General features: G+C 40.7%; 1 protein-coding gene across 1 annotated transcript; it reads left to right on the top strand.

Annotated features, from left to right (window-relative positions):
• Positions 1–43,572: 43,572 nt before the first annotated feature.
• Positions 43,573–44,727, top strand: LOC133752480 (melanoma-associated antigen 10-like). Its single transcript, XM_062182993.1, has one exon. The coding sequence runs from the start codon at positions 43,573–43,575 to the stop codon at positions 44,725–44,727; it is 1,155 nt and encodes a 384-aa protein (XP_062038977.1).
• The last annotated feature ends 27,362 nt before the right edge of the window (positions 44,728–72,089 follow it).

Here is a 72,089-nt window from a genome sequence, read left to right as displayed (position 1 = left end):
TCAATCCTACAAAGCCCTAGATCACAGAAACCTGACTTGGTACTCACTCATTTCCACTTTGATAGTCTGAGGAATTAGTCGGACTTGTTTTGAAGCCAAGGAATTCAGGGACATTCAAGGAGGTAGCCTAGGCAGTACAGGTGACAAAATGGGACCCTAAGATAGTACTAAGGAGATTTTCTACCTCAAACAGATGAGGGGCCTCCTTGTCATGCACTGAGACAGTATTCACTTTTGGAAGGCTGCAGCAGGGTTCCCGAATATGGTATGTTGATTTCTATTAAAGGAATCCAAGGGGAGGGGAAGTTTGTCAAAGACAGTCCTCCCCCCTCAAAAAATCATATGTTTCTCTGTTTTTGGTAATTAATCCATAGAATACAGAAAAATGTAACTTATACAAGTGAAATTGAAACATTATAATTTGATTATTGTTTTTAACCCTTGTCTATACTCCTGTGAAAGTTCTTTCTACTTTTTATTAATTGAACATTATGGTTAGTGGTGTATTAATCCTGTGAATATAAAGTAAATTGAAATTATTCTATTGCAAAAATTAAAAAAGGAAAGGAAGGAATAAGGAGAGACTGAAGATAGAAACTATGGTTATTTTAAAATTGTGTTTATGAAACACATTAAACCTTTTTTCTTTATAATAATAAAAATCAAAAAAGTAAATTGAAAGTTTGTCATTGCAAAAATTCAAAGAAAAATAAGAAAGAAGGAGAGAGGGAGGGGAGGAAGTATCATTGTGTTCCTAAAACTGTATATATGAGGGGCCAGTGCTGTGGTGTAGCAGGTAAAGCCACCGGCTGCAGTGCCCATATCCCATATGGGCGCCAGTTTGAATCTCAGCTGGTCCACTTCTGATCCAGCTCTCTGCCATGGCCTGGGAAAGCAGTAGAAGATGTTGCAAGTCTTTGGGTCCCTGTACCCATGTGGGAGACCTGGAGAAAGCTCTTGGCTCCTGGCTTCGGATCAGTGCAGTGCTGGCCATTGCGGCCAATTGAGTAGTGAACCAGTGATTGGAAGATCTCTCTCTCTCTCTCTCTCTCTCTCTCTCTCTCTCTCTCTCTCTGCCTCTCCTCCTCTCTCTGTGTAACTCTGACTTTCAAATAAATAAATAAATCTTAAAATAACTGTATATAGATACATAAAATCCGTTTGGTTTAGATAGATAGATAGATAGAGAAGAGTGGACTCAGGTTGGTAGATGGAGAAGGTCCAGATCCCATCAGTTCTCAAGGTGCGGGCATGGAAGAGGAGTGGAAACTTCCCATTCCACAGAAGAGCAGAAATAACCCCTCCATTTTCTGGCCATCTACACTGGATAGTCTGGCAGGATGCCTATTTGCAATTCTGTGATGTCCATCTCAAAAGGCTAAGGAAGGTGAAGTTTCATCCAATGTGGTGCAACTCGGGATAGCAGAAGAAGTTCTAGACCTTACCATCAGGTGAAGAACTCTTAGGGAACTCTGAGTCTTACCACATATATGGTGGGAATGTATCACATTCTGCCTTGGTGCTGAGGTCCGGGAAGTCCCAAGCAGAGTCCCCAAATGTTACTTTTCCTGACTTCCTTAGTGAGATTCTGAGGGGTGTGTCTTGAGACTAATAGAGGGAGGAGTCCTCAGCCTGGCTAATCATCAAGAGGCAGGCTATCAAGGATGCTTGAGGACACCTCCCACTATATATCTAGAGGAGTGTCATCCCCAAGCAGAGCCTGCAGCTACTGCTGGGCAGCTCCAGTGGGGCTCTCAGTTAGTGGTATTTCCTGACTTTCATTACCCAGTCTAAAGGTGGTGAGTCTTTCTCAGACTGAGGTGGATTAAACTTAATAGATAAGTGTCCCAGGCTTTGAGATGCATTAAGGTTAGGGCCCTAACGAAGGGCTGAGTTCTCTCACCACAGAAAGATGGACTGGAACCTCAGACTCCTCCTGCCACTGTTGTGAAGTCTGGGAGACTCCAGGCTGAGCACATGGGTAGAAGATTTCCCAATTCCCATCTTTGGAGTCTGGCGAACGGGGTGCTCTTTTTGAGCTGGTTCCATACTAGTCAGCGAAGGAGGAGTCCCAGAACCTCGCAGACTTTAAATGAAGACCCCTGGGGTCACCACAGACAATAAAGTTCTAAGCCTTGCCATTCCCCTACTGCGGGCCCTGGGCTACCACAGGCAGGTTTTCTGGATGTGATGTATCCGGACCTGCATCTGGAATTCTGAGGAGCAGAGGTTTTTTCTGAGCTGAGCGTCAGTGGAGGGAAGGCTCCACACCCGGACTGGCTTCAAAATGAAGACAGTGAGGGGAGTGAGTGGACATCTCCCACAGACATGGAAGCTCTCAGCTTCGCTGTTTCCTTACTGCAAGCCCTGGGTGGTGCCAGGCAGGGTTCCTGGATGTGATACACCCAAACTTCCATTTTGAAAGTCTGAAGATTGCGAGATAATATTCTGAGCTGGGAATCAGTGGAGGGAAGAGCCAAAGGCACTGATTGGCTTTAAAATGGAGGTGGTGAGAGGAGAATGAGTGGACACGTACCTCAGATATGGAAGGTCTCAGGCTTGCCATTGCCTGCTGCAAGCTCAGGGAGACCCCAGGCAGGTTTGCTGGGTGTGATATATCCTGACTTCCATCTGGAGTTCTGAAGGAGGGGAGGTTTTCTTCTAAAGTGGGAGTAGTGGAGTGAAGAGCCCCAGACCCTGACAGACATTAAAATGAAGACCCTGAGGGGGAAATGAGGGGACTGCCACCCCAGAAACGCCAGGTCCTAGCCTTTCCCCATCTCTGCTGTGAGTCCTGGGTTAGCCCATGCAGCGTTTTCCCATATGATATATCTTCTGCATTGAGAGTCTGGAGGAAGTGAGGATTGATTTTGTTCACAAAACAAGGAGTCTTAGGCCATTTCAAACTTCAATATGAGGGGACCAGCAGCCAGGGAGTCAGGCACGGGTGGCCTGCTTCATCTGCACTGTTTTTTTTTTTTTTTGTCACTAAGAGAAATCAAGGCCTTAAGGTGAGCCAAGGCATCCTCAAGTCAGAAGTAGGGAAGCAGTGCAGGTTCTGATAGCATTACATATGAACACTTGGAGGATGGCTATTTTTATCCCCTTCCACTGACATAAGGGGCCCTATAGGAGCCCTGTTACGTCTGTACCTGCAATCAACCTTGGAGGCTCTGGGCAGTAATATCCAGATGTTGTTCCTGGTCTCTTTTAGCAGAAAGTGATGGAGGTTTTCTCATGGCAGTGAGATCTTAGACTAAGATCTTAGATTAAGATCTCACTGCAAGGGGAAATAGAGGGTTACTAAATTGAAGATCAGATGGACTCTAGCATCTGCTTTGGAGATAGTGGGCAGGGGTACATGAAATAGTTTCTCTTCACTTTTGTTTAGATCTTTGTTTAGGGGTCAGTGTCAGTTTGGCATGGATTGTCTCAACCCCACAAGGTCAGTTCAAGGACATGAGGCATGGATTGTCTCAGACCCCACAAGGTCAATTCAAGGACTGAGGTTTTTCCTCATGTCAGTATGAACATGTGTCAACCCTTTTCTACCCTAGGTGTCTTCCGGGGACTACAAAGACATGGTATAGTGTAAAACATACCTTTACTTTTGTTTGGTAAGTGTTCTGAGGTGAAAGCCTTGATCTGATTCATGCTTCTTGAGTTCTGAAGAGGAAGGAGTCTCAGGCCCTGCAAATTGTCATGATGTGGACTTTGAAATCCATTTAGGTGACCTCCCTCCTTATACTGGGAGGTCCCACAGAGAGCTTTCTCTGCTGTTGTCCCTAGGTGACCACAGAGTAGGGTTGTCAAATATGGTATTTCCAGACTTCCACTTGGGAGTCTGAGGTAGATGAAGTGTTGTGTAACCTGCAATTAACACAGAAACCAGACCTAGGCTCTGCCAGGCAGGGAGAGGGTTCTGAGGGAGGACTGAAGCGACTTTCTAACCTTTTTAACAGTAAGCCCCATCCATCTTAACTTCAACTCAATCCTAAAGAGTTGATGCCCCACTACCACCTTATCCCTACTGCAGTCAAGATTGGCCAGATGTACTTCTACAAATTTGTCAGTAGGGGAGTGGGTATCTCAAAGACGTGAGAGCCTTTGTCTGAGTAGGTGACAATCTGAGCTCGGGACATAGAAGTTCAGCAAGAGGGAAGTCCCAGGCTCTATCTGGAGTCATAGAAATGATCCTTGATGAGGGCTGGGTGTCTACTTCTAACACAGCCTTCCCCTCCCCCACCCCATAAATGCATAGGAAAAGAGAGATTCTAGTGATCCAACTTCCCCATGCTCACAAACCCTTAGAGGAGAAAGGCTTGGGTGGCCAAACTTTTGCCACAGGCTCTACCGGAAATTAAGGAGTTACAGATTTCAGGATGTGAGGTCTTGACTGTAGAGGTAGACTTAAAATCAGCACAGAGTTTGATCAGCTGTGCTGGGAGTTTAAATGAATACCCCGAAGTAGCACTGGTTGCTTCCCCCAGCATAACCAACCTGGGATGAAGGGACTCTATTTGATGCCTTTTGACTTCTTTTTTTTAAAGATTTTTATTTATTTTTTACTTGAGAGTCAGAGTTACACAGAGAGAGGATAGGGAGAGAGAGAGAGAGAGAGAGAGAGAGAGAGAGAGAGAGAGAGAGAGGCCAGTCTTCCATCCGATGGTTCTTTCTGGAGTTTCTCAAGGAGGCGAAAGCTTTAGTTAGAGTGTGTGACATCAGCATAGGAAAAAGTCCCAGGATCTTTCAAGAATCAAGGTAAGGAAAAGATTTTTAGAGTACATTGTTACCCTGTAACACAGACACAAGGTCTCATGTATAAATTCTAGTCTGTCTCCACTCTCACCTCTGAGGAGCTCTGGGAAGAAGTGGCCCAATATGTAGTGTCTCATTTCCTCCATGTGATGAGTGTGTCTGCGAGATGGGAGGCCTTGGTCTGAGAGTGTGATGTCAGGTCACCAGAGGAAGTAAGACCAGACCATGCCTGAGGCACAGGAATAACCCCACCCTGCCCCACATCCCCCCAAAATGTGATCCAGCCTCTGTTATCAATCCTTGGAGACCTTAAGCAGGGGTTTCTCAAATGGGTATTTGCTCACTTTTGTCTTTATGGTCTCAGAGAGATGAGTGTCTAGGTTTCAACACGAAGGATGGTCAATTGATGGAGTCACATCAAGTAAGCAGAGGGAAGAGTCTCAAGCTTGAACAGGAGTCAATGTTAAAACCCTTCTTGAGGACAGAATTTGCCCCACACTCCACAACAAAGATCCCACAGTGTCAAACTGTATCATTATCTTAGGTTGGGAAGACCAAAGCAGGGTTGGTCAGATGTTGTACATCCTCAGTTCCTCCAAGGTTAGGTCTGATGGAGTCTGGCTTTTTTAAAGGATGTGGCCCAGAGTAAAGTTGAATACTATGAAGGATTACTGAGCATAGCTCCAGCCCCCACCCCATCAAGAGCAGATGGGACCCAGCCTTGGCAGCAGTGATTGATTGTGATATGTATTCATTTTGTCTTGAACCTCAGGGAAGTGAGAGTTGTGATCTGTGGGGATAACAGCAGCTCAGCTAAAGAAGTAATGCCAGTCATTAACAGGTGCCAAGGTTAGAATTCTGGTGAGGACCAAAATACTTGCCACTTCAGAAGGAAGGGATTCCGCAGAGTCTGGCTGTCTCCTAGTTTCTGCCTTATTAAACCCAGACAGGGAAGGCAAGACTTGGTGCACTCTCATGTTCTTCAAGAGTGGAGAATTTTCTTAGATTGTTAGAGTCCTGGTCTGATGGGACAGTGTCAGGACAGCAGGGTGTGGGCCAGGCCCTTTAAGGCATAAAAGGAGGGACAACTGTGGGATTCTTCCACTGCAGTACACATGGGGCCCAGCCTACTGTCATCACTGAAAAGCTCAGTCAGGGTGACCATACGTTGTGCCCCTTTACATTTGACCATGTACTCAAGGAAGTGAGGACCTTGTTCTGAGAGGTGAAAGTCTGAGGGCGATTCATTTCAGGTCAGCAGAGGGAGACAACTCAGAAACTTCCAGAGTGTCATGTAAAGAGTTTGAGTGAAGACCAAGGACCCACAATCTCCCAGAGGATTTCTTCTGAGGGAGCAGACACAGGATGATAAAGGAGGTTGTATTCTGAATCCTGTCGGATATCAGTGAGACGAATGAGGGTGCTTTTCACCTAGGAGAAACGGAATTCCTACAGAGTTAACCCAGCCTTTTCTGTCATCTCAAGGATGCCCTGGACATGATACTCTTTAACTTCATCATCTTGGTCATGGCAATGTGAGATCTTGTTCTGAGAATTTAGCCTCAGTTCAGCATAGGGGAAGAGGCCATGACTGGGGAGAGTTGAGGGCCTAAGGATTTTGAAGTGACAGTCTACCTGAGAACGAGGAGACCTTTCAGAGTCCATCCTGACTTGTCAGCTCTGGACCTGGGGTTGGGGTTAGAGCTGTGTGTATCATCTTCAATCAGAGAGGCCCTCTCAATTCCTCTAATGGGCTCCAATAATCAAACCTGAAGGCCCTGCTCTGAGTCACACGCCCTGGATCACAGAAGTTAAAAGGTCTTGGCTGTTCAGGTGATAAGGTGAGATGCACACCTTAAATGTTTAGTGAGAGCTGTACACCCTCACAAGAGAGGGAACCCCTCTGCCCTGGAGCCTGACACAGTACTGGCTGGCTTCATGCCCTCTGAAGAGCTTTGTCACATACTTCCCTAGGTTCTGAATAGACAGGTTGCACCAGAACGATAGAAGACCTGTGAGACTTTAGGATATTACCTAAAGAGAAAAATTGTAAGTCAACCCTTTGCAGGGCCATCATGGGTGAGTTTATTAGGTGAGACCACTCACACTGTCCCTTTCTCCTACAGGCTGGTGGGATCCTGTCACCCACACTCCTTGTCATTCTTGCCTGCTGTCTTCATTCAGAGTCATCACGCCTTGCTTTGCAAAGTGCCCATGCCTCACCCTTGAGTCAGAATTTCAGGATTGAGATGAAAGACAGCACCTGAACATTGCACAGGTTCCCACAGTTGATGAGGAAAAGGACACTTTGTTTCCTCTTTAAGCTTCTCTGGCCAGTCCTCTTCCTCTTTGCCCCAAAACACAACTTCCTTCCTCCTCTTCCTGTCTTATGCCTAATACTCCAGTGGAAGGCAATCTGCCTGCTACTGGGATTCTTAATCTTTCCCAGATTCCTCTGACCTTCTACACTTCCTCCACTTCATTCAATATATCAGAAGATGTGTCCATAAGGCAAGAAGAGAGGAACTCAAGCACCTGGCAGTACTCCCAAGACACTAATTACTTTCCCAAAGACCCAGTAGAAGAGAGGGTGACTGATTTGATGCACTTTCTGATTCTGAAATATTGACTGAAGGAACCTGTCATGAAAGCAGAAATGCTCGAGTTTGTCTTCAAAGACTTCTGCGACCAATTTCTTGAGATCTTCAAGAGAGCCTCTAAGTGCTTGGAGGTGATTTTTGGCATTGACATAAGGGAAGTGTCCCCCACCCCCCAGGGCAAAAACATCCTTGTCAACTTACTAGGCCTCACGTCTTGTGAGATGTTGAGTGACGACTTTAATATGCCTAAAACCAGCCTTCTGATAGTTATCCTGGGTGTGATATTCATAGAGGGTAACCATGCCTCTAAGGATAGTATCTGGGAATTCTTAAGTATGTTGGGAGTGTATCCTGGGAGGGAGCACTTCATCTATGGGGAGCCCTGGAAATTCACCACCAATGATTGGGTGAAGGAAAATTACCCAGAGAACCAGCAGGTACCCCACAGTGACCCCCCAAAATATGGGTTCCTGTGGGGATCAAGAGCCCATGCTGAAACTAGCAAAATGAGGGGCCAGCGCTGTGGCATAGCAGGTAAAACAGCCGCCTGCAGTGCTGGCATCTATATGGGAGCCGGTTCGAGACCTGGCTGCTCCACTTCCATTCCAGCTCTTTGCTACGGCCTGGGAAAGCAGCTGAGGATTGCCCAAGTACTTGGGCCCCTGCACCTGTGTAGGAGACCCAGAAGAAACTCTGGCTCCTGTCTGTGGATCGGCGCAATTCCAGCTGTTGTGGCCAATTGGGGAGTGAAGTAGAGGATGGAAAACTTCTCTCTCTCTCTGCTTCTCCTTCTCTCTCTGTGTAACTCTGACTTTCAAATAAATAAATAAATCTTTTTTTAAAGAAACTAGCAAAATGAAAGTTCTGGAATTTTTGGCAAAAATAAACAGAAGTGATCAAGCAAGGCCCTGTGAATAGCACTACTGCATGTTCATTGCACAGCATTGATCAGGAGTTTGTCCTATCCCAGGTAAATAGTGAGGCAGATTCTTCAATCAGTGTTTGGAGAGAGTGGTTGGAAGAGAGCAGTATAGGTTATAAATAGTGGAGATTCAGGGACAGGTAAGAGAGAGCATATTGTATGATTACTTTATGTTCCTGTTTTATATGGATGATTTAATGGTTTATATGTTATCTTTTTTGTGATATTTTTCAAATATTATTCCTGTTAGTAGAAGATAATGGATACCAAAACCCCATTTGATTGAGTAATAAGTTTCAGTGTTATGAGCACAATAGTGTGAGTATTGTTCATAATAATATGTTATATACTGTGTAAACAATTGGAAAAGAAGAATTTATTGGCTCCAAACATACATAAAAGCTATGAAAAAGGTAACTGCCTGATTTGTTCTTTTATTTTGTGTACGTGTTGAAATAATGCTCTGTACCCCATAAAAATGTACAAGATTTCACTTTTCATTAAAAATTTTTAAGACTAAAATAAATATTTGTTGGCATTAGAATCTGAGTTTTTGAGTGTCATGTTCATAGTTATTGATATTTATCTGGTGTGTAGAAAATACAAAGAAAAAATAGAGAATGGCTAAATTTTTTACATATTTTACCCTTTCAATCTATTCTTTATAATCAAATGATATGTTCCTGGATTTGTTTGACTCATACAAGAAAGTAGGAGAAATATTAGTAAATCTTAGTAAATTAAATACCCTTCTCCTTGACTCCTTCATTCATTTTTCAAAGGTACTGTGTTAGGAGTAGAGATACTTGGGTTTAAGTTACTCAGAGTAGAATTTACAGGGCGAAAATTCTCAGAAGTCCAGCAGAGTGTTTCTTATTCTTATATGTGTCTGTATATATGTATATATATATATTTATTTATTTGTATACATATAAATATATAGCATACCTACAACAATATATACGCATATACACATATAATAGACATATGCATATATATATACATGTAACAATACATAATTTATGGAAAATGAGATTAGAAGAGTTTATTTTGAAACAGAAATTTTCTAAATTCATTTTTCATAATATGCATTCTCCTTAAACTATTCATGTGTGTGTATGTGCATATGTGTGTGTGTGGCTTTTTGTGTCTTTGTGTGTGGCTTGTATACATGGGTCATATTATATATACAATGATATAATTTGACTTTTCAATCTGACATCTGCTATCTCTGGTCATTAGCATAGGGTTAATTTTATGAGTGTAAAATTATCTGAAAAATTGATCTATGTAAAAAATAAGAATGGGAAAGGAAGAGGGAGGAGAAAGAAGGGCAGGAGCATGGATGGGAAGGAGGTGCGGGGGTAGAATCCTCATGCTCCAAAATCTGTATATATTAAATGCATGAAGTTGCATTCCTTAAATAAAATAAAATAATTAAAAAAAGATTTTACTCTTGGCATTATTTGTCTAAAACAAAGCTTGCACACATCAGTACCCAGAAACTTACTCCTCTAATCAAATATGTCTATTTTAACCTGGAGTAAATTTTAGTTTTGTGTGGCAAATATTTTAAAAAATGAGTCACTGTGCCAGAGCTTTATATACAAAGAAGAAAACAGGTAGCCCTATCCCATGCAACTTGACCAGAATGAATGGCCCGTGATCATTTCTCCCTTCTTAGCCTTTAGTCTATTTCAGCGTACATTTTATCTCTCCATAAGTTGAAAATTTCTGTATTTTAGCATTCATTTTAATTGCCAATTATCATTTAAGACATTTATACAAAAAGGAAGTATATACAAAAGGGTGAAGTTATAGAGAAGCAGAGGTAGAAAGAGAGAGGGAGAGAGGTCTTTCAGCCGCTGGTTCACTCTCCAAATGGCTGCAATGGCTAGAGCTGAGCCAATCTGAACCCAGAAGCCAGGAGTGTTCTCTGGGACTCCCACATGGGTGCAGGGGCCCAAGAACTTGGACCATCTTCTACTGCTTTTCCAAGCCATAATACAGAGCTAGATCAGAAGTGGAGCAGCTGGAACTCAAACATGCACACATATGGGATGCCAGCACCTTAGGAGGTGGCTTTAGCCTTTACAGCACAAGTCCTGGAAAAATATCTTTTGTACTTATTAATATATTTGTAATTTCTGATGTCCTTCATTCCTTTTGTAGATTCAGATTTCTATTTGAGATCCTTTTTCATTTTTCTAGATTTCCCTTATAGTATTTCATGTAGTGCACATCATTGGTGATGAATTATTTCACATTGTGTAAGTTGAAAGAGCCTTTATTTTATCTTTGTTTTTCAAATATATTTTCACTGAGTATAGAAACCTACGTAGACAGTTCCTTAACTCTCAGTACTTTACAAATATTCTATTTTCCTCTGGCCTTTTTATTACCAAAATACACATAACATAAAACTGACCATTCAATTAACTTTAAAGTATACAATTCAGTGACACTTAAAGTGTACAATTAAATATATTCACACGTTTCAGCAGTCACCACCACTATATATATCCAGAACTTCTTCATGACTCCAAACATAAAAATATTTATGTTTTTGAGTGGTCACTCCCTTTGTTCCTTCCATAAGCCCTGGAAAATCATTGATCTTAATATCATCATGGATTTGTACCTTTTGGAAATGTCACACAAATGGAATCACACAATATTTTGTATTTTATGTCTTTGCTTTCCTTATTGGGAAAAGTAGTTCTCCTCACCTCTGACTACTTTTAGGATTTTTTCTTTAGCCCTAGTTTTACAAATCGGTTATTATGTAGCTTGTTATAATTTTCTTCAAGGTTCTCTTTCTTGAGATTCTTTCAGATTCTTGGATCTGTTGGACTATAATTTTTATCAAGTGTGTAATTTTTATTCATTTCTTTGGACATTTTTTTTATATCCCTATCTTTTTCTGGTTTTAAGATCTGCAAATATATTAGGCTACCTGAAGTTGTCTCACAACTCAATGGTGTTCTACTCATCAGTAGATGATAAAAATGTTCACAATCAGTGCTTCTCAGTACAGCAGCTACAAACCTGATGTGGCTGCTGAGAACCTCAAAAGTGACTGGCATGAGTGAGGAAGTGAATCTTTTTTGAAAGATTTATTTAATTATTTATTTTAAAAGTATAGTTAAGAGAGAGAAGAAGACACACACACACACACACACAGATCCTCCATCAACTGCTTCACTCCTCAAATGGTCACAATGGCCAGGAGATTCATCTGGGACTCCCACATGGGTGCAAGGGTCCAATCCATGGAACACCTTCTGCTGCTTTTCCAGGCACATTAGTAGGGAGCCAAATCAGGAGCTGAGACTATAGGACTCGAACTGGTACCAAAATGAGAGTCAGTGTCCTAGGTAGTGGCTGAACCCATCATGCTACAACATGGACACAAGGAAATGAATTTTAAATACTTGAAATTTAAATAGGTATCTGCAAGCTAGTGACTAATATAATGGATGGAAAGGTCTAGAAACAATGACATATGATTTTGTTAGTTTACTATTTGTTCCCCTGACTTAGGAGATTGATCTCAAAGTTTCAGTTAGTAGTACTAACAGACCAGAAACTTAATTCCGTTATGATGTTTAAAGGCTAGGCTGTGAGATCAATGTTGTGGCATAACTGGTTAAGCTGCAGCCTGAGATGCTGGTATTCTATATTGGCATTAGTTCATGTCCTGGCTGTTCCTTTTCCAAACCAACTCTCTGCTAATGGGCCCACTACAACCTTGTGGGAGACCTGGCTCCTGGCTTCTGGCTTTAGCCTGGCACAGCCCTGGTTGTTGTGGCCATTTTGAGAGTAAAAAAGTGGATGTGGGATCTCTCTCTTTCTCTCCTCTCTATATAAATCTATGCTTCAAATAAATAAATAACTGAAAAAATAAAGGTGAGGCCTTTGAAAAATTACCAGATTTGATTAGGTAATTAATATGGAGCCCCATGATTACATCTTGATGGCTTTATAATGAGAGAGAAATCACAAGTTGATAGGGGCATATAGACAGACACACACTCCCTGCCTCTTGCCATGTGATGCCCTGTGTGACCTCAGGACTATGCCAGCAGACTGCCATCACCAGAGCAGGAACCAATGGGCTTTGTACAATTTTGTACTGTGAACCTCTAGAACTGTGAGCTAAAATATAGCTTTCTCCTATATCATAAAGGTAGACTGCCTAAAGTGGCTTGTTGTAGTGATGAAACGCTGACTTACATACATGGAGAACCTTTGAAGGAAATGAATATCTTTATTCTGGAAGAAAAGCGAGAGGAGAATATATTGGCTCTCTGCAAACATGTGAAGGGTTGTCATGTTGTTTAGATAAACTCTGGTTCCACAAACCGTGACTAGAACTAGTGAGTAAGAAGTCACTTAGGATCAAATTTTAGCCTTTATAGAAGGAATTTTCTGACTACTAGTGTATGTAAGATGTGATGGGTTACTAGACTGGATGATTTTCAAAACCTTTTTCCTATGCAGCACATCAGTTATTTCATGATATAAATATATAAAAGTTTACTGATTAATTCAAATCAAATAAGTCCCAAACAAACAGGGCAGTATATCATATTCATTGATGGGACACAACTCACTGTAAACATGTCAATTCTTATTTACTGATTTTGTGCCTTACCTGTGGCTGCCAAGAAGTCAATCAAGATTGTACTCCCCAAATCCCATTTTGGCTCCCAAAATCAAACCCAAAAGGCAAGAAAGTTAATGAAAAAAACAAGTATCTACAACAAAGTTTAAAGAAAAAAGCTATGAGGAACTTGTAGGGGAGACTGAGGTCTGTGATGAAGGCTATGCATGTTTGAAGTGAAGGATTTGTAAATTTAAGTGAAGTTGGGGAGAGTGATTCATCTGAAATGGAGGGCAGGTGATAGAAGAGACAGAGGGAAGTTTTAAAACTTCTTCTCCTTCTTTCCTGTATAATTCTGAGGAAGTCCTCAGAGCACACTTGCCAGATGGGCTCCAAACCTGCCCTATAGCAGTGGCTAGTCCTAGGAGACCCATAGGCAGGGGAACTAGTTGTAAAAAGAGCAGAGGAACAGACTTTGCTGGACATTACTGGATAAACCTTGAGGGAGGTATAAATGCCCCTCTGAATAGAAACTCCCATCTATTTCACCCTGGGACAACTTGGAGCATGGTGAGAGGAAATATGGGATCCTCTAATTTCCCACTATGGCATGAGAGGTGTCTGACTGCAGATCAGGAGAAGGGAGGGAACTCAGGCTCTGCCAGGCATCAGAGGATGGATCTTGAGGAAGAGCATATGGGGACTTCCCTTCCCAGAAAGAAACAGATGGAAATCTGCTCATGTTTGAGGAAGTCCCAAACAAGAAAATCATTCTGAGGTGTTTTCTCCTGTATTTTTTGCTCCTGTGCTGACAGAGAAATGAGGGCCTTGGCCTAAAAGATCATAAGTTCAGCAACAAGAGAGAATTAGGGCCTGTATAGACTAAATATAAATAAGTGCTTTGGACAGGATTGAGGGCACGTCAACTATCTCAGGCAAAGTAGAGGGCTCCATCTCCATCCCAGGCCAGTTGTGAACCTTACAAAGCCCTGGATCATACAGATTAGATTTCAAGATCACTAATTTCTGCCTTGGTAGTCTGAGGGATTGGAGGGATTTGTTTTGAGGTCAAGGAACTAAGGAATACACAAGGAGGTAGCCCAGGCAGTGTCAAAAGTTAGGATCGGAACTATAAACTAAGATTGAGTTTCACCACCTTAAACAGAGGAGAGGCCTCCTTGTCATGCCCTGAGCCAGTAGCCACTCTTGAAAAGGTACAAGAGGGTTTCTGAATATAGGAATCAGAGGGGAGGGTGTTTGTCAAAGCCAGTCCCCAAAAGAAAAATGTATGTTTTCTGTGACTTGTAGTAATTAATATGGAATACAGAAAAATGTAATGTAGATGAGTGAAAATGAAATCTTATGATTTGACCATTTTTATAGCCCTTGTCTATATTCTTGTGGAACAATGACCTGTGTACTTTCTACTAGTTGAACATTATGGTTTGTGCTGCATTAAGCATGTGATTATAAGGTGAATTGAAACTATGCTATCATAAAAATTAATGGAAAATAAAATAAATGAAGGAAGGAGGGGGATATTTAGGAGGGAGAGAAGGAAATATGGTTATCTTCTTAGAATTGTATCTGTTAAAGCTTGCTGAATAGGGAAATGACTAGCTGATTTTGGCTGAGGGAAGATAACAGAAGAAAAGTAGAGGAACTGCAATCCCAGAGAACAATGTGAGAGAGGTTTGCAATGGAAATTTTACAGAAAGAGGAGAAATGCCATGGAACAATGGCGATGGCAATCACACAACACCACTGGTGACTGCTGCAACTGGTGGCTGAAAGAGATGCCATCTTGGAACGAGGTGAGAGAAACTTGCAGCAGCCTGTGTCACTAGTCATATTGCTTAAAGTAGAACCTTGTGAATGCCGCAGACTTAGAGCCCCAATGGGAGTGCTACTTTGGGGCACTGTACCCACCTAACCTCAGGAAGGAAGACCACATTGCTTCATTCCCATCCCCCAACAAGGACACTGGGTCACTAGTAGGGGAAAGGGCCATCTTAATGAGGTAAGTAGAGGCTTGTGTGGCCCATGACACTGGGGAATTTTATTGGAGGGACAAATTGGCAGTCCCCACTGATTCAGTCTGACCTGGAGGGATGTCAGGAGGTGGGGTTCCCACTTCAGCCTTTGAAGCACTCCTCTTCCCTGAAACTATCAGGATGTCTGGATTTGATTTGCCAAGGTGGAACATTGACCAACTTCTGTCAGGCGTGCAGCTAGCTCATACTTTGGCTCTCTCTGTGAACGGGGAAGGATTGTGTGACTGCGAATAGATCTGCTGCTTCCTGTGACTGTGGGAGCCCTGTGTGCAGTGGCTGTGAGAATTTTGTGACTTTGATAGAGTGTGGTGTGTGTCTGGGTCTTTGAGCAATCGCTGGATCTGACTTCAAAGCCTGAGATTTCTCTGAGTGCCTGTGGTGGGTAATCGCTGAAGGTTCGGTGCTCACCCTGAGGAGTTCATGCATCCCCTGTGCAGTTCTTGAACCTGCATGGATGGGGTTGTAGCAACTATGGGCTTACTCTGCATAGATGGTGCACCTTGCAGGAGAGCAAGTGTGGCTGTGATCAGGCCAGCCAACTGGATCATATCCTCCCCCATGCTGACAATAGAGAATATCTATGACACACTCTTTAGGTGTCACTCTGGACTCTTGCCCTACCCTCAAGCGCTTGCCAAAGTACCCTGGCCTCACTCAATACACACTTTAAGGTATCCACTGAAGGAGCAGACACTCCACTAAGACAGAGATAAAAGCCTTCAGTGGAGATAACCAACAAGTATTTTACAAATGCCTAAAATAAACATTTAAATGCGAGGAAAATGCACAAGGAGGAATATATGGCTTCACACAAGGAGCACAACAACACTTCAGTACTGGAATGTGAAGATGGAGAGATTGATGACATGCGAATTGAGAACACAATTGGAAACTATGCAACTATTAAAGGATTAATAACCAGGATCTACAAAGAGCTCAAAATACTCATCAACAATAAAACAAGTAATCCAGTTAAGAAATGAGCAAAAGATGAAAACAGGCATTTCTCAAAGATGGCATTCAAATGACCAACTGACACACGAAAAATGTTGAGGATCAACAACAATCAGAAAAATGCAGATAAAAACCACAGCAAGATTTCAGCTCACCCCAATGAGAATGACTATCATCCAAAGATCAAAAAAAAAATAATAAATGCTGTCGAGGGTGTGGGGAAAAAGGTACCCTAATATACTGTTCATGGAAAGGTAAACTAGTACGACCATTATGGAAAATATTGTGAAGATCATTCAGAAATCTGGAAATAGATCTGTCATACGACCCAGTCATTCCACTCCTGGTAATTTACCAAAACGAAGTGAAATCAGCGCATGAAAGAGTTATTTGTACTCCCATGTTTATATGCAGCACAATTCACAATAGCAAGGAACAGAGTCAACTCAGATGTCCATCAACTGATGACTGCATCAAGAAATGTGGTATATATACACTATGGAATACTACTCAGCCATAAAAGAATGGAATCCTGTTTTTTTGCAATAAAATGGATGCAACTAGACACCATTATACGTAATGAAATAAGCCAGTCACAAAAAGACAAATATCATGTTTTCTCTTATTTGTGGTAATTAATATAGAATACCAAAAAAAATGTAGAGGGATGAAATGTACATCTTGTGATTTGTTATTTTCTGCCCTTGTTTGTACTCCTGTGGAACTATGGTGTTTCTGTTTTTTATTTGTTGAATATTATAGTTGCTGGTGATTTAAGCCTGTGATTACGGAGTGGACTGAAATCATGTTTTTGCAAATATTGAAGAAAAAAGAAAGCAAAAAGGAGGAGCATTGAGGGAGGGATAGAGGAAGGGAAGTATGGTTATTTTCTTAGACTGTACATATGAAGGGCCAGCGCTGTGGCATAGCAGGTAAAGCCACAACCTGCAGCGCTGGCATCTCATATGGGCTCATCACAATGAGCCTTGCAACCCACCCTCCCTGTTCTTTTCTTTTTTATTTTTCTTTAAATTTTTACTATGGTACTTTTTTTGTAAAAGATTTATTTATTTTATTTGAAAGTCACAGTTACACACAAAGTGAAGGAGAGGCAGAGAGGTAGAGATAGAGAGACAGAGAGAGAGAGAGAGAGAGAGAGTTCTCCTATCCGCTGGTTCACTCCCCACATGGCCTCAATGGTAGGAGTTGAGCCGATCCGAAGCCAGGTCTCCCATGTAGGTGCAAGGGCTCAAGGACTTAGGCCATCTTGGACTGCTTTCCCAGGGCATAGCAGAGAGATGGATCAGAAGTGGAACAGCCGGGACTTGAACCAGCACCCATATGGGATGCCAGCATTATTATAAAGTTAACACATTTCATGTATGTCATAGATACAATTCTGTTTTTTCTTTCTTTTCTTTTTTTTCTTTTTGACAGGCAGAGTGGACAGTGAGAGAGAGACAGGGAGAAAGGTCTTCCTTTGCCGTTGGTTCACCCTCCAATGGCCGCCGCGGCCGGCGTGCTGCGGCTGGCACACCGCGCTGATCCGAAGCCAGGAGCCAGGTGCTTCTCCTGGTCTCCCATGGGGTGCAGGGCCCAAGGACTTGGGCCATCCTCCACTGCACTTCTGGGCCATAGCAGAGAGCTGGCCTGGAAGAGGAGCAACCGGGACAGAATCCGGCGCCCTGACCGGGACTAGAACCTGGTGTGCCGGCACTGCAGGCGGAGGATTAGCCTATTGAGCCTCGGCACCGGCCCAATTCTGGTTTTTATTCCATTTTTTAAATTCTTTTAAAATTTTATTTATTTATTCCTTTACAATTCTGTTTTTTAGCTTTCAGAAATGTAAAGAGGGGGCCGTGGTTGTGGCATAGTGGGTAAAACCACTACCTGCATTGCTGGCATCCTATATGGGTGCTGATTCGAGTCCTGGCTGCTCCACTTCCTATCCAGCTTTCTTCTATGGCCTGGGAAAGCAGTAGAAGATGGCTCAAGAAGTTGGGCCCTGCACCCCCATGGGAGACCTGGAGGAATCTCCTGGCTCCTGGCTTCAGATGGGCTCAGCTCCAGCCATTGTCGCCATTTGGGGAGTGAACCAGTGGATGGAGAATCTCTCTCTCTCCTTTTCTGCCTCTGCCTCTCTGTAACTCTGTCTTTCAAATCAATCAATAAATATTAAAAAAAAAACATGTACATGAATTCTATTCTCTTTATATTTCTAAAAGCTAAAACCAGAATTGTATCTATGACATACATAAAATCTGTTAACTCTATAATACTAAAAATTAAAACACTAAATTGAAAGTGTATCATGGTAAAAAATTAAAAGAAAAATAAAAAAGGAAAAAAGAGGAAGGGTGGGTTCCATGGCTCATTGTGTTCTTAAAATTCTGTGTATGTAATGCAGAAAATTGCTTTTATTTATAGAGAGAAGAAAAGCAAAGAAGAAGTGAGGGAGCAAGGGAGAACGAAAGAAAACAGAAGCGAAGGAAAGGAAGTAAAAGAAAAGAAACAAAAATTAAAAAAAAAAAGAAAAGAAAAGCTGGACTCACATTGGTAGAGGGAGAAGTTTCGAACCCCATCGTCTTTAAGGTGGGGGCATGGAAGAGGAGGGGGAACCTCCCATACCACAAAAGAGGAGAAATAAATGCTCCATTTTCTATTTTCCCTTTTTCTTTATTTATTTACTTGAAAGTCAGAGTTACACAGAGAGAGGAGAGGCAGAGAGAGAGAGAGAGAGAGAGAGAGAGAGAGAGAAAGAGAGAGAGACTTCCATCCGCTGGTTCACTCCGCAAATGGCCGCGACGGCTGGAGCTGTGCTGATTCAGAGCCAGGAGCCAGGAGCCAGGGGCTTCTTCCAGGTCTCCCACGCGGGTGCAGGGGCCCAGGAGTTTGGGCCATCTTCCACTGCTTTCCCAGGCCATAGCACAGAGCTAAAAAAAAGAGAGCTGGATCAGAAGTGGAGCAGCAGGGTCTTGAACTAGTGCCATATGGGATGCCGGCACTGCAGGCGGTGGCTTTACCTGCTTAAGCTGCAGTGCCCCCACCCCACCCCGCGGCTTTTTTTTTTAAACGATTTTTATTTATTTAAACCGCTCCACTTTCCTGCCATCACCCCTGGCAGCCTGGCAGGATGCCTAGATTTCGGTTCTTCCATCGTGAAAGGCTAAGGGAGGTGAAGTTTTGCCCAACAGGGTGCGACTCAGAATGGCAGAAGGAGGAGTCCTAGGCCTTCCCCGATAGGAGGCGAGGAACTGGTAGGAGGAAGGAGGGGCCCTCTCACTGCAGATACAGTGGAACCGAGTCCTGTCCTATCTTGGCCGTGAGGTCCAGCAGGTCTCCGGGACCCTGACTGTTCTTCCCTGACTTCCTTAGCAAGTTCCGAGGGGTGTGACTTCGGGTCCAGAGAGGCAGGAGGCTTCGGCCTGGCCAATCATCAGGACGCGGGCTCGCAAGGCGGCCTCAGGCACCGCCCACCACCTATATAAAGGGGCGCCATTCTGAGCAGCGTGTGCAGGCACAGCAGAGGAAGCTCCGGGCCCAGTCTCAGGTTTTGCTGTTTCCTGACTTTCTCCCTCTTCTGAAGCAGGTGAGTCTTTGCCTGAGGGAGGTGGACTCAGCTTAATAAAAGCGTCCCGGGCTCTGGTGCGTGTTAAGGTTGGGTCTCTGAGGGAGCACGGGGCTGTTTCCCCACAGATACGCAGACCCTCGGACTCCTTTGGCGCTGTTGGGAGGTCTGGGAGGCCCCCGGCTGGGGTCGCGGGGGGAGTATTTCCCGCTTTCCGTCTTGGGCGTCGGAGGGTGGACCTGCTGTTTCTGAGCAGGCTCCACTCTGGTCAGCAGAGGGAGGAGTCCCGGGCCCTCGGGGGTATAAATGAAGACCCCCAGGGGAAAGTGAGGAGCCCCCAGTCACGGAAATTCTCAGCCTCGCCGTTCCCCTGCTTTGAGCCCTGGGCCTCCCCCCGCCCCCAGCTCCTGCACCTGCACCTGCAGGGGGGGGGGGCAGGGCGGAGGGCAGCGTTCCCGGATGGGATGTATCGAAACGTCCATTTTGGATATATGAAGAAGGGGAGTTTGTTTATTTGTTTGTTTCTGAAGTGGAATCAGAGAAGAGCCCCAGACCGCACCGCACAGGCTTTAAAATGAAAACTTTTTTTTCTTCTTTATAAACACTCTGTCTCTCCCTCTCTTTGTAACTGTACCTCTGAAATAAATCAATAAATGTTAAAAAAAGAAATTCCAATGTATTACAGATTGGCTCTTTAGCGGGGCCCTTCCTCCTTAAGCACAATTTTAAAAAGAGTAAACAGTTCCAATGTCAGTTAAGTGGGAACCTAGGATTCTCACTACAAACAAGGAAAGACTGGACCTTGGACAGAGGCAGGGAAGGGCTGGTGGTGGTGAAACTGGAGGTCAGGGCTAGCTCCAAGCCAGTAGGAGAAGGCCGGTGAACTTGCGCGCCAGCCACTGGAGCTGGCCCCCAGGACCTTGACTGGAGGATAGTGGGAGCCTGGCCCCCTTCCTGGGCTAAACTGTACAAGGAGGCTCCCAGCCTTGCCATCCCTCTGTTCTGAGCCCTGGGAACCCCAGGCCGGGTTTCCTGACTTCCACCCTGAAGTCTGAAGGAGCAGAGGTTTTTTGCAGCCTGGAGTCTTTGGAGCAAAGAGCCCCAGATCATGACAGACTCTTTAGAATGAAGACCCTGCTGGGGAAGTGAGAGGTCTGGGTCCCCAGAATCGGGAGGTCCCAGGCTTATCCCGCCTCTGCTCTGAGTCCTGGGTTAGCCCAGGCTGCGTTCTCATATATGATTACATTCTGTTTCGAGAACGTGGGAGGGGAGGCCTAACTCGATAGGTTGCCAGAGCAAGGAATCCCTAGAACTTTAAAGCTTCAACAAGAGAAGGCTAGTGCCAGGCAACCAGGGAGTCGACCACTGATGTCCTCTTTCTTCCTCTGACTTACTGTTTTGGATGTCTCAGGGAAACTTAGGCCTTATTCCAGGAAGGCATCCTCAGGTCAGAAGAAGGGAAGCAGTGCAGGCTGTGTCAGCAGTAAATATGAACACTCTGAGGATGGCTAATGTTGTCTCCTGCCACTGAATGATGGCGCCCTGCAGAATCCCCATTTTATGCTCACCACCAGTCACCCGTGGAGGACATAGACAGTAGTGATCAGACATGGTGCTTGACTTTTTTTTTAAAGCAGGAATTGATGGAGCTTGTCTCATGGAAGTGAGACCTTGGACAAAGGAAAAATATGCATTACCTGAGCGGGAAAAGAGGGTTCCTCTTTTGCAGATCAGATAGGGTCTAGGAGCTGCTGTCAGCCCTGGGAGAATGTAGGCAGGGGTATATGAAATGCTTTCTCTTCACTTGTCTGAGCATCAGTAGCTTGGCAGGGGTTGTCTGAGACCCTACAAGGTTCAATTAAATGCTGTGGGCACATATTACTTCAGTGTAAATGTGTCCCAACATTTTATACTATTGATATTATCAGAGGAAGACAAGGGGCATGGTAATAGGTTATGCCATGCTGTCATTTTTGTCTGTGGAGTGTTCTTAGGGAGGTGAAAGCCTTGATCTGGTTCCTGGGTATTGAGTTCAGCAGAGGGAGGAGTCTTAGGCCTTGCCAGGTGTCAAGATGTGGACCTTGAAGAGCATGTAGGGAACCTCCCACCCTATATAGAGACATCCCACAGAATTCTGTCTCCTCTATCAGACCTGGGAGGCCACGGGGCAGGGTTGCCACATGTGGTATTTCCTGACTTCCGCTTTGGGAGTCTGAGGGAGATGAAGTTTAGTGCAGGGTGTAAAGTGAGGTTAACAGAAAGCAGTCCTGCAGCCTGCCATGAAACAAGAAGAGGTCTCTGAGGGAGGACTGAAGCGACCTTCCACCCAAGGTAGCTGGAACCACCTCCAACCATATGAGTTCCTGTGGGGACCAAAAGCCCATGCTGAAGCCAGTAGTTTAAAGTTCTGGAATTTTTGGCTAAGGTGAATGGAAGTGACCTCATTTCCTTTGCCAACTGCTACGATGAGACTTTCAGTTGAGAAAGAGAGACCCCAGTGCAAATGATATCCCATGGCCAACACTACTGCAGTTCATTGCACAGTATTGATCAGGAGTTTCTCCTATCCCAGATGAATAGTGAGGCAGATTCTTCAGTGTTTGGAGCTACTATTCTGAAGACAGAAGTCAAGATTGTTGTTTTAAAGATTGACTTATTTATTTCAAAGTATGAGTTACACAGAGAGAGAAGGAGGGGCAGAGAGAGAGAGCAAGAGAGGTCTTCCATCCACTGGTTCACTCCCCAGATGGCCGCAACGGCTGGAGCTGCGCCGATCCGAAGCCAGGAGTCAGGAGCTTCCTCCGGGTCTCCCACGCAGGTGCAGGGGCTCAAGGACTTGGGCCATCTTCTACTGCTTTCCCAGGCCATAGCAGAGAGCTGAAGAAGAAGTGGAGCAGCTGGGACTCGAACCGGCGCCCATATGGGATGCCAGCACTGCAGGCGGTGGCTCTACCCGCTACGCTACAGCCCTGGCCCTAGAAGTCAAGATTCTAATTAGGGGAATGTTAGGGTCAGGAAGAGAGTTCATAGTGTATGACAGCTTTGTGTTCATGTTCTAAATGGATTGTCTGAATATTTTTTCTTGATAATTTTCAAATATTGTTCCAGTTAGTGGAAGATATTGTATAACCAAAACCCTAATGGATAGAGTACTAAGTTCCAATGTTACAAGCACTGTGGTGTGACTATTGTCCACAATAATGTGTTATATACTGTATGATCAGTTGGAAGAGAGGAAATTGTAGGCTACAAATATAAATAAAATTTATGGAAATGGTATCTTTATGATTTGATAATTTATGCTGTATTTATATGTTGAAATATTTTACTGTGACCCCCAAATGTACAAATATTCCATGTTAAAATCATGTTAAAATCTTAAAGTAATCCCATAACTAAAATTATAAAGAGTAACAGAAACATTTATTACCTTTAAAATATGAGTTCTTGAATGACATTTTCACACAGTTATTGCTATTTATCACACTTGCAGAAAATATACAGAAAAGGTAATTGATGACTATTTGTTTTATTTCTTTAAACTTTTCCATCCGTTCTGTAAAATTAAATGATATGTGCCTATATTTGTTTGACTTCTACAAGAAAGGAGGAGAAATATTAGTATATCTTCATAAATGAAAGACCCTGCTCCCCGATTCCTTCATTCACCTTTGGAAGGCTTCAGACTGAAAGGAACATTCCCTTATCATTCTCTCCCTCCCACTGCATGGTAACTAAGCACTCCTTCCCTCTGGAGGATGCAGCAACAAGGCACATTGTAAAGACAGAGTGTAGATTTCACAAGATGGCAGTCCTGCTGGCATTTTCTTGGTCTTAGAGTGCCTAGCTTCCAGAGCCATGAAAATTATAATTTTATTCTTTACAAATTATCTAACCTGTGGTATTTTACTATAGCAACACAAGTGGACTAAGAAACCTGATAACAACAGCCCCTTGATCTTAAAACTTCACTTTGGAAACTTTTGTTTTCTGATCTGTTTTTTTACTGATTTGTTTTGATCCCCCAAAAGATAGCTCCAAGTCCTCCTTTATAATGTCTGTGAATGTAAGCTTGTTGTGAATAGCCTCTGTAGATATAGTTATTATATTAAGAATTGTGAAAAGAGGTCATCTTGGATTTATGTTGGGCTCTAATTCAATGACAGAATGACAGAGATATATATTTATCTGTATCTATCTATCTAATTAAAGAATAGACAGATGATGGGAGAAGGGGAAGTGAGGAGTGAAGTCAGAGATTGGGGTGAGGCATCTATGAGAAAAGGAATGCCAAAGATTTGCAGAAACCACCAGAGGCTAGGAGAAAGCCATGGAAAGAATTCTTCCTCAAAGTGTCCAGAAGGAAACCAATCTCCTAACACCTTGATTTTGTTCTGTTAGCTTCTTGGTTTCTTCTTGTTTCACACAATCCAGTTTGTGGTGACGTGATGTGATAACCCTGGGAAATTAATATATGCTCATTGCCCAGGTATATTTAATACAGTCTCAAAATGTATTCCAGTTGGGCCAGTGAATAGACTATATGATTGGATTCATAATCTGCTTATTCAGGTATAACTCAGAAGTATTATAGATTGTTTTTGAAACCACCTAGGTATTTGCAGTAGATTTTAACAGGATATCTTCTATGAAATTGGCAACTGAACAACTGGTTTTACCCATGTGGCTACAATTCTAAGTTTTTTTCATAAGTGGTAGAAGAGAAAAACCCATAGAAATCTCTGTGTAAGCAAGCATCTATGGGGTATGAGTTCTGGGAGGCTAACAATAGTTGTGAATTGAATGTTTGTGTCCTCCCGCCAAATTCATATTTTCAAACTCTAAACCACAACAGGAAGGTATCAAGAGGTAGAAGTTGTCTTTGGAAGTATTAGATGTAGCTCCCAAGACAAAATTTGTATTCTTAGAAAAAGAGACAGCATCTCTCTTTCCCTTCCTCTCTCTCTCTCGCTCTCTCTCTCTCTTTCAAGAATGAGCAAATGATCATCTACAGACCAGGAAGTGAGGCAAGATATCATATCTTCTAGCACTTTAATCTTGAATCTCATGGCTCCAGAACAGAGAAATATTCAGTCCACAGTATCTTGTTATAGCAACCATAGCAGACTAAGACAAGCATCTTCCACTACTCCTTGCTGTGTACCTGCTTCTTTGGAAAGTCCTGGCTTGCAGTGTGCCAAAAGTCACTGGGAAAGGTGTTCAGAATTTTCACTCACACAGAAACTTCTCAGCCTCCTGAGATAGAAGCTATTTCATAGAGCAATATGGAAAAGTTCTGATGAATGAAAGAGAGCAAATTCTGTCTGCTAAAATTTACAAGATCCTTGAAATCTAGATTTGATTTTGCTAGAAAAGTTTATTAGTTCCAATATAAATTTGTCTTTCAAAAACTCTGAATTTAAAAGAGTTGTCAAAATTTTAATGGTTACTTTTTACCAAGCAACTTATACAGGATAGCTTATGAAAGAAACTAGACGTGCTCTTCCACTTTCTCTCTTCCTCTACTTCCCAGGCAATCACGAGCTAGTGTGACATCTCTATGATTCTTCCTCTGTTCAGCAGCTAACACTTCAAACCTGGGCTGATGTCCCAAGCTGAGAACCCTGCACAGTGGGACTCCTAATAGAGGTTGGGGCTATGTGAATGCATGGGGTGGAGGACCAGCAGTGGGTAGCTGAAACTGGCAGTAATGCCAATGAGCAGAGGAAGGGAAGGCATAGCTGAAATCAGGGGGAATTCTTGGGAAAAAAAAAGCCTCAATGACTGCTGATAAAGGGATCCAGGTGGACATGCTTTGAAAAATGATGCAGATGCTGCCTCCAGCTCAGACTGTCTCCCTTGTTCTCTTATCTATTGGCACCATGGAGGGCAGGTGTCCAAATACTGTCAAGACAGAAGATTATCTCAAGGTGCAAACATTAGATGTAAAACTCATGGAGGGCGTGCTTCCTTGTTAAACTAACAGAAGTGTGTTGGGTCAAAAGCAAGAAGCACCATTCTCCAAAACCCTGCCCTGCAAGATGGTGTTTTGGCCTGGGGATGCAATGTGGTAATGACTATCTCAGTGGTAGTTTCAATGGGAATTCTGAAAGTACTGGAGAGACTGTAACTGTTTAGGTTTCTTCCTTTCAGGTAGAGCAACCAGACAGGGACAAACTACACATTTTCAATTATTGAATGTAAAAGACCCTTTAGTATTTTGAATGACTCATGCATTATTTCATTTATTCATTCATCAATCAAGTAAACAAAGCAAAGCAAAATGGCAAGGTGCTCAAGTCAGGCTATGGGTGAGAGATGGGGAGGCAGAAAAATATGTTCAAGGGAATTTTAGAGAAGTTCTGTGAAATGGTGGAGTGGTGCATAATGCTTTTGAGTGTTGAAGGTTGCTGCTGAAGTAGAATCTGTTCTTCCTAGCTGAGAATGAAGATGACAGAGGGTGACATGAGGTAGGAATAGACATGAGGAAGTGTGTATTGGATGAGCTAAATACAGGCCATGTAGATTTTAACACTGTGGGTTGTATATGTGAACCTGTCCATTGGGTAGTAGGAATCACAGGTTGTATTATCAGGGAAGGACCTGGACTGGTGACTATGTTAGGTCACATTAGTATAGGAAGCTATAGGTTTTAGGAAAAATCAAGTGTTGTATAACATGTGTAATATCCTACATGCTATAGGCTGTCAATCCCTTTCCTACAAGCACATTTGTTAAACAAAATAGCATAAAGTTTAATGAACCCAGAAAGGACTTTAAATGTTGAAAGCTGTCACTCAGAAATCCACCAAAGAGTTTTCCTTAATCTTAGATGTATAAATACTTATTTATATACATATAAATATAGTACATACACAGAACAAACTATACATGTATATACACACATTTATATCACACATATATATGCATACATATACATATTTGAGTACTTAAGATATTTATGGCAATGATATTAAAAGAGAAGTCTGTTTGATAGAAAAATTTTTGAAATTCATACATAATTTTTAATAATATTCATTTTCCATAAACTATTTGTGGGTCATATTATATATACAGTTATATAGTTTGACTTTTCAATCTCACATCTACTATCTCAGGTTATTCTTTTTTTTAGATTTATTTTATTTATTTGAAAGACAGAGTTACAGAGAGAGGTAGAGACAGAGAGAGAGGTTTTTTATCCACTGGTTCACTCCCAAGATGGCTGTAATGGCCAGAGCTGAGCCGATCTGAAGCCAGGAGCCAGGAGCTTCTTCCGGGTCTCCCACGTGGGTACAGGGGCCCAAGGACTTGGGCCATCTTCTACTGCTTTCCCAGGCCACAGCAGAGAGCTGGATCAGAAGAGGAGTAGCCAGGACTAGAACCGGAGCCCATATGGGATGCTGGTGCTTCAGGCCAGGGCTTTAACCTCTGTGCCACAGCGCCGACTGCCTCAGGTTATTCTTAAGACTTTATTCCAAAACAGAGCTTGCACACATCAGTAGTCAGAAACTTACTCCTCTAAAGTAATATGACTGTTTTAGACAGCAATAAATTTTAATTTCCATGGCAAATATTTTAAAAACTGAGTCCCTTTACCAGAACCATATATACAAAGAAGAAAACAGCCAGCCCTATTCAATGGAACATGTTTATAACCAAAGACCCATGGCCATTTCCCACATTTTCAGCCTTTAGTCTATTTTGTCAAACAATACATGTCTACGTATGTTATTAATTCCTGTACCCAGGGAATCATTTTACTTTGAACTGTCAATATCTTTAAAGATATTTATATAATAAGGAAATATATTTTATATTTACCCATATATTTGTACTTTCTGATGCCCATCATTCCTTTTGTAGATTCAGATTTCTGTCTGGTATCCTTTTCCATTTTCCTGGGAGATTTTCTTTTTGTATTTCGTATATTTGGTGATTAATTATTATCATTGGTGATGAATTATTTCAGATTGTGTAAGTATAAAGAGTCTTTATTTTACCTTTGTTTTTCAAATATATATTCACTGGTTATAGAAACCTATGTAGAAAGTTCTTTTACTCTCAGTACTTTACGGATATTCTATTTTCCTCTGGTCTTTTTTATTGCCAAAATACACATAACATAAAACTGACCATTCAATTAACCTTAAAGTATACAATTCAGTGGCACTTAAAGTGTACAATTAAATATATTCACGTTTTTCTGCAGTCACCACCACTATAAATTTCCAGAACTTCTTCATGACTCCAAACATAAACCCCATGGCATTTGAGTGGTCACTCCCTTTGTTCCTTCCATAAGCCCTGGGAAATCATTGATCTTATTATCATCATGGATTTGTACATTTTGGAAATTTCACGTAAATGGAATCACACAATATTTGGTATTTTATGTCTTTGCTTTCCTTATTGGGAAAAGTAGTTCTCCTCACATCTGTCACTTTTAGGATTTTCGCATTAGCCCTAATTTTGATCATTTGATTATTATATACAATTGTTAAAGTTTTCTTCAGATTTCTCTCTCTTGAGATTCTCTCAGCTTCTTGGATCTTTTGGACTACAGTTTTCATCAAAATTAATTTTTACTCATTTCTTAAAATAGATTTTGTCCATTCTCCCATTTTTCTCATTTAAAATCTTCAAAAATATTAGGCCACCTAAAGTTGTCTCATAGCTCAATTGTGATCTATTCATTAATAGATGATAAAAGTGAACACTATCAGTGCATCCCAGTAAAGTAGTTCCTAGCCTGATTTGTCTACTGAACACTTCTAACATGACTGATATAACCAAGAAGTGAAAGTTTAATTTAAATTAAAATAGGTACCTGTAAGCTAGCGACTAATGTAAAGGGCAACAAAGGTCTAGAAGCAGCTCTGACCATTACGGCTATCTTGGGAGTGAACCAGCGGATGGAAGACCCTTCTCTCTGTAACTCTGTATTTCAAATAAATAAAATAAATCTTTTAAAAAAAAGAAAGCCGTGGGACATACAGAATTAATTTGGGGCTTATTCATTTCTACCTTAATAGTCTGAGGAATTTGAGGGACTTATTTTGAGGTCATGTAACTCAGGAACACAGAAGGAGGTAGACCAGGCAGTGCCAGGATTCGGGCTGGGAAATTTAAGCTAAGACTAAGGAGTTTTCCCATCTCAAACAGATGAGGGACCTCCTAATCCTGCCTTGTGCCAGTAGTGACATTTGAAAGGCCCCAAGAGGTTTCCTGAATATGGCATCTTTATTTCCATCATAGGAAACCAGTGGAGGGGAAGTTTGTCAAAGCCAGTCCCCAAAAGATAAATATACATTTTTCTGATTTGTAGTAAGTGATACACGCAGTACAAAAAATGTTGTGTATGTGAGTATATGCATTATGAGTACAATTGACACCTTATGATCTGATTATTGTTTTTAGCCCTTGTTCATACTCTTGTGGAACAGTGGTCTTTCTACTTGCTGAACGTTATGGTTAGTGGTGCATTAAACCTGTGATTATAAAGGAAAGTGAAATCTTTTTATTGTAAAAATTAAAGAAAAAAATAGAATATGGAAGGAGTGGGGATTGAGGGAGAGAAAGACAGGGAGGAGTGGAAACAAGTCCTGTTCTGCCTTGGCGGTGAGGTCCATGAAATCCCTGGATGTGCTCTTTCCTGACTTCCTTAGTGAGAGTCTGAGGGGTGTGACTTCAGGTCAGCAGAGGGAGGAGCCCTCAGCCTGGCCAGTTATCAAGAGGCGGGCTCTGAGGGACGCTTGAGGGTACTTCCCGCCATATAAATATATAGAGGGGCACCATTCCTGTGCGGAGTCTGCAGATATGGCTGGGAGGCTTTAGTGGGACTCTTGGTTTTTGGTGTTTCCTGACTTTCATCTCTGAGGTCTGAAGGAGGTGAATCTTTCTTGGAGGGAAATGCACTAAACTTAATAGAAGTGTCTCAGACTCTGGGAGGCTTTAAAGTTAGAACTCTGAGGGAGGACGGAGTTCTCACATCACAGATAGACAGACCCTCAGACTCCTCCTGCTGCCATCGTGAGCTCTGTGAGGCCCCCGGCTGAGTTCACAGGTGGAATATAACCCCATTTCCACCGTGGGTGTCTGGAGAACAGGGTTCTCATTCTGAGCTGACTCCACTGGACCTCTGGGTAGAATATATCCTGATTTTCACCTTGGGCTTCTTGGGGAGAGTGTGCTGTTGCTGAGCTGGCTCTGCTCCACTCAGCAGAGGGAAGACTCCCAGGTGATCAGGGCTCTAAATGGAGACCCTTAAGGGAGAGTGAGATGTCTTCCACCACAGACATGGAAGTTCTCAGCCTCACCACTCCCTTACTGCAAGCCCTGGACAGTGCCAGGCAGGGTTCCTGGATGTGATATAGCCAAACTTCCATTTTGGATGTCTGAAGGTTGGGATTTTTTTCTGAGCTGGGATTCAGTGGAGGGAAGAGCCTTAGATGCTGACTGGCTTTAAAATGAAGACAGTGAGGTGAGAGTGAGTGGACATCCACCTCAGATACGGAAGGTCTCAGCTTCACCATTTCCCCGATGAGAGCCCTGGGTGACCCCAGGCAATTTCTGGATGTGATATATACAGACTTAAATTAAGTGAAAGAGGGATGGTTTTTGTAGAGCTGGGAGTCAGTAGCAGGAAGAGCTCCAGATCCTGACAGGCATTAAAATGAAGACTCTGAAGGGAGAGTGGGACAACTGGAAGGCCCCAGCTTTTCCCCTCCCCTTCTGTGATCCCCGGGTGACCCCAAACAAAGCCCTTGGATGTGACATGTCTTCTGCCTTGAGAGTCTGAGGGAGAGGAATCTCACTCCTGACAGCAGAGCAAGGAGTCCTAGACCCTTTCAGGCATATGAGAGGAGTAGCAACCAGGGCATCAGGCACAAATGCCCTCCTTCATTACCTGACTTACTTTTTTTCAAGTCTCAGGAAAACGGAGTCATCCTCAGGTCGGAAGAAGGGAAGTAGTGCAGGATCTGTTATCAGCAAATATGAACACTTTGAGGATGGCTAAGATTATCTCCTGCCACTGACAGAAGGGCTCCCACAGAAGCCCTTTCATGTGTCCTTCCCCAGTCAACCTTGGAGGACATGGACAGTAATATCCAGATGTGGTGCTTGCTCTCTTTTACAAGAAGGTGTTGGAGCTTATCTCGTGGAAGTGAGATCTTAGACTAAGAAAACACATGAATACCCTGAGGGGGTACAGAGGGTTCCTCATTTGCAGATCAGATGAGGTCTAGCACTAAGTGTTAGCACTAGGAGACTGTGGACAGGGGTATGTGAAATGGTTTCTCTTTACTTTTGTCCAGATAAACTTTGAAAGGACAATGGCAGCCAGGTAGGGCTTGTCTCATACCCTATGAGGTTCAATTTAGGGACTGAGAGCATACTCACATGAGTATAAATGTCCCAACACTTTCTGTCCCCTGATGTCATTAGGGGAAGACAAGGGGCATGGTAATAGGGTATGACATACCTTTACTTTGTGGAGTGTCTTGGGGAATTGAGAGCCTTGATCTGGTTCATGGCATGGGTTTGAGTTCAGCAGAAGGAGGAGTCTCAGGCCCTGTGAAGTGTCAAGATGAAGACTTTGAAGAGCATTTAGGTGATCCCCCCCCCCCATACAGAGATATCTCACAGAAAACTGCCTCTGCTGTCATCCCTGGAAGGCCACAGGGTAGGGTTGCCAAATGTGGTATATCCTGACTTCCAATTTGGAGTCTGAGGTAGTTGAAGTATTTGTGAGTGGTGGGTGTAACCTGAGGTTAGCAGAGTATGCAGGCCTGGGCAAGGAGAGGACTCTGAGGGAAGACTGAAGGGACCTCCCACCCTAGGTAGTTTTAACTTCTGCCCAGTCTAAATATAACTCAATCCTAGAGAGATGAGTCCCCAGTCTCACTGTATCCCTACTTCAGTCAAGGTTATTCAGATGTGGTACTTCCAGAAATTTGTCAGTGATAGAGGTAGGTGTCTCAAGGAGGTGAGAGCCTTGGTCTGGAGTGACCAAGGTGACAATCTGTACTGGAGGTACACCAGGTCAGCAAGAGGGGAGTCCAAAACTGTGTTGGAAGTCAAAGAAAGAACCCTGATGTGGCCTGAATGTCTACTATTGTTTTTTTAAAAAGATTTTATTTATTTATTTGAAAGAGTTACACAGAGAGAGAAGGAGAGGCAGTGAGAGAGAGAGAGAGAGAGAAAGAGAGAGAGAGGTCTTCCATCTGCTGGTTCACGCCCCAATTGGCTGCAATGAGCAGAGCTGCGCTGATCAGAAATCAGGAGCCAGGAGCTGCTTCTGGGTCTCCCATGCAGGTGCAGGGGCCCAAAGACTTGGGCCATCTTCTACTGCCTTCACAGACGATAGTAGAGAGCTGGATTGGAAGCGGAGCAGCCGCTTCCATATGGGATGCTGGCACTACAGGTGGCGACTTTACCCACTACTCCACAGTGCTAGCCCCTGAATGTCTACTCTTAATGCCTGATTACCCCCCCAACACACATATATGCAGGAAGAGTGGGACTCTACAGATTCCAACAGCCTCCTGCTCTCAAACCCTTGAAAGAGAGTCTGGGGTGACTGAAAATTTTCTCCAAAATCTACCAGGAGTTGAGGAGCTGTAGTGTTTCAGGATGTGAAGTCTTGGTTTTAGATGTAGACTTCAGGTCAACATAGGATGGGATAGACTCTGACGTGAGTCAAAATGAGTACTCAGAAGTAGCACTGGTTGAATCCTCCAGTGTAACCAACATGGGGCAGGTGTGACTCTATTTGATGCGTTTTAATTTCTATCTGTCTGGAGTTTCTCAAGGATGTGAAAGCCTTGATATAAGTTTGTGACATCAGCAGAGGAAAAAGTCCCAGTATCTTTCTTTTTTTATTTTTTATTTCATAAATGTGAATTTATAAAGTGCAACTTTTGTATTGTTGTGGCTCCCCCCCCACCAACCTCCCTCCCTCCCATGGCCCTCTCCTCTCTCTCTCCCTCTCCCATCCTGTCCTTTATCGAGTTTCATTTTCAATTGCCTTCATATACTGAAGATCAACTTAGTATATACTAAGCAAGGATTTCAACAGGCTGCATTCTCACAACCGCACAAGGTATAGGGTATTGTTTGATTAGTAGTGTTTTTAAGTTTCATAGTAAAACACATTAAGGACAGAGATCCTACGTGGGGAGCATGTACCCAGTGACTCCCATTGTTGAATTAACAATTGGCACTCTTATTTGTGACGTCAGCAATCACCCGAGACTCTTGCTATGAGCTGTCTAGGCTATGGAAGTCCCTTGAGTTCACCGACTCTGAACTTGTTTAGTCAAGGCCGTATCACAGTGGAGCTTCCTTCCTCCCTTCAGAGAAAGGCGCCTCTCTCCTTGATGGCCTGTTCCTTCTGCTAGGGTCTTGTTCACCAGGATCTTTCATTTAGATTGTTTTTTGCCACCGTGTCATGGCTTTCCATGCCTGTGAGACTCTCATGGACCTTTTAGCCAGATCCGAATGTCCCAAGGGTTGATTCTGAGGCAGGAGTGCTGTTTTGGGCGTTTGCCATTCTGTGAGTCTGCTGTGTGTCCTGCTTCCCCCACAGGATCATTCTCTCCCTTTTAATTCTATCCTTCATTATTTGCTTATACTGGTCTTATTTATGAAATCTCTTCGACACATAAAATGATGAAAAAACACCACAGAATCAAAACAAACAACCCAATTAAAAAATGGGCCAAGGACCTTAACAGACATTTTTCAAAAGAGGAAATCCAAATGGCCAACAGACACATGAAAAAATGCTCAGGATCCCTAGCCATCAGGGAAATGCAGATCAAAACCCCAATGAGGTTTCACCTCACCCCGGTTAGATTGGCTTACATACAGAAATCAACCAACAATAGATGCTGGCGAGGATGCAGGGAAAAAGGGACACTAATCCACTGTTGGTGGGAATGCAAACTGGTAAAGCCACTATGGAAGACAGTTTGGAGAGTCCTCAGAACCCTGAATATAGCACTAACACAGGACCCAGCCATCCCACTCCTTGGAATTTACCCAAATGGAATTAAAGGGGAGAAAAAAAGAGCCATTTGCGCCTCGATATTTGTTGCAGCTCAATTCACAATAGCTAAGACATGGAATCAACCTAAATGTCCATCAACGGATGACTGGATAAAGAAACTATGGGATATGTACTCTATGGAACACTATACAGCAGTAAAAAACAATGAAATCCAGTATCTTTCAAGAGTCAAGTTAAGGAAAAGACATTGAGAGCACTAATATTACCCCATAGCCCAACAGAAGGACCCCTGTAGAAACTTTCCTCTGTCCACATTGTCACCCTTGGGAAGCTTTGGGCAGAAGTAGTCCAGTACGGAATGCTTCATTTTCTCCATAGGGTGGGTATGTCCCTGAAATGGGAGGCCTTGGTCTGAGAGTGATGTCAGTCACTAGAGGAGGTAGGACCAGATCCTGCCTGAATCAGAGGAATTCCCTGATATCCACCCCACCTCCACCACCAGAAAACAAAAGGGAACCAGCCTTTGTTATAAATCCTAGGAGACCTTAAGCATGGGATCCTGGACATGGTATCTCTTCACTTATGTCTTTAGAGAGATGTGAGTGCCTTGGTCTGAGCACGTAGGTTGGTCTTTTGAGGGAGTCTCCTCAAATCAGCAGAGGGAGTCTATTCAAATCAGTAGGGGGAGAAGTCTCAACCTTTGCAAGAAATCAAGGTAAGGACTGTTGGTAAGGACAGAAGCCCTAGTCCAGCACAAAGATCCCACAGAGTCAGCTTGTCCCTCTTTTAACCTTGTGTATACAGGCTGGTTGAACAACTGTTGTGCTTTCTCATTTCCTCTAACAGTAGGTCTGAAGAGGTTAGGCTCTTTCATGAGGGGGTAGCCCAGAGTATATATGAATACCATAAGGGAGAACTGAGGATAGACATCCAGTAGAACAGATGGGGTCCAGTCTTGGCAGTGGTGGCTGTATGTAATATATACTAACTTTGTCTTTAATCTTAGGGAGGTTACAGCTTATTGTTTCTTTTTATTTATTTATTTATTTATTTTTTACTTTTTAAAAAGTTTACATAAAGGCAACAAATTTCATGTAATTCATATATACAATTTTACAAGCATAATACTTTTCACCCTCTTTTTATTATTTTTCTTTTAATTTTTACAATGACATACTTTCAATTTATGTTATAACAACAAGCTTAGCCCTACACTAAATAAAGAATTCAACAAGTAGTAAGTAGAAAAACCACTGTTCCTCAAGGGTAATCTAATCTCAAAATATCTATTTCACTCCTATACATTACTTTTTTTGTATTCTGTATATTAGTTACCACAAATCAAGGTAAACGTATAATATTTGTATTTTGTATTTGTATCACTAAGCATAATGATCTCCAGTTGCATACATTTTGTTCAGAAAGACAGGATTTCATTTCCTTTATGACTGAGTAATATTCCATTATATATATAATTTGTGGTACAAATTGCTTATTGTGACTTTGGCATATATTTTTGCAAACAAGATACTGTAAGATTTGTAGTCCTGATGATTTTGCTTTATACAATACAGGGTATGCACATTTGGGACTGCATTTCTAGAAACAAACCACAGTAGATTATTTGACCTAAACACCTGTAATCAAATTAGTAAAAATAAAGGAAATACTCTGGAAGCTGAGTATTTCCTAATTGTATAGAATCTTACAGCATCTCCAGTAAACATCTCTCAGCAAAAGTGTTGGTTAGTCAGGTTTATTGAAAAATATAATAGAAAAGCTGACCCTGGCTATCTGTTCAAGGACATTCAATTATACAGACAACATCATGTAACATTATCTCAGCATTCACAGAATGATTATAAATTATCTTAATTTTTGTGCAGAGTAAAGGAGCACTGTAGTACACCTACAAATGCATTTGCCTAGGACTTTTCAGCTTTTCTCATAAGTGGTTTAGCAGGCATTACAATTTGTAATTGAAATGTTGCTTTCACTGAAAGTGTCATGATATTTCAGTTATTTTTAATTACCATATACAAATAGAACTATCTTCTGGTTTATCACTTTTCTCATGCACTTTTTTTCTTTATGCACTTTTCTCATGGGTAGTTCTATTAAGAAATAGTTACATACTGTGCTTTGCAGAGCACTGAAGAAAGAGGGATGGCTGCCCCTCTGTGGGGCGGCAGAATCTATCCTGGATTGGGCCAGCCTAATTACTACTGGCAACCAAGATTCTGTTTAGGATATCTGTGCATGTAGTGTATCATTCAGAAGTGAACAACAAAGAGCCATTTTAACAATGTTGAGTGCATTTGGCTGTTCTATAATCATTTTTTTTCTCTCCCAACAGAAGTTCTGTTTGCCTAACTCTCAAACTGTTGGGGTGGTACATTCCATTAGGACCAATTAAAACATAATTTTAGAGTCAGTAGTGTATTTGACTGACTCTGGTTCAGTATTCTATTTGATCATTTTATTCTTTCATGTACAGTTACAGAAAATTAAAATGTTAAACTGCAATGAGTCAGACCAACAAAATCAAAGAAAATACAAAAAAAAAAGTTGAATTCCATTAGATTGGTAAATTGCTTGCTATTCAAAAATGTTACAATACCAGTTGCCCAACAGTCCCTACACTGTTCTTTTTTTAACTTTTATTTAATAAATATAAATTTCCAAAGTACAGCTTTTGGATTACAGTGGCATTTTTCCCCCATAACTTCCCTCCCACCCGCAACCCTCCAATCTCACGCTACCTCTCCCCTTCCATTCACATCAAGATTCATTTTCAATTGACTTCACATACAGAAGATCAATTTAGTATATATTAAGTAAAGATTTCAACAGTTTGCACCCACAAAGAAACACAAAGTGTAAAGGACTGTTTGAGTACTAGTTATAGCATTAATTCACATTGGACAACACATTAAGGACAGAGATCCCACATGAGGAGTAAGTACACAGTGACTCCTGACTCCTGTTGTTGACTTAACAAATTGACATTCTTGTTTATGGTGTCAAAAATCACCTTAGGCTCTTGTCATGAGTTTTGCCAAGGCTATGGAAGCTTTTTGAGTTTGCCGACTCTGATCATATTTAGGCAAGGTTATAGTCAAAGTGGAAGTTCTCTCCTCCCTTCAGAGAAAGATACCTCCTTCTTTGATGGCCCCATTCTTTTCACTGGGATCTCACTTGCAGAAATCTTTAATTTAGTTTTTTTTTTTTTTTTGCCAGAGTGTCTTGGCTTTCCATGCCTAAAATACTCTCATGGGCTCTTTAGCCAGATCAGAATCCCTTAAGGGCTGATTATGCGGTCAGAGTGCTGTTTAGGACATCTGCCATTCTATGAGTCTACTATGTATCCAGCTTCCCATGTTGGATCTTTCTCTCCTTTTTAGTTCTATCAGTTAGTATTAGCAGGCACTAGTCTTGTTTATGTGATCCCTTTGACTCTTAATCCTATTATTATGATCAATTGTGAACTGAAACTGATCACTTTGACTAGTGAGATGGCATTGGTACATGCCACCTTGATGGGGTTGAATTGGAATCCCCTGGCATGTTACTAACTCTACCGTTTGGGGCAAGTCTGATTGAGAATGTCCCAAATTGTACATCTCTTCCCTCTCTTATTCCCACTCTTATATTTAACAGGCATCGCTTTTCAGTTAAATTTAAACAACTAAGAATAATTGTGTGTTAATTACAGAGTTCAACCAATAGTATTAAGTAGAACAAAAAAAATACTAAAAGGGATAAAGTATTCAGTTTTTCCTCGACAGTCAGGACAAGGGCTGATCAAGTCACTGTTTCTCATAGTGTCTATTTCACTTCAACAGGTTTCCTTTTTGGTGCTCGGTTAGTTGTCACCGATCAGGGAGAACATATGATATTTGTCCCTTTGGGACTGGCTTATTTCACTCAGCATGATGTTTTCCAGATTCCTCCATCTTGCTGCAAATGACCGGGTTTCATTGTTTTTTTTTTTTTTTTCCTTTACTGCTGTATAGTATTCTATAGAGTACATATCCCATAATTTCTTTATCCAGTCCACTGTTGATGGGCATTTGGGTTGATTGTAGGTCTTAGCATGGTGAATTGTGCTGCAATAAACATTAAGTTGCAGACCGCTTTTTTGTTTGCCAATTTAATTTCCTTTGGGTAAATTCCAAGGAGTGGGATGGCTGGGTCATGTGGTAGGGTTATATTCAGGTTTCTGAGGAATCTCCAGACTGACTTCTGTAGTGGCTTTACCAGTTTGCATTCCCACCAACAGTGGGTTAGTGTCCCTTTTTCCCCACATCTTCACCAGCTTCTGTTGTTGGTAGATTTCTGTATGTAAGCCATTCTCACCGGGGTGAGGTGAAACCTCATTGTGGTTTTGATTTGCATTTCCCTGATTGCTAGTGATCCTGAACATTTTTTCATGTGTCTCTTGGCCATTTGTGTTTCCTCTTTTGAAAAACGTCTAATGTTTCCCCAGGAGGAAATCACGAATGAAAGTCAAGGTGGAGGCATGACTAGAGGAAGTTGTTAAGGTTGTTAAGGAAAGTTTTCATGTGTTTTTGCTCTTTTTGCCCTATGCTTCAGTCTGGTTTAAAAATTTATGTCTGGTGAATGGTGGTACAGTGTGGGATAGTGTCATAACCAATTTGATGATTTATTAATCACAAAATAATAAATTCCTAGTTTTAAATATATATATATGCACACCACTATTTCATTATACATGGATGTTGAAGTTGATTCCTTATCTTAGTTAGCTACTTTGAGTTGAGCTGCTGTAAATATGGGGGTACAAATAACTCTTTCATATGTATTTTCTTTGAGTAAATTCCCAGGAATGGATTGGCTAGGTCATAGAGAAGAACTATTTTCAGATTTATGAGGAATCTCCATATCGTTTTACATAACGGTTGGAGTGGTTTGCATTTCCACCAACCGTGTATTAGGGAGCCTTTCCCCGCATCCTCTCCAGCAGTTGTTAATTTTTGATTTTTGGATGATAATCATTCTCACTGGGGTGAAGTTAAACCTCATTATGGTTTTTATTTGCATTTCTCTGATATCTAGTGATCCTGAGCATCTTTTCATGTGTCTGTTGACCATTTGTATTTCATACTTTGAAAAATGCCTGTTCATATGCTTAGCCCATTTCTTAACTATATTGTTTGTTTTGTTATCGTCAAGTTTCTTGAGCTTCTTATATATTCTGGATGTTAATCCTTTATCAGATGTATTATTTACAAATATCTTCTCACATTCTGTCAGTTGCCTCTTTGTTAACTGTCTTCTTTGCTGTGCAGAAGCTCTTTAGCTTGATGTAATCTCACTTGTCTATTTTTGCTTTGATTGCCTGTGCTTCTGGGTTTTTATCCAAGAAGTCCTTGCCTAGGCCAGTTTTTTGCAGTGTTTCCCCTATGGTTTTCCTTTAGTAATTTGTTGGTTTCAGGTGTTATATTTAGATCATTGATCCATTGTGAATTGATTTTTGTATATGGTGTAATCTAAGGGTCTTATTTCATACTTCTGCATGCTGAAACCCGATTTTCCTAGGAAATGACTTTAACTCGTTTGTCAAATATTAGTTGCTTGTAGATGCATGGATTAATTTCCTGGATTTCTAGTCTGTTCCAACTGTCAAAACATCTATTCTTTTGCTAGCCCTAAGCTTTTTTGATAACTGCCCTGTGTAATATGTCTTGAAATCTGGGATTGTTATGACTTAAGCTTTATTTTTTTTTAAGATGTATTTTATTTATTTGAAAGACAGAGTTACAGAGAGAGGTAGAGACAAAGAGAGAGGTCTTCCATCTGCTGATTCACTCCCGAGATGGCCGCAATGGCCGGAGCTGCTCTGGTCCGAAGCCAAGGGCCAGGAGCTTCCTCCTGGTCTCCCACGCAGGTGCAGGGGCTCAAGCACTTGGGCCACCCTTCACTGCTTTCCCAGGCCATAGCAGAAAGCTGGATCAGAAGAGGAGCAGCTGGGACTAGAACTGGCGCCCATATAGGATGCCAGCGCTTAAGGCCAGGGCTTTAACCTGCTGTGCCACAATGCCGGCTCCTTAAGCTTTATTTTTTATTTTTCAGGATTTTTTTAGTTATTTGGGTCCTCTTCTGATTCCATATTAATTTTAGGGTCATTTTTTAAGATCTGAGAAGGACATCTTTGATTGGGATCACATTGAATCTGTAAATTGCTTTGAGTAGTGTGGACATTTTGATATTAATTCTTCCAGTCCATGACCATGAAAGATTTTTCCATTTCTTTGTGCCTTCATCTATTTCTTTCCTGTAATTTTCATTGTAGAGATTTTTCTTACCTTTGGTTAAATTTATTCCAAACTATTTATTTTTTTTTGGTAGCTATTATGAATGAGACTGATGTTGCAAGCTCTTTGTAAGCCATGCCATTGCTTTGTATAAAAAGGGTATTGATTTTTGAGTGTTGATCTTATATCCTCCAAATTTTCCAAGTTCTCTTATGAGTTCTAATAATTTCTTAGTGGAATTTTTGGTTCCCATACATGTAAGATGATATCATTTACAAACAGGCATAATTTGACTTCCTCCTTTCTCGTATGTATCTCTTTAATTTCTTTTTCTTGTTTAATGGCTCTAAAACTTCCATAACTATATTTTTTTTGACAGGCAGAGTGGACAGTGAGAGAGAGACAGGGAGAAAGGTCTTCCTTTATTGTTGGTTCACTCTCCAGTGGCCGCTGTGGCCGGCCCACTGTGGCTGGCGCACCACGCTGATCCGAAGGCAGGAGCCAGGTGCTTCTCCTGATCTTCCGTGCAGGTGCAGGGCCCAAGGACTTGGGCCATCCTCCACTGCACTCCCGGGCCATAGCAGAGAGCTGGACTGGAAGAGGGGCAACCGGGACAGAATCCGGTGCCCCGACCGGGACTAGAACCCAGTGTGCTGGCGCTGCAGGCAGAGGATTAGCCAAGTGAGCGATGGCACTGGCCTCAATAATTATATTAAATAGTAATGGTGAGGTGGGCATTCTTTTCTTTTTCTAGATCTAGTGGAAATGCTTCCAGCTTTTCCCCGTTCAAAATGATGTTGGCTGCATTTGTCATATATTGTATTGAAGTATGATCTTTCTATACCTGATTTGCTAAAGTATTTCTATCATGAAAGGATGTCGTATTTTATCAAATAGTTTCTCTGTATATTGAGATTAATCATATGGTTTTTAATCTTCAATTTGTTAAAGCGATGTATCACATTTATTGATTTGTGTATGTATAATCATCCCTGCATACCAGGGATCATCCACTTGGTCTGAGGGAATGATTTTTCTGAATTCAATTAGCAAGTATTTTGTTTAGGATTTTTGCATCCATCCTCATCAGGGATATTGGTTTATTGTTCTCTTTATTTATTGTATGCTTTTCTGGCTTTGGAATTAATGGTGGTGCTGGCCTCATAGAAGGAGTTTTGCAGGATTCCCTCCATTTCAATTGTTTTGAGAAGAAAAGTAGGGATTTTGAGAATTGGAATTTTAGTTTGAAAATTTGAATTATTTCTTTAAAAGTTTAGTAGAATTCAGCAGTGAAGCCATTGGGTCCAGGGTTTTATTTGGTGGGAGGATCTTTATTACTGATTCAATCTCTACCTTGGTTATTGGTATATTTAGATTTTCTGTGTTTTCAATTTTGGTAGGTAGTATGTGTTCAGAAAACTAACCATTTCTTCTAGATTTTCTAGTTGGTTGGCATGTAGTTGTTACTGATGATTATTTTTATTTCTGTTGTATCTGTTGTAACATCTCCTTTTTATCTCTGAATTTATTCATTTGGGTCTTTTCTTCTTTTTTTTTCTTTTTACTTAGTTGGGCCACTGGGCTATCAATTTTGTTTATTTTTCAAAAACCCAGCTATTTATCTCATTGATGTTTTGGATCACTTTTTTGTTTCTATTTTGTTTATTTCTTCTCTAATTTTTAAAAATTATTTCTTCCTAACAATTTTTGGTTTGGTTTCTTCTCATTTTTCTAGATCCTTGAGATGTATTGTTAGATTATTCATTTGATGTGTATCCAATTTGATATAGGATTAATTGGTATAAACCTTCCTTTTAACTGTCCTTTTTTCTGTATCCCATACAGTTAATTTTTAAGAATTTTGTCATTTATAAATTATAAATTATATATTTCTTATATACTGTTTTAAGAGTATATTGAGGGCCGGCTCTGTGGCATAGTGGGTAAAGCTGCTGCCTGTATCAGCAGCATCCCATATGGGTGCCGATTTGAGTCCCCACTGCTCCACTTCCGATTCAGCTCTCTGTTATGGCCTGGGAAAGCAGTAGAAGATGGTCCAAGTCCTTGGGTCCCTGCACCCGCATTGGAGACCCAGAAGAAGCTCCTGGCTTTTGATTGGCGCAGCACCAGCCCTTGCGGCCATCTGGGCAGTGAACCAGCGGGTAGAAGAACACACTCTCTCTCTCTCTCTCTCTCTCTCTCTGCCTCTGCAATTCTGCTTTGCAAATTAATTAATTAAAAAAGTATACTGATACATTTTACCATATACTCTCCCAACACCGCCTGCTTTCTCACTTCCACTCTTCCTCCTTTTCTTATGTTTCTTTTAGTTTTTTTAAAGACTCATTTATTCATTGGAGAGGCAGAGAAACAGAGAAGGAGGGACAGAGAGAAAGGTCCTCCATATACTGGTCTTCTCCCCAAACAGTCACAAAGGTCAGAGCTGGGTCATTCCAGAGTGAGGAGCTTCCTCCAGGTCTCCCATGAGGGTACAGGGTCCCAAGCACTTGGGCCATCTTCCACTGCCCTCCCAGGCCGCAAACAGGGAGCTGGATAGGAAGAGGAGCAGCTAGGGCATGAACCAGTGCCCATATGGGATGCAGATGCCAAGGCAGAAGCCTAGCCCATCATGCCACAGCATTGGCCCCCTCTTTTTAATTTTTACAATGGCATACTTTCATTTTTCTTTATAAAATCAAGCTTATAAACCCTCCACTAAATACAGAATTCAACAAGTAGTAAGTCAAAAAGACACTGTTCCTCAAGCATATAGACAAGGGCTATCAAAGACACTAAGATCTCCAAATGTCAGTTTCACTCATACATTTTACATTTTTTGTACTCTGTGTATTAATTAGCACAAATCAAGGAAAACTGCCTTTTACAACAAAATGGATGCAACTGGAGCCCATTATGCTTAGTGAAATAAATCAGTCCCCCAAAGGCAAATGTCATGTGTTATCCCATAAATTTTGATATGTTGTATTGTCATTTTCATTCATTTCCAGGAATTTTTAAATTTCTCTTTTGATTTCTTTTATGACCCACTGTTCATTAATGAGCATGTTGTTCAGACTCCATGTGTTTGCATTTTTTCTAAAGTTTCTTAAGTTGTTATTACCAGCTTAATTTATTGTGGTCAGGAATGAACATGCACGATTTCAATTTTTTTAAAATTTGTTGAGACTTGCTTTATGGCCTAGCATGTGGTCTATCCTAGAGAAAGTGTCATGCACTATATTCTGCAGCTGCCAGATGAAATGTTCTGTAGGTAACAATTAGGTCCATGTTTAGTCGATATTAAAGATGACTTCTGTGCTTACAGCCCTGAATCTGAGAGGCCCTCTCAGTTCCTTTTAAAGGGACTCCAGGAATCAAACATAAGGGCCCTGGTCTGAGTCACATATCTTGAATCACAGAACAGAAGAAGCCTGAGGTTTGTTAGTAAATAAGGTGAGATGCACACTTTGAATGTGTAGTGGAGGGATATACACCCTCAGAAGAGAAGAGACCCCATAGCACCTGACCCCACAGCCTTCTGTACAGGTAGTACAAGCTGGTTTCATGCCCTCTGAAGAGCTTTGTCACATCCTTCCCTAGGTTCCGAGCAGACAGGCTGGACCAGAAGGACAGAATACCTGTGAGGTCCTAGGACATCAACTAAAGAGAAGAACTGTAAGTTGACCTTTCCAGATCCTTCATGGGTGAATATATTAGTCAAGACCACTCACACTGTCCCTTTCTCTCACAGGCTGATGGGATTCTGTCACCCACATTCCTGATCACATTCTTGTCTACTTCCTCCAGTAAGAGTCATCATGCCTCGCTTTGCAAAGTGCCCACGCCTCACCCTGGAGCAAGAGTTTCAGGATTCAGATGGAACACAGCAGCTGAGTGCTGAAGAGGTTTCCACAGCTGAAGAGGAGAAGGAGAACATTTCCACAGGCTTCTCTGGCCTGTCCTCCTGCTCTTTGCCTTTAACTCTTTCTGCTTCCTCCTCCTCTCCTGTGATCCCTAGCACCCCAGAGACAGATGATAAACCTGCTGCTGGGCTACTGAATCTTTCCCATTGTCCTCAGACCTTTTACTCCTCTTCCATTTCATGCACTATATCAGAACAGCCCAGAAGCCTAGCTGAGGAGAGTTCAAGCACCTTGCAGGCCTCCCAAGACACTGATTTCTTGCCCAAAGACTCAGTAGAAGAAAAGGTGACCAAATTGATGAATTTCCTGATTCTGAAATATCGATTGAAGGAAGCTGTCACAAAAGCAGAAATGCTCGAGTTTGTCATTGAAGAATACCAGGACCAATTTCCTGGGATCTTTGAGAGAGCCTCTAAGTGCTTGGAGGTGATTTTTGGCATTGACATAAGGGAGGTAGACCCTCCTAGTGACTTTTATGTCCTTGTCAACTCACTAGGCCTCACGTCTTGTGAGATGTTGAGTGACGACTTTAATATGCCTAAAACCAGCCTTTTGATAGTTATCCTGGGTGTGATATTCATAGAGGGTAACTGTGCCTCTGAGGATAGTATCTGGGAATTCTTAAGTATGTTGGGAGTGTATCCTGGGAGGGAGCACTTCATCTATGGGGAGCCCTGGAAACTCATCACCAATGACTGGGTGCAGGAAAATTACCTGGAGTACCGGCAGGTTCCTGATAGTGACCCCCCAAAATACGAGTTCCTGTGGGGACCAAGAGCCTATGTTGAAACTAGCAAAATGAAAGTTCTGGAATTTTTGGCAAAGGTGAATGAAAGTGATCTCATTTCCTTTACCTACTGGTATGATGAGGCTTTGAGAGACGAGCAGGAGAGATCCCAGGACAAGGAAGGCCCTGTGGATAGCAATACTGCATGTTCATTGCTCAGCAATGATAAGCAGTTTGTCCTATCCCAGGTGAATAGTGAGGCAGATCCTTCACCCAGTCTTTGGAGAGAGTGGTTGGAAGAAAGCTGTCAAGTTTCTAAATAGGTGGCAGTCAGGTTTAAGCAGGAGAGTGCATATTATACTATAACTTTGTGTTCCTGTTTTATAGGGATGATCTGATGGTTTGTATTTTTTTCTTGACATTTTTCAAATATTGTTCTTGTTAGTAGAAGATAATGTATACCAAAACCCAATTAGATGGAGTAATGGGTTCCAGTGTTATAAGCACAGTTGGATGACTATTGTCCACAACAATGTGTTGCATACTGTGAAAAGAACTGGTATAGAGGAACTCCAAGGCTCCAAAGAAAAACTATGAAAATGGCAAATGCCTGTTTTGTTCATTTATGCTGTGTATGTGTGTGGAAATATTGCACTGTGTCCCTATAAAAACGTACAAACATTCCACGTTAATTAAATATTATAAAGATGGAAATAAACATATTGTCTTTAGAATCTGTGTTTATGAATAACATGTTCACAGTTGATATTTAGCAGGTGTGGAGAAATTATGGAGAAAAAAATAGATGACTAGTTTTTTTTTAACTTTTATTTAGTGAATATAAATTTCCAAAGTACAACTTTTGGATTACAATGGCTTTTTCCCCCCCCATAACTTCCCTCCCACCCGCAACCCTCCCCTCTCCTGCTACCTCTCCCCTTCCATTCACATCAAGATTCATTTTCAATTCTCTTTATATACAGAAGATCAGTTTAGTATATATTAAGTGAAGACTTCAACAGTTTGCATCCACACAGAGAAACAAAGTGAAAAATACTGTTTGAGTGCTAGTTATAGCATTAAATAACAATATACAGCACATTAAGGACAGAGATCCTACATGAGGAGTAAGTACACAGTGACTCTTGATATTGACTTAACAAATTGACACTCTTGTTTATGGCATCAGTAATCACCCTAGGCTCTTGTCATGAGTTTTGCCAAGGCTATGGAAGCCTTTTGAGTTTGCCGACTCTGATCATATTTAGACAAGGTTATAGTCAAAGTGGAAGTTCTCTCCTCCCTTCAAAGAAAGGTACCTCCTTCTTTGATGGCCCATTCTTTCCACTGGGATCTCACTTGCAGAGATCTTTCATTTAGTTTATTTTTATTTATTTATATTTTTTGCCAGAGTGTCTTGGCTTTCCATGCCTGAAATACTCTCATGGGCTTTTCAGCCGGATCCGAATGCCTTAAGGGCTGATTCTGAGGCCAGAGTGCTGTTTGGGATATCTGCCATTCTATGAGTCTACTATGTATCCAGCTTCCCATGTTGGATTGTTCTCTGCATTTTTTTTATTCTATCGGTTAGTATTTTCAGACACTAGTCTTGTTTATGTGATCCCTTTGACTCTTAGTCCTATCATTATGATCAATTGTGAACAGAAATTGATCACTTGGACTAGTGAGATGGCATTGGTACATGCCACCTTGATGGGATTGAATTGGAATCACCTGGCATGTTACTAACTCTACCGTTTGGGGCAAGTCCAATTGAGCATGTCCGAAATTGCACATCTCTTCCCTCTCTTATTCCCACTCTTATATTTAACAGGAATCACTTTCCAGTTAAGTTTCAACACTTAAGAGTAATTGTGTATTAATTACAGAATTCAACCGATAGTATTAAGTAGAACAAGCAAAAAAAGTACTAAAAGGGATAAAGTATTACGTTGTTCATCAACAAGGCAAGGGCTAATCAAGTCACTGTTTCTCATAGAGTCCATTTCACTTCAACAGGTTTCCTTTTTGGTGCTCGGTTAGTTGTCACCGATCAGTGAGAACATATGATATTTGTCCCTTTGGGACTGGCTTATTTCACTCAGCATGATGTTTTCCAGATTCCTCCATTTTGTTTCAAATGACCGGATTTAATTTTTTTTTACTGCTGTATAGTATTCTATAGAGTACATAGCCCAAAATTTCTTTATCCAGTTTACTGTTGACAGGCATTAAGATTGATTTCAGGTCTTAGCTATTGAAAAATGGAGCTGCAATAAACATTAAGTTGCAGACCGCTTTTTTGTTTGCCAATTTAATTTCCTTTGGGTAAATTCCAAGGAGTGGGATGGCTGGGTTGTATGGTAGGGTTATATTCAGGTTTCTGAGGAATCTCCAGACTGACTTCCATAGTGGCTTAACCAGTTTGCATTCCCACCAGCAGTGGGTTAATTTCCCTTTTTCCCCAAATCCTTGCCAGCATCTGTTGTTGGTAGATTTCTGCATGTGAGCCATTCTAACCATTGTGAGGTAAAGCCTCATTGTGGTTTTGATTTGCATTTCCCTGATTGCTAGTGATCCTGAATATTTTTTCATGTGTCTCTTGGCCATTTGTGTTTCCTCTTTTGAAAAATGTCTATTGAAGTCCTTGGCCCATGTCTTAAGTGGGTTGTTTGTTTTGTTGTTGTGGAGTATCTTGATCTCTTTGTAGATTCTGGTTATTAATCCTTTATCTGTAGCATAGTTTGCAAATATTTTTCCCATTCTGTCGGTTGCCTGTTCACTTTCCTGTCTTTAGCCTATTTTGGCATACAATTTACATCTACGTATGTTTAAAAATGCATTTTGGCATTCATTTTACTTCCATTTGTCAATTACCTTTAAAGGCATTTACATAATAAGGAGATATATTTAATATGTATAATTTCTGATGCCCTTCATTCCTTTTGTAGATTCAGATTTCTGTTTTTTCTTTTTCCGTTTTCCTGGGACATTTCCCTTAGCACTTCCTATAGTGAATATCATTGGTTATGAATTATTTCAGATCGTATAAGTATGAAAGAACATTTATTTTACCTTTGTTTTTGAAATATATTTTCACCGAGTATAGACATTTAGGTAGGTATTTTTTTTTTGACAGGCAGAGTGGACAGTGAGAGAGAGAGACAGAGAGAAAGGTCTTCCTTTGCCGTTGGTTCACCCTCCAATGGCCGCCGCGGCCGGTGCACTGTGGCCGGCACACCGTGCTGATCCGAAGCCACGAGCCAGGTGCTTCTCCTGGTCTCCCATGGGGTGCAGGGCCCAAGGACTTGGACCATCATCCACTGCACTCCCAGGCCATAGCAGAGAGCTGGCCTGCAAGAGGGGCAACTGGGGCAGAATCTGGTGCCCCGACCGGGACTAGAACTCGGTGTGCCGGCGCCGCAAGGCAGAGTATTAGCCTAGTGAGCCACGGCGCCAGCCAATAGTTCTTTTAATGTTAGTACTTTATATTCTACTTTCCTCTGGCCTTCTTTTTATTGTCAAAGTACACATAACATAAAACAGATCAATGAAACCACTTTAAAGTATACAATTCAGTGACATCTAGAGTGTACAATTAAATATATTCACGTTTTTCTATAATCACCACCATATCTATTTTTAGTATTTCTAGAACTTCTTCATGACTCCAAACAGAAATCCTGACAGCAACCGAACATTTACTTCATTTTATTCCTTCCATAAGCCCCTGGAAATCTCTGATCTCCTTACTATCATTATGGATTTGACCATTTTGGAAATGCCACATAAATGGAATCATACAATATTTGGTATTTTTTTCTCTTTTGCTTTCCCTGTTATGTTCTCTTTAGCTCTAGTTTTGTAATTTGATTATTATGTTCCTTGTTATAGTTTTCTTCGGATTTATTTTTCTTGATTCTTTCAGTTTCTTTGATCTGATGGACTATAATTTTCATCAAATGTGGTAATTTTTATTCAATGATTCAAACCATTTTTTCCACCCCTCCCCTGCTTTTCCTCTTTTACTGTCTCCAAATGTGTTAGGTCAACTGAAGTTGTCTCATAGCTCAATAGTACCCTAGTCATTAGTTTTATTTTGTTCTCTGTGGTTCATTATGAAGTTTCCCCTGCTATACATTCAAGTTAAGTAATCTTTTGTTCTGTTTTTAATCCAAACCAATTGCACTGGTCCACTCTCCGCTGTTACAATTAAATAGTTAACACAATCTATGCTTATGATGGAAGGAAGTTTATTTTAGTTCACAGAAATGGAGGTTAAGGATCAGGTATCCCCATTGGTTGGACACCTGGTGATGGAATTCTTGGTGACATAGTCTTGAGTTGGCACAGTGTATTACACAGCAAGAACAAGCACATGTGTCTGCCCTCTCTATGCCTTTCTTTACACAGCTGCCTTGAGTCAAACATGTGGGTTCCAGCCTAAGGACCCAATACAGTATAAATATGTCTCAATGGCTGCCCTTTCAAACACCATAATTGGATTACATTTCTGGCCTCTTACCCCTCTAATATTAGACTTTGGGGAGCAAGCCTTTAAGATATTATTTGCAAGGCTCAAGCTATATCCAAATCATAGCTTCCATGTACTTTTTTTTCAGTTTATACATTGTAGTCTTCATTTCTCAAAGTTCAGCTGAAGCCCTTTTTACATCTTCTGTTTCTGTAACTTGACATGTTTAAATTTTCCACTTATTTCTTAGACATATAAAAACGGTTATAAAACTATCTTAACGTCCTGGCTTAATTCCAGTTGTGTTCTTTCCAGGCTGATTTTCAATCAATTGGATTTTTTTCTCATTATCCATTCTATTTTCCTGCTCCCTTCCATGCCTACATATTTTGATTGCATACTAGCATTCTGAGTTTCACTTAATTGACTGCTTGGTAGTTTTATAAATAAATATCTTTCAACTTTTTTGGAGACACAGTTAATTGGAGATAGTAAATCTTTTTAGTTGTAGTATCCTAGGGTTGCTGTAATAAAGTACCACAAACAGAGTGACTTAAAACAAAGACACAGTTTTGGATGGTAAAAATCTAAAATCAAGTTATCAGCAGTGTTGGTTCCTTCTGAGATCTCTGAGGGAGAGTATATTCCATGTCTCTCTTCTAGCTTCTGCTGATAGCTATTCTAGGTATTCTTTGTCTTATAAATGCATCACTTTAATCTCTGATTCCATCTTTGCTTGGTGTTCCCTCTCCAAGTCTTTGTCTTCTCCACAATACTCTAATAGTATTGGTGTATGTGCCAACTTCACTCCAGGATGAATTCATTTTAACTTAACTATATCTCAGTCTGGGGCCAGCGTAAAGCTGTTGCCTGCAGTGCTGTCATCCCATCTGGGTGCCAGTTCAAATCCTGGCTGCTCTACTTCTGATCCAGCTCCCTGCTGATATGCCTGGGAAATCAGTGGAAGATGGTCCAAGTCCTTGAGCCCCTGCAATCACTTGGGAGACCCAGAAGAAGTTCCTGGCTCCTGGCTTCAGATTGACCCAGATCCAGCAGTTGCGGTCATTTGGGAGGTGAGCAAGTGATGAAAAATCTTTCTCTTTCTCTCTCTCTCTCTCTCTCTCTCTCTCTCTCTCTGCTTTCTGTAACTCTGCATTTCAAATAAATAAATAAATGGATCTTTAAAAAGAGAGAGAAAAAAATATCTCAGACAAAAATAGAGGAACAAAATAGAAAAATAAAAAATAATTGTTCAATATATATGGTATATTATACAATGACCCAACATATGTGTCTTAGGAATTCCTGAAGGTGAAAGGCGAGAATGGAATAGAAGTCCTATTCAGTGAAATAAGAAAAGAAAGCTTCACTAATTTGGATAAAGGTAGGGACACCCAAGTACAGGAAGCATGTAAAACTCCTAACAAACCATGACACGTTATAGTCAAAGTTTCTTTTTTAAGAAGATCGTATTTATTTGAGAGGTAGAGTTACAGACAGAGAGAGGAACAGACAGTGAGAAAGATCTATCTAGTGGTTCACTTCCCAAATAGCTGCAATGGTTGGAGCTGATCCAATCCAAAGTCAGCAGCCAAGAGCTTCTTCTGAGTTTCCCATGCAGACACAGGGGCCCAAGGACTTGGTCTGTCTTCTGCTGTTTTCCCAGGCCATAGAAGAGAGCTAGATTGGAAGAGAAGCCAGGACATGAATGGGCACCCATATGGGATTCTGATGCTGCAGGCAGAGGCTTAGCCCACCAAGCCACAGAGCCAACCCCTATAGTCAAACTTTCAACAGTAAAGCATAATGAAAAGATTTCAAAATGTGCCCAAAAGAAATATGAGAACATCCGATTACCTTTAGAGGATCTCCAATTAGACTGACAGCTGATTTCTTATCAGAAACCCTACAGGCTAGGACAGAATGGAGAAACATAGTCCAATCTGAAAAGAAAAAAAAATAAAAACTGTCATTCCAGAATATACCCAGCAATGCTCTCATTTATAACTGAAGACAAAATAAAGACATTCCAAAACAAACAGGGCTTGAAAGAATTTGACACCACTTGTCCAGCCTTACATATGATACTTAAGGATGTGGTGCCCACAGAAACAGAGAAAGATAGTTAGCATCATGAAACAATGTGAAGGGAAAAATCTAGTAAAAGTATAAGTCGTTATTATCAAAAATAACCTTGAATGTAAATGGCCTAATTTCTACAATTAAATGATACAAACAACAGAATGGATTAAAAAACAAGACCTATCTATTTGCTGCCTACAAGAAACACCTCACAAACAAACTTTCACACAGACTGAAAGTAAAAGGTTGGAAAAAGTTATTCCATGCTAATTGAAAGCAAAAGCTAGCAGCAGTAGCCATCGTAATAACAGAAAAAATAGATCTTAACACAAAAACTGTTAAAAGAAACAAAGAGGGAAATTATCTAAAGATTAAGGGGTCACTTCAATAGGAAGATGTAACTGTAGTAAATGAATATGCACATAAAGCCAGGGCGAATGGCTATCAAAAACAAACATAAATGGATCTAAAGGGAGACATAGGTTCCAATGAAATAATAATGGTGGATTTCAACACCCCACTTTCATCAATGGACATATCAACAAGACAAAATATCAACAAAGAAACAATAACTGATATCTACAGAGCCTTTCTTCTGACAGCTGCGGCATACACATTTTTTTTTTTACCAGTGTATAGGACTTCCTCTAGGATACACCACATGCTATGCCATAATGTAATTCTCAACAAATTTTAAAAAAATGAAATCATACCATATATCTTTTCTGACCACAATGGAATGAAACTGGAAATTAACAACCTAATAAACTCTAGAAAATATACACCACATGGAGACTGAACAACATGCTCCTGAATGAACAGTTGGTCATTGAAGAAATCAGAAGGGAAATCAAAAACTCTTATAAATGAATGAGGATGACAGCAAAATATTTCAAAACTTATGGGAAACAGCAGTGTTAAGGGGAAAGCTTAAAGCAATTAGTGCTGGGGTCCGGCACTGTGGATCACTTGATTAATCCTCCTCCTGTGGCGCCAGCATCCCATATGGGCGCCGGGTTCTAATCCCGGCTGCTCCTCTTCCAGTCCAGCTCTCTGCTGTGGCCCGGGAGGGAAGTGGAGGATGGTCCAAGTGCTTGGGCCTCTGCACCCGCATGGGAGACCAGGAGGAAGCAGCTGGATCCAGCCATAGAGGCCATTTGGGGGGGGTGAGCCAATGGAAGGAAGACCTTTCTCTCTCTCTCACTGTCTATAACTCAATATAAGGAAGAGCTGATTTTTTGAAAAAAAAAATTGATATACCATTGGCTCAAATAGCTAAAAAATTAGGAAGAAAATTCAAATTAATAAAATCAGAGATGAAAAAGGAGATGTTACAATGGATACCACAGGGAAAACAAATGGATCATCAGAAATGGCTACAAACAGCAATATGCTAACAAATTGGAAAATCTAGAAGAAATGAATAGATTCATGGACACATACAGTCTACCAAAGTTAGGTCATGAAGGCATGGAAAACCTAAACAGACCAATAACCAAGAAGGAAATTGGGGGCCAGTGCTGTGGCGTAGCAGGTAAAGCCGCTGCCTGCAGTGCCGGCATCCTATATGGGTGCCAGTTCGAGTCCTGGCTGCTCCACTTCCTATCCAGCTCTCTGCTATGGCCTTTGGAGGGCAGTGGAGGGTGGCCCAAGTTTTTGGGCTCCTGTAGCCATGTTGGAGACCTGGAGGGGTCCTGGCTTTGGATTGGCTTAGTTCTGGCCATTGTGGCCAATTAGGAGGTGACCCAGTGGATGGAAGACCTCTCTCTCTTTGCCTCTCCTTCTCTCTTTGTAACTTTGGCTTTCAAATAAAACAATAAATCTTAAAAAAAAATGAAGGAAATTGAATCAGTAACAAAGACCCTCCCAACAAAGCAAAGCCAAGGGCCGGATGGCTTCTTTACTGCTTTCTACCCAACTTTTAAAGAAGAAATAATTCTAATTCTTCTCAAACTATTCAAAACAATTGAAATGAAGGGAATCTTCCAAAATTCCTTCTATGAGGCGAGCATCACCTTAATTCCAAAACTAGACAAATGTACAACACAAAGAAATATAGACAAATATCCCTGATGAATGTATATGCAAAAATCCTGAATAAAATAGTAGCTAATATATCCAGCAACACATCAGAAACAAAATTCGTTGGAAACAAGTGGGATTTATCCCTAATAGACAGGGATAGTTCAACATACTGATAGTTCAGCAAATCAATAAATGGGGTATTTCACATTAACAAACTGAATAATAAAAACCATATTATTATCTCAATAGATACAGAACAATTGATAGAATTCAACATTCTTTTCTTTATTTTTTTTCTTTTTTTAGAGATTTATTTATTTGAAAGGCAGAGCCACAGAGAGGCAGAGGGAGAGAAAGAGAGAGAGAGGTCTTCGATCTGCTGGCTCACGTCCTAGATAGCCACAATGGTGGGAGCTGTCCCGATCCTAAGCCAGGAGCCAAGAGCTTCCTCCAGATCTCCCACGTGGGTGCAGGGGCCCAAGGTCTTTTGCCATCTTCCACTGCTTTCCCAGGTCACAGCAGAGAGCTGGATCAGAAGTGGAGCAGCCAGGACACGAACCGGCGCCCATATGGGATGCTGGCACTGCAGACTGGGGCTTTAACCTACTGCACCACAGCATTGGCCCCTCAACAGTCTTTTGTTAGGCAAGAGGAAGAAAGGGATGTAAACTGCAAAAGGAGGAAGTCAAATTATCCCTGATTGCAGATGACATGATACTATTCATAGGGGAACCAAAAAACTCTACTAAAGATGATTGGAACTCGTAAGAGATTTTGGTAAAGTTGCAGGATATAAAATCAACACACAAAAATCAGTATTCTTTGTATACATACAATATTTCCTCACATTTAGGCAATATTATAATCAATATTCCAGGAGCATATGAAATTTTCTATTCTGACTAATAGGGAGAGGAACTATTCCCATCCCTGTGTGAGCTTTACAGTTCTCTCTCTTTCTGTCTGTCTCTTTCTCTCTCTCTGTGTGTGTCCCAGTTATTCAATCCTACAAATTCTGACCTTGTGGATCTCCCAGCTGTTTCTCATCAACTCAAGGGGAGTACCAGGTTTCTCTTCCTTGCACTGTGATCTGCAATTTTCCCCTGGAAGTAAGCTGAGTGCATTGTAGGTCTCATTCCATTTGCTGCCATCTCAGAGATCACTGTCCTGTACTGCCTGATATTTAATAAATTGAAAATCACTGCTTAATATATTTTGACATTTTAAAAATATGTTTCAGATTCATCTTTATTCCCAGTGACCAGCTAGTAAAACATCGGCTTCTTGTTCTTGAGACCACCTGTCTTGCTGATTTAGTGGTCTTTATTTCAGAGAGGGGAATGTTACCACCAGGAGACACAACAATGATTCTATTAAACTGAAAGTTAAGACTGTTTTCAAGACACTTTGGGCTTTTCTTACCTCTGAATAGACGAATAGACAGAAAAACAAAATTTTAGGACAGAATAATAGAGAAGAGAGAGCTGCACACAGAAAGATAAATCCAAAGTCTAAACTACACAGCTCACCCAGGCCTGAGAATGGTTCCTTTCCCCATGGTGTCGGCTGAGATGATTGATCCTGTCTACCAAGGGGAACAAGGATACTACTCCAGTACTGATGTAAATAATAGTGTGTCTAGAGACAGGATATCCCTTAGGGTATCCCTTATTATTACCATGTCAACCCTAACCCATAACCCAACCCAGGCAAGGCTGTTATCTCCTCGATTTAAAAAAGCAAGACAAATACCTATTGAAACTTTGGGGACAGGGCCTCCTCCTGATGGAGCCACGGGGTCATAGTCCCGTCCTGGCAGAGACTAGAGACTTGGGTGGTGCCACTGCAAAGGACTACCATTTGGCATTCCACCAAACTGTAATAATGATATTGCTGTCATAGGCTAATCCTCTGCCTGCAGTGCCGGCACACCGGGTTCTAGTCCCGGTCGGGGTGCCAGATTCTGTCCCGGTTGCACCTCTTGCAGGCCAGCTCTCTGCTATGGCCCGGGAAGGCAGTGGAGGATGGCCCAAGTCCTTAGGCCCTGCACCCCATGGGAGACCAGGAGAAGCACCTGGCTCCTGGCTTCCGATCAGTGCTGTGCCGGCCGTGGCGGCCATTGGAGGGTGAACGAACAACAAAGGAAGACCTTTCTCTCTGTCTCTCTCTCTCTCTCACTGTCCACTCTGCCTATCAAAAAAAAAATAATGATATTGCTGTCCCATTAGGTTTGGATGTTGGGACTACTGCCCTACTGGGATTGGAAGGAAAAGCCAAAGAGAACTACTCTGTAGCTTTAAATCCTAAAGGAATTTTCTGTTAGGTATTGGGCTTATGTAGCATTTGACATTCTTTCCTTCTTTCCTTTTTCTCCTTTTTGGAACAGGAATGTCTATTCCATGCCAGCTCCACCATTGATCCCTTTTAAAAGATTTATTTATTTACTTATTTGAAAGTCAGACTTACAGAGAGAGAGGGGAGAGAGAGAGAGTGAGAGCAAGAGCGAGAGAGAGCGAGCAACTTTCCGTTTGCTGGTTCACTCTCCACAATGGCTGGGACTGGGCCAGGACAAAGCCAGAGCCAGGAACTTGATTCTGGTCTTCCACTTGGGTGGCAGGACCCCAAGTACTTGGAGCATTTTATGCCACATTCCCAGGCACATTAGTAGGGAGTTCGATTGAAGGTGGAGCAGCAGGAACTCAAAAGCAGCAACCATATGAGGTGCTGGTGTTAAAGTACAGTGCGCCATTGTGCCACATTGCCAGATCCTGCCCTCCCCCATTGTATTTTGGAAGCACACAAGATTTTTTAAAAAAGATTTATTTATGTTATTTGAAATCAGTTACACAGAGAGAGAAGGAGAGGCAGAGGGAGAGAGAGGTCTTCCAACTTCTGGTTCACTTCCCAATTGGCCACAATGGCTGGAGCTGCGCCGATCCAAAGCCAGGAGCCAAGAGCTTCTTCTGAGTCTCCCACGGAGGTGCAGGGGCCCAAGAACTTGGGCCGTTTTCCACTGCTTTCCCCGGCCATAGCAGAGAACTGGCTCAGAAATGGAGCAGCCAGGACTCGCACCGGCACCCATATGGGGTGCAGGAACTGCAGGTAGCGGTTTCATGCCCTATGCCACAGCGCTGTACCCAAAATGTTCGATTTCACAGACTCACACCTGGCACAAAATCTCTCTTGGTGTAAATGCACAATGAGTCTCATTGTATCTGATTTAGGAAATATTAAATGAGTATTTGAGTTTACATTTTAAACTTAATACTGGAATGAATTAAAACTGTTTGGGCTATTGGTATGAACGTATTTTTCATGAAAAAATAAAAGACATAAATTTGGGGAGGAAATGTGTTACCCTCAAAACCAATAAGTTGAAATCTTAACTCCCAATGTGATGGTATTAAGATGTGGAGCCTTGTCAAAGTGATTAGGTCATGGGGATGGCGAGCTCATGTACGAAATTAGTAATTATAAGAGACTTCCAGCCGGCGCCGTGGCTTAACACGCTAACCCTCCGCCTTGTGGCGCTGGCACACCAGGTTCTAGTCCCGGTTGGGGCACCGGATTCTATCCCGGTTGCCCCTCTTCCAGGCCAGCTCTCTGCTATGGCCCGGGAAGGCAGTGGAGGATGGCCCAAGTCCTTGGGCCCTGCACCTGCATGGGAGATCAGGAGAAGCACCTGGCTCCTGGCTTCCGATCAGCGAGATGCGCAGGCCGCAGCGGCCATTGGAGGGTGAACCAACGGCAAAAAGGAAGACCTTTCTCTCTGTCTCTCTCTCTCACTATTACTCTGCCTGTCAAAAAAAAAAAAAAAAAAAAGAGAGACTTCCAGAAAATTGCTGCATCCATTCCAGTATGTGAGCACTCAATGAAAAGATGGCAATAGTCTGCTTCCTTGAATTTAAATTTACCATCCTCTTGGTTTCAGAAATTCATCCCACAGAACTTTAAGAAATAAATTCATGTTGTTTAGAAGCGATCCGACCTACGATATTTTGTTATAGCAACCAGAATGGACAAATACATGTAGTCTTTGGAAAGAAGTTACCAGATGCAATGCATAGTTAAGGAGTGAAGAGTTATGCTCTTCTTTGAGAGCAGAGTACCTACCTAATTAATTTGGAATTATTCTATAGGGTGATTGTCTGTATGCCAGCATTTGTTTTTCCAGTTTTTTGCACTGTTAATTCATGGACATTTAATTTGTGTTTTGTATTATAATCCAATACTACTTTAATACCTGAAATTGTTTCAGTTTTTACCACTGGGATTTTTCCCCACTGGCTCCTATATATCTTTTATGTAACCCTGCCATTTGTTTTAAAGAACATCCTTACTTTCTGGCACAATGAGTTGTCCAGACTCTTCTGGCATGTTTCCTGAGCTGGTCCTAGAATCAGCTATTTTTCCAAAGAATCTTGACTCTTTTTATTGGAGAATTATATACTATGTGTATTTATTACTACTATAGTGTTATTGCTCCTAGGCTCCCAGCTGACAGAGCAAGGAAATACATGTGGGTATAAAACATTAACTTTTTAGCTTTCTCAGGGAGCTTTCTTTTTTTCTCTATGCTTTGCTTTTAGGGATTATAGTTGATTTCCATGTTGGGAAAGACAATGTAAATTATCAACCCTAAATCATTTATATTAATACAACTATTGCTATGATTGGATTTTAAATAATATTTATTTATTTGAATGGGAGGGGGTATCTTCCATCCACTAGTTCACTTCCCAAATGACCATAAAAACCAGGAGCCAGGACCTCCATCTAAGTCTGTCAAACGGATGGCAGAAATTCAGGTACTTGAGGTATCTCCCACTGATTTCCAGGCAAATTAGCAGGAAGCTGGATTAGAAGAAGAGTTGCCAAGACTCAGACTGGCACCCTGATATGGGATGAAGGCATCACAAGCAATGGCTTAACCCACACTGTACAACAATACTCATCACATATATGATTGGATTTAAATGAACTAGCTTGCTAGTTTTCTACTTGTCCCACCTAATTATACTTATCCTTCCTTTTCAGCCTTTTCTTTCTGCTAACTTGAGAAGTTTTATTTTATTCTATCCCCGTTATTTGTCCTGTATCTTATATATTTTATTGTGGTAGCTCTAACATTTACAATGACAACTTTATATATCATAGTCTAATTTTAATAACATTATGTTACTTCAGGTATAATGTAAGAACCTTACAAAAATAAACCTCCATTGCTTCCTTCCAATTCACTGGGCTATTGTTGTCATATATTTTACTTCTACATATATTACAAATCCCTTAATGTGTTGTTGCTATTTTTCCTTTAAACAAGAGTCCTTGCCATAAAAGGCCCCATAGCAAGTATTTCAGGCTTTACAAGCCATATGGTTTCTGTTGCATTTTTTTACCCATACAAACCTTTGAAAATGTCTTAGCTCTCAGGCATACACAAACACGCTCTGGGCTGTATTTTGCCCACAGGCAATAGTTTGCCCATCCATGCTTTAGACATTCAGTCATCTTTTAAGTTGTCTTTTACAAATGTGAAAGTTCTTTTATATTTGCTTCCATTTTACCATTTCTGTTGCTCTTCACTTCTTTATGTAGACACACATTTTCATGTTATACTATTCCTGCATGTAGAACTTTCGTTAACATTTCTTATTGGTGTAGGCCTGCTTGCAATGAATTTTCTCAATTTTTTTTCTTTGATCTTTCAACTTTAAATTTCTCTCTCTTTTATCTTCTGGCTTGCTTAATTTCTCATTAAAATTGGATGTAATTTTTACTTTGGTTTCTATAAAAGTGACATTTTTTCATCTTGATGTCCTCAAGATTTTCTCTTTACCTTTGTGCTTTAGCAGTTTGAATGTTAAGTATCTTTCTTGTTTGTCCATCTTGGTATTCCATGAACTAGTTGTATGTTCTCTTTTTCTTATCTTTAATTAATTTTATAAACTTTTTGGTCACAAATTCTTCAAAAATATATCATATATCCATCCATCTCTCTCTTTCTCTCTCTCTCCCCCCCCCCCCCTCTCTCTCTCTATATATATATATACACATCTCTCTCTCTCTCTCTCTCTCTCTCTCTCTCTCTCTAATATATATACACTTTTGGAACTTCAATAACATTCTAGTCCATTAAATATTTTCTCACCATTTTAGATATGATATTTTTATTTCTTATATTTATGTTTTGATATAAGATTCCCTGATTTATTTCAGGTTCATTCTATTTTTCTTCTGTTGTCTCTAGTTTTTGATACACCTGTTCACACAAAGTTTTTTCCCTTATACTATATTTTAAAAATTCTAGTGTTTCTATTTAATTCTTCATTGTTGCTTGCACCTCTCTGCTGAAATTGCTAATCTCTTCATGCACATGACCCAATTTTTCCTCTAGATTATTCATCATATTAATTAGAATTGTTTTAAAGTTGCTGTCTAACATAGTCAGCTTCTGAGTCATCTCTGAATTCAGAAAAAACAAGCTCTTTTGGCAGTGGATTGATTGTTCTTGACTTTTTATATTTTATAATTAAAAAAACCAAATGCCAGATATCTTTTGTAGAACAGTAGAGACAGAAGTAAACAGCCTCACAATCTGAAAATTGGCACATCCTTTCTTCTGCTAGGTTGTCAGTGTGGGGAGATTGCCAACTTATTCAGTAGTTTAAATGGGTTTTGGTTTAGTTGTTGCTGTTTCAAAATCTTTCTGTTGCAAATTTGTTTACTTATGCTTAGAATGGAGACTGTGAAATTGGAGTACCTTCTTCAGTGTTCCTGCTCTTACCACACGTTTCTACAATGTTAGCAAGCCATGCGCTCTGTACCCATTCCCCCCCCCAACACATCCTCTTCCAAGTTAGACTTTTGTAGTTTGTTATTCAGTGCTAGCCATGGTCTCAGCAGTCCAAGTTCTAGATTCTTCTTTTCCAGCCTTAGTTTTATTCTTAATGTATGTGTCTGGTTCTTGGAAGTGGAATCTTCTCAGTATTTCTATGCTTCCCTCTCTGACATCCAAATTCTTCTTTTATCAGAGAAAGATCTCGGGCAGCAGACAGCTTTTTGCCTGTCTCATTTATAGCATAACTTCGCTTTGCATTAGTATAGAATACTAGCCTAAAAGTCTTTTTACCCCTCTTCTAAAGGCAGATGACTTTTGCTTTAATTCTTCCTCAAGAAGTTAAGGATGATTTGCTAGTTTTTGGAGATAGAAAAAGAGATTCCTCCTTCTCCACAAACAGTTATTGATTTTGCCCCTTTCTCAGAGGCCCTGGAGTTTAGAGAATTTGCACACACACCCCCCCACAACCAAGAGCAGCCTTCTCAGTCTCTTGCCATCCATGTACACTCTTTCTCATTTGTACCCAATGGATGCTCTCCAAAAAAAGACTTGTGAATAAACATGAGTTCCCTTGTGTCTGTCTGGGGTTCTCAGTTCTTCTAGACTCAAATTTTAGGAATTTATTAAAATGTTGTTATTTCTTCTCTGTTGGTTCTATTTCTTCTAGGCTGGTTCTTATTCTTATGCTCTGCCTAAGGTAAGAGTTCATATATCTTGTCTGTCTTTGAATGTCATGCTTTGAAATTTAATTCCCTTGATTTCTTTGCAGCATCAACTCTCTGAACAGTTCAATAAAATTTATTATTTTATAAAATATGTACCTTCTTCTCATTGTTAGCAGAGGTGGGATGTTTTCTTACACAAGTAGAATTTGGATTTTCTAGATCTGGAACATCATATAGATGAGTATTCACTTCTTGGAGGCAAGGGGTATGTCTGCTTTCATTCAACTTTATTTTTATGAGATTCACCCATATTGTAAGTGTAGATATAGTTTATTTTCATTTGTGATATTATGTCATTTATGACTGTAGCTCAAATAATTCATTCATTCTACTGTTGACGTATATGTAGACTATTTCCAGCATGGAGCTATTTTAAATGATACTACAATGAACATACTTATATATCTGTTAAAGCACAGGTACATATAATTGCTAGGTGCATTAATATGAGAGCAATTGTTAGTTATATATACTTCACATTTAATAGATATAATGTCATACTTCATTCCAAAGTGCTTATAAAATTTATATTTTGTTGTGCATGCTTGGCCTAGTATTTAAGATGCTAATTATTGTGTTCCACATTGAAGTGCTTGGGTTCAATGCTGGCTCCAGCTACTGACTCCAGCTTACTGCTAATGCAGATGGTGTGAAACAGTGGTGATAACTCAAGTAATTAGGTTTCTACCACCCACATGGGAGACCTGGGTTGAGTTCCTGGCTCCTAGATTCTGCCTGGCCCAGCCTCGGGTGTCATTTGCATTTTGGGAGCCCTCTTTCTTTGTCTATCTGTCTTTGTCTCTCTGCTACTCAACTGAATAATAAAAATTTAAAAATTATGCTTTACTAGCACCTTGTGGAATTTTCCTGTGCTCCATATCCCAGCTAATATTTTCATTAATAATTTAAATGAAAATTTCTTCTTGAAGTATAATGGTGTATACAAAAAGGCATGCATTACAAGTGTATGACTTGATGTATTTTTTACCAAGTAAACATAGTCCTTTAACCATCATGAATATGAAAATGTATAACATTGCATTATAAGCTACTGCAGAAACCCCCTTCTGTACTAACACTGTAATTCACTACCTAGAAATAACCATTATTCTTTTTTTTAAAGGAGACTACATTTCCTGCTCCTTTTTTCTTTCTTTAAAAAAAAAAGATTTATTTATTTGAAAAACAGAGCTTTGGTGGGGGTGTGAAGAGGGACAGAGAAAGAGAGGGAGAAAGAGAGAGAGAGAGAGAGAATCTTCCATCCCCTGGAATCACTCCCCAAATGGCCGCAATGGCCAGAGCTGGGCCAGTCTAAAGCCAGGAGCTAGATTTACCAGGACTCCTATGTGGATAAAGGGGCCCATGTATGTGGGCCATCCTCTGCTGCTTTCCCAGGCCATTAGCAGGGAACTGGATCTGAAGCACCCGAGTCTCCATCCCACACCCATATGGGGTGCCAGGGATGCAGGCAGCAGCCTTACCCACTATGCCACAACGCCAGCTCTAAACCATTATTCTGACTTCTAGAATGACAAAATAGTTATAATTGTTCTGTTATTTACAATCAACTTTATTATAGAATAACATATAAAATAATTCATCCATTTTGTATGTACAGTTCAAATTGGTAATTTAAAAAATCCCAAGAATATCAAAGCACAGATGATTTCAATGGTAAATCTACCTAATATTTAAAGATGAATTAATATCTATTCTTCATAAATTTTTCCAAAAATAACACGAGAAAGGAACACCTCTAAAAGTTTAGTTTTGTCTTAATAGCAAAGCCAATAAAAGAACCATTAAAAAACATGGTTGTAAAATTTAGAAAAAAGAAGTAAAGGACATCCACATTGGAAAGATTTAAAAAGGCTTCATTTGTAGAAGAAATCATCTTGTGTATAGAAAATCTCTAAAGAACTCTTTAAAATATTTTAGAACTGTTAAGCAGGTTTAAAATTTTTGCAGAATACCAGTTCAATATACAAAGATTAAATGTATTTCTCTAAAGTATCAATACATAATCCAAAAAATGAAATCAAGGTAACAACTCAATCTGTAACAGAGCTAACATGTGTTTATCAGTTCATTTGTTGAAGCCGTAACTACTAAAGTATCTGTATTCGGAGTCAGTATCATGAGAGGTAATTAAGATGAAATGAGATAATAATGCCTGTTGCAATGGTATTAATATCCTTAACAGGGCTCAATCTCTGTCCACATACATACACTGAGGATAGGACATGTGAGCACAAAGTAAGAAAGCAGCCATTTGTAAGCCTCGAGGAGAATTTTTTTGAACTAGCAGTATTGGCACCCTGATCTCAGGTCTCTGTCCTCCAGAATAGTGAAAAAATAAATTTGTGTTGTTAAAGCCACCTAGTCAATGGTATTTCGTCATAGTAGCCTGACATAAAACATACCTTAACATGAGAAATAGTATCTTAGAAATATTACAACTAACATCATAATTAGCTGTGAAAGACTGAATGCTTTCTCCTTAATATGAGAAATGAGTTGGGGGAAAGAATAATATTTTCAATGAGTGAATCTGAGACAACTGGATCTTTACATGCAAAAGAATGAAATTTTTCCCTGCCTAGGACTATATAAAAAATTGACTCAAAATGGATAAACACCTTAATATAAGATATGAAACGATAGAACTCTTAAAAGACAACATGAAGTAAACCTTAATGACAGTAGATTAGGCCATGGTTTCTTGAATATGACACCCAAATCACGAAGAAAATCAATAAATTGTACTTCATTGAAAGTAAGTACCATATACTTCAAACAAGAACTATCAATAAAACACAAAAGTCATCCACAGAGTGGAAACAAGTCATAATAAACAAGGCATAATCATATGTTTGATAAGGAATTTGTAATCAGGATACATTAAGCACACTTATAATTTATTTATTTATTTATTTTTATAGATTTATTTATTTTACTTGAAAGTCACAGTTACACACGGAGAGACACACACACACACACAGAGAGAGAGAGAGAGAGAGAGAGAGGTCTTCCATCCACTAGTTCACTCTCTAGTTGGTCACAAAGGCCGAAGCTGCACTGATCCGAAGCTAGGAGCTTCTTCCAGGTCTCCCAGGTGGGTGCAGGGGCCCAAGGACTTGGGTCATCTTCCACTACTTTCCTAGGCCATAGCAGAGAGCTGGATCGGAAGTGGAGCAGCTGGGTCTCAAACCGGCACCCATATGAGATGCTTGCACTGCAGGCAGAGGCTTTATCCACTATGCCATAGCGCTGGCCGCAAGCACACTTAAATTTAAATATAAAAAGATAATCCAATTTAAAAATAGGAAAAGGATTTATTTATTTATTTATTTTTGACAGGCAGAGTGGACAGTGAGAGAGAGAAACAGAGTGACAGAGAGAAAGGTCTTCCTTTTCCGTTGGTTCACCCCCCAAATGGCCGCTGTGGCCAGCGCACTGCGCTGATCCGCAGCCAGGAGCCAGGTGCTTCTCCTGGTCTCCCATGCGGGTGCAGGGTCCAAGGACCTGGGCCATCCTCCACTGAACTCCTGGGCCACAGCAGAGAGCTGGACTGGAAGAGGAGCAACCGGGACAGAATCCGGCGCCCCAACCAGGACTAGAACCCGGTGTGCTGGCGCTAGTGAGCCTAGTGAGCCACGGCGCCAGCCAAGGGAAAGGATTTAAAATAACATTTTTTCAAAGAGGATATATCCAATAATCAACTGAAAAGATGCTCAGCATCAAGATCCTTCAGGGAAATGCAACCCAAAGCTATAAATGTGATAACATCAATATACACTAATATGGCTGTATTCAAAATGACAGATAATCAAACAAGGATGTGGAAATATTGAACTCTCATACATTGTTTGTGGGAATCTAAAATGCTATAGCCACTTTGGAATACATTTTGACACTTCCTAAAAATGCTAAACATAATATTGTCAGATGACCTAGTCATTTCATTCTTATGTATAAATACAAGAGAAATTAAAAAAAAACAAATGTTCACACAAAAGATGATATAAGAATATATATATATCATGAACAATATTACTATGTATATATATGTATATATATTACTATATATATATATATATATATATATATATATATATAGAGAGAGAGAGAGAGAGAGACTTCCATCCTATATCTGTAAGCAGGCAGGTACAAAAGAATTTCCAAGTATTCAGTCTCTAGGTAAAAAGTACCAGGAAAAGGAAAGGTTGGCCTAACAACAGAAAAGATGTTGGCAGTATGTGCCCACTACTAGCCGAATGCCAAGAGACAGACCACAACACATATCTACACGCCACTCCATACAAGTTTATCCAAGTTTATCAGGGATGAGCAGGGAGTTGATCTATTTCCAAGCAGGATGAAGCTGATTGTGCTAGGATTCCCCTGCCAGAGTAATGTTGGTAAGGTTTAGCAGGGAGTTAGCTTACATTCTCTGCTTGACAGAAATAGGCAACATTCTAATTCTACTAAAGTGTGGTGTACAAGGGCTGAACAGAGAGCTGGTCTTCCATCCCCTAGTCAGTAGAAATAGGAAATGCTCTAATTTTTGTTCCAGGATAATGTGAGGAAGTTTAGTCATGAGCAGATCCCTTGACAAGCACTTCACCAGAAGTATTGCTCGGTAAAAAGGAGTAACAGAAATAGGTCATAATGTACTGTTCAAAATAACCAAGATAAAATCAAGAAATACTTTTCATAACAAGAACCTAAAATGTCACAACTTAAATGAAAAAGGATAGTCAGTGGATGTCAACACTAATTGCCTGACAAGGATTTTAAACACCCGTAATAAAGCTGGTTCAACATGTAATTACATATTCTCTGTAAAAACAAAGAAAATAAGAGAATCTTAGGAAAGAAATAAAAGCTATACAAAAGGAAGCAAATGGGAAAAATTGAAACTGAAAATTAACATAGCTGATATAAAAATCTTACAAGGTGGGCTCAACAATAGAATGTACATTGCAGAAGATAGACACGGTGAACTTGAGAATAGATCAGTGGAATTTACTGTTCTGAATACAGAGAGAAAATAGACTAACCTAATCAATACAGTCATCAAAATCCAGAAATTTTGCTTCTTGGAACTTGGAATAGAATTATTTCTTCCCTATTACTTCTGTTAAGTAAAGTTAGAACACTAGACATCATATTTTTTAAAAAAGTAAGAAGACTCCTGAAGTGAGAAAGAAGGCAGACTGGCTAGGGAACCTACGCAACAGAGGAATGACAAACTGGCAAGTTTTCTGAGTTCCTTCCTTCCTTCCTTCCTTCCTTCCTTTCTTCCTTCCTTGCTTCCTTCCTTCCTTTTCTTGAACTCTATATCCAATAATTGCAGCTAAAAAGCCAGCATTGGGAAAGGCCAATGAGTATGAACAACAACAACAAAAAAACAAAAAACAAAAAACAAAAAACCAAAAAATCCCACAAATGTCTAGTAGCTCTAGACAAAGGAATTAAAGAGAGAGCCCTAGCAGGATGGAAATCTTTTAGGTAATAATCACTCTACTCCTTCCAAACCCCAACAAAGGCCAATTGGGGAACATAGAGTTTCACCTTTGCCAGGTTATAATGAGGAACCCCAAGTCATTTGCTAAGGCATTGTCATAGAAGGTCAAGTGGATATTGGAGACTATCATCATCAATGAACTCTAATGAGGACTCCATTACAGTGACAGTGTAGACCTATGGGACCTGACATTCTACCATAGCCATCAGTTATGAGGATCCACCAATCCTCAATGTTAATAGAAGGCAAGCTGGGGATCTGTACTTCTACTGTTACTTGTTAGTAACACAATAATGACACTCTCCTTCTTCCTACAAGGGGAACATCAGAGGCAGCCATCTAAAATAAAATGTTTAAACAAGGTTCAAAATTTCACAGTATAATACACAAAATGCCCAAATTTCAATGAAAAATCATTCATCACACCAGTAACTCAAAGAAACATCTCAAACTGAAAGTGAAAGACATCAAATGAAGGCCAGGAACAAGATGACAGAAATGTAAGCTTTATCAGACAAAGATTTTAAGTGGTGAAAGAAATTTCAGTGAGCAATTATACATATAATTAAAATAAATGAGAAAATAGCCTCAGCAAAAAATAAAACGTGTCAGCTAAGAAACAGATGGGTGCCTTCCTATGAGGACCCAACAGGAGCAATCGCAAGGACTGCTGTTACGGGGACCAGGCGGGTACTTCACTGTGAGGACCCAGCAGAAGCAATTGCAGGGATTGCCAGGTGCTGATCAGTCTCCCGCTTCTGCAAAAAGGCGAGCCTGAGTACTGGGCACCCCGGGGCATCTTAATGTGTCCCGAAGTCCAAGAGGATCTGTCCACTTGTCCCATTAGGTTGGCTGTGGAGAGTCAGTCTGGGAAAAGTGGGTTACAGCTCAGGGAGTTAGGATCTTGGAGAATGAGTCTAGAGGCGAGTCTTTCAATCCTCTGTGGGCTGTCCCCGGGGCCCCAGCTGAGTCCTGCAGGTGGAGACTCAAAGGGCCAGCCTTGTTTGAACACAGCGGGGGATCTCCCAGCACTTGTTAATGGGAACAACAGATGTACCTGGCCAATGCACCAAATTGTTACAGAAACCTGGGGTGGGAAAACTCCCTTCATTCAAACAGGCACCAGAAACAGTGAAGGATCTAGAGCAGTTTATTAACACCAGCGGGCTCAGCTGGAATCATTTCCTGAGAACTGAGCCACAATCCCAAGTTTCTTACAATATCTATAGGTTCTTCAGCATCATACTTTAGCCATTACAGCATTGTTGGGTTTAAATTGCATCCTATGTGACTTAGGACTACTTAGGGGGAACTAGCTTACGTGACTTAAGACCACACTTTCAATGGTTGGTGGATTCAGTATTTTTATAAAAGAGACACCTGGGAAGATTTACAGGAGAGGTTTATGACTGGAGTTATAGATAGCAGAACCTAGGACATCTTCCCTCCTTGGACAAGATAATAGTGGACAGCTGCTTCATTTTTCAAGATTTGTGTTGGGGGGAGGGTCTGCTTTCCTTCCTTTGTCTCTAGTTTTGGCCATATTTCCTCTACAATATAAATCTAAAAATTGTTTAAGAAAAGAAAAAGAAATAATGCCTGAAAACTTCCTACTTTTGGAAAAATCTGTGAACATATACATTCAGTATTATATGTTCATACCATACAGGTTAACCTGAAAGAAATTCACCCCCAAGATACATCATACACAAACTTCTGAAAACTAAAGAAAATAATCAATTTTGAAAACCATGAGAGAGAGAAGGCATCTTAGAAAAAATCTGAGTGAGATCAGCCATGGGGACCAGGGCAAGTGACACAAAATTTTTCAAGCACTGAAAGAAAAGAATCATCCATTCAAACATCCATCCTAGTTGAAAATAATCCCAGGAATATAGGGGGATCACAACATCCTCAGATGATGAAAACTACGTTTAGCACCAGTGGACCAGGCCGCTAAAATAAGTAGAAAGGAACATAAGGAACAATTCTATGCCTACTGTATCAGTTTCTTAGAGTTACCATAAATATATATCACATATTACAGAGCTTGAAACAAGAGAAATAGCACAGTCATTCTGAGAAATTCTCTTGTAGTTTCTTTAAAAACAAGACAAAACAAAACAATACAAATTAAACATACCCTAACAACATGATCTAATAGTTGCAATCTGGGCATTTCTTTCAGAGAAATAAAAATTATGTTCACTCAAAACTTGCACAGGCATGTTTATAGCAGCTTCATTAATAAGTGCTTAAAATGGAAAACAATCCAGATGTCCCCCAACAGGAACTAGGTAAGAACATTGTGGCATGCAGCCATGAAAGGGAATGAAGCATTGATACATGCAACAACTTGGATGGCTCTCCAAAAAGCTTTACTGAGTGAAAAACCAATTGCAAATGAATATAATGTATGATTATATTCCACATAACATTAGAAATGTCAACATTATAGAAATTGAGAAAAGATTAATAATAGATAGAGACAAAAGAGGGTCAGGATGAGGCGGAAAGTACACATAGCTGTAAAGGGAAAACATGAAGGATTCTTGTGGTCATGCAAATTCAATAGTATCCCCTTATACTCAGATGCACTTTCAGCCATTTTGGTTGCTCATGGCCAACTGTGATCTCAAAATATTAAGTGGAAATTCCAAAAATAAACAACTCATAAGTTTTAAATTACATGCCATTCTGAAAAAGATGATGACATTTACACCATCCCACTCTCTCCTATCTGGCCAGGAATCATCTTTTTGTCCTGTGCATCCATGCTATAAATGCTATCCATCCCTTAATCACAAAGCCATCTCCATTATCAGGCTGACTATTGCAGCTCTTGTGTTCCAGTAACCTTTATTTTAGTTAATAGTGGCTCTAATTCTCAAGAGCAATGAAGCTGACAATTTGGTTATGCTAGAAAGAAATCATAAAATTTTTCCTTTGAGTGAAAAGTTGTAAGTTTTACCTTACAGGAAGAAAAACATTATGCTGATGTTTCTGAGAACAAATCTTCTATCTGTGAAATTGCAAAGAAGGAAAAAATGGAGCTAGTTTTCCTGTTGCACCTCAGAATTCACACCGTGTACGATGTACTAGTTTAGATGGAAACAACATTAAATTTGTGTATGTACATATTGGAAAAGCATAGTATACATACGGCTCAGTACTATCTATGGTTTCTAGCATCCAATTAGGGGTTTAGATTGTATTCCCCAAAGATAAAGGAGACTACTGTATTTGATGTCTTGGCAATATATAGTATCATATGAGGGTACCTTAAAAAAAGTTTGAGGAAAATGTCATCAAATATAATTTAATTTTGAAATAAATGCTTAGTTTTTCTCAATAAACATTTTCTATGAATTTTTGAAGACCTTGTAGTTTTGTACTATGTTACCATTGCCAAAACTGAAACACCTTCCTGAAAATATGCACCCTGGGAAGGCAGCAGGTGACGGGTCAAATATTGGGCCCCTGCAAACCATGTAAGAGATGGGATGGAGTACAGAGTTCCTGGCTCCTGGCTTTGGTTTAACCCAGCCCTAAGTGTCGCAGGCATTTGGGGAGTGAACCAATAGAGGGAAGATATGTTTTTCTCAATCCCTTTTCCCTCTCTCTCACTACTTTTCAAATACAGAAACCAAAAATAAATAAAAAGTTTAATTTTGTATTTTAGAGACACACACATAAACACTTATTAAGTAAATGATATTCTGTCAAGGACTTGCTTCAAAATCATCTGGATAGAAAAGAGGAAAAAGTTCTGAGATTGTCCCTAAGAACCTCACCCTCTGGAAATCTTATCCTAGAATATGGATGAGACCTATGAACAGGATACTATACTCAGGATTTTTATATTATATGCCTGAGATATTTCTTTTTCTAATTCGAAAATCAGAGTTACACACAGAGAGAAGGAGAGGCAGAGAGAGAGAGAGAGAGAGAGAGAGAGAGAGAGAGAGAGAGAGGTCTTCCGTCCACTGGTTCACTCCTCAGTAGGCTGAAACGGCCAGAGCTGGGCTTATCTGAAGCCAGGGGCCAGGAGCTCCTCCAGGTCTCCCACATGTGTACAGGGACCCAAGGACTTGGGCTTCCTCTACTGCTTTCCCAGATCATAGCAGACAGCTGAATTGGAAGTAGAGCAGCCAGGACTCAAACCGGTGCTCAGATGGGATGCTGGCACTGCAGGCAGCAGCCTTATCTGCCACACCACAGCACCAGCCCCAGATATTTCTAAAATGTAGTAAGATACCTAACCAGCTAACTCTGAATTAATAAAAATGAAGACTTCCTTAGGTGATTCTGACCTAATGGATAAGCATAAAGAGACAAGGAGCAGCAAGTAGACACTTTCCTGCTGTACCAGAAGAACCAAGCAGCTATATTGTGAACTGGCTATGGAGGGAGGCACATGCCTTAGACTTAAAATAGTTTCTAAACAGCTGAGGGTGGTCTCTGTCTGACAGCCAGTAAGAAATGGGGATTTCATTCCTGCAACCACAGGGAACAGAATTGTTCCAACAATCTCCTGAGTCTGGCAAAGGACACAGAGCCCCACATGGGATTGAAGCTCTAGGCCATATTTTGCAGCCTGGAAAGACCATGAGCAGAGAATCCAGATATGTCTTATGCAGGCTTCCAGTTTTTATTGAGATAATGTATTATTTCTAAGAGTGTTGATAATTTACTAAGCAGTAGCAGAAAGATAGATGAAAAAATAAGATAAGATGAAAAGATAAAGAAAGGTGGATGAAACAGAATTGGTCATGTGTTAATAAAGATCAAAGCTATGATAGGTACTGAGTTTTATTATACTATTCCCCCTACCTTTGTATATGTTTTCTACTTTGCTTAATGAAGTGTTTTAGAAATTCTCAAGGTATTTTCTATAATGATTCAATGTTGGGCATTGGTGGTATGATAGCATGGTTTACAAGGTTGGTCGCCTCTGGGGAGAGTAGAGCTTTATCCCCCATCTCCTCATCCCTTTACAAAGAAACAGACCTGGTGCACTCCACTGAAACAGTTTGTGTACTGTTGTGCTGACCATTCTTGTGTTTCTTCTCCAATTTATGGAAACGATGAACTTCTGGTATAGGAAGGTGGAGGTTAGTTTGTGGGGAGGTCATAAGTATATGTGAATGTACAAAACTGATGTGTAAACGAGTAGCAGACACAAAAATAACAAAACTAGAAATAAAAATTTCCGTTTAGTTTTATGTATTTTAAGATAGTTATAATGATGCAGCTGTTCTTATAAATCTATAAACTCAGTTATGTATAGGTAACAAAGTTATCTGTTAGAAAAAAATACTGGTGGAAGGAACCAATACTTTACTTGGGTTTACTAATATATTTTAAGGTTTTCATTATTTATTTAGTATATTTGAAAATAGATAAATAGAGATACTGTCCCATCTGCTGGTTCATACCCCTAATGCTCATAACAGCCAGCCAGTGCTGGGCCAGACTGAAGCCACGATCTGGAAATTCAATTTGGGTCTCCCATGGGTTATAGGGACCCAACTAAATGAGACATCACCTACTGCCTTCCAGTGTGCATGAGCAAGAACCCGGAATCAAGAGTGGAACCACAACTCGAAAGCAGGCACTCCAACATGGGATGCCAGCATCCTAAACAGCATCTTAACCACTAGACCAAATGCCTGCCTCAACCAGTATGTTTTAAATATCAAAACTTAGGTCATCTAAATTTTGCATGCTTCTTCTATAAAGTATCGCCTGGGTTAAATGTTAAAAGGTGTTAAATTTTAAAAGGTATAACCTTAGGCTATACTTTGCCTTCAATTTCTCCTTAAGTAATTTAGTGTAACCACTGCCTTATCTATTTCATTCATTTTTCCCCCTGTGTGTGTACATTCACAATTGGAAGAAGATGAAACTTCCATCTCTCTCTCTTCCTAAAATGGCAGAATTATTGAAGAACTGCTTTTAGAATTTATATCATGAAGGGACAATGATAAGGTTTCTTTCTTAGAAAA

This window comes from Lepus europaeus, chromosome X, assembly GCF_033115175.1.
Source record: "Lepus europaeus isolate LE1 chromosome X, mLepTim1.pri, whole genome shotgun sequence".
Lineage (NCBI taxonomy): Eukaryota > Metazoa > Chordata > Mammalia > Lagomorpha > Leporidae > Lepus > Lepus europaeus.
This window is presented reverse-complemented; position numbering and strand designations above follow the sequence as displayed.

Excerpts from the sequence above, each read along its gene's own strand:
- LOC133752480 (XM_062182993.1), top strand. The coding sequence starts at position 43,573 with ATGCCTCGCTTTGCAAAGTGCCCACGCCTCACCCTGGAGCAAGAGTTT.